At 37.3% G+C, this 66,231-nt stretch overlaps 3 protein-coding genes across 3 annotated transcripts in view; all 3 read right to left on the bottom strand.

Annotated features, from left to right (window-relative positions):
* Window positions 1-8,727: 8,727 nt before the first annotated feature.
* Window positions 8,728-44,432, bottom strand: LOC140230536 (uncharacterized). The gene is made up of 24 exons (XM_072310678.1): window positions 44,351-44,432; window positions 39,428-39,769; window positions 35,471-35,553; window positions 33,866-34,036; window positions 32,867-33,004; window positions 31,977-32,017; window positions 31,010-31,527; window positions 30,439-30,511; window positions 29,609-29,781; window positions 28,260-28,990; window positions 27,663-27,848; window positions 25,906-26,024; window positions 24,760-24,873; window positions 24,032-24,130; window positions 23,361-23,509; window positions 22,142-22,279; window positions 20,175-20,301; window positions 19,652-19,847; window positions 18,940-19,124; window positions 16,948-17,107; window positions 16,221-16,444; window positions 12,959-13,139; window positions 9,911-10,057; window positions 8,728-9,230 (listed from the first exon to the last, which is right to left on the bottom strand). Exons 1-24 carry the CDS (start codon window positions 44,362-44,364, stop codon window positions 8,776-8,778), a joined length of 4,764 nt encoding a protein of 1,587 aa, XP_072166779.1. The 5' UTR covers window positions 44,365-44,432; the 3' UTR covers window positions 8,728-8,775.
* Window positions 44,433-50,696: 6,264 nt separating this feature from the next.
* LOC140230535 (long-chain fatty acid transport protein 2-like) lies at window positions 50,697-59,626 on the bottom strand. The gene is made up of 9 exons (XM_072310677.1): window positions 59,032-59,626; window positions 57,059-57,268; window positions 55,669-55,827; window positions 54,613-54,737; window positions 53,526-53,726; window positions 53,221-53,314; window positions 52,502-52,700; window positions 51,400-51,497; window positions 50,697-51,007 (listed from the first exon to the last, which is right to left on the bottom strand). Exons 1-9 carry the CDS (start codon window positions 59,624-59,626, stop codon window positions 50,697-50,699), a joined length of 1,992 nt encoding a protein of 663 aa, XP_072166778.1.
* Window positions 59,627-64,741: 5,115 nt separating this feature from the next.
* The window catches only part of LOC140230534 (scavenger receptor cysteine-rich domain-containing protein DMBT1-like), an 89,069-nt gene continuing 87,579 nt past the window's right edge, over window positions 64,742-66,231 (bottom strand). The window contains exon 20 of the mRNA XM_072310676.1: window positions 64,742-64,995. Coding sequence (XP_072166777.1) covers window positions 64,742-64,995 — 254 coding nt within the window. The remainder of the gene's footprint in view (window positions 64,996-66,231) is intronic.

Raw genomic sequence — 66,231 nt, 5'->3', positions numbered from 1 at the left:
ATTTGTGTTAATTCATGATACTGTACCCTCAACATCATTTTGCGGTGAAACAAATATCAAAAATGAATATTCCAGATATTTTAGATAATTTTTCTCCAAATTACTTGAATATGCCCACAAAAAAAAAAAAAAAACCTTCCAATCCAAGAATCTGGTTATAACCTAATCTGTCAATCATTACTAAAGTACTCATGATTAACAAAAGACATTAGAATGCATCCTCCCCAGACCGAGCATAACTTACACGTTCCCATGCCATATCTATTGTTAGTCACATTAATATCACAGAAACATGCATGCAAGTTATGCTGAGTCAAGGGGAAGGTGCATTTCAATGTCTTTTGTTAAACATATCGTATTTTAGCATTACAGTCAGCTCGGCTCAAGTTGGTCCACAGGTGCACCACTTAACAACACAAGATGGCAAAACAACATTTGTCGAAAATTCATGAAAACTGACTTAGTCACATATTTCAGCTTATTGTAGTATAATCTAACTCTTGACCAAATCTTGAAATCAGAACCCATTCCGTTACTGAGATAAAATGCTCCCTCCCAGTGGGAATTGTTCAAATTTTGTTGACAAAACAACCTAAGTGGCGATACGCTTGCCCCTGCTCAACACATGTCAGTGCGTGCAAATTGATTTCACGAGACCCTTATTTTTAGAATAACTTTCATTTAATCAAAACATACGTTGTTTTATTGTGTAATGTATTACACCGTCAATATGCGTTCGCTTCTGCAGCATATTACTGTGTAAACGTAGATGGCAAAACAACATATCCCATGTAGATACGTTGTTTTGCCCAGTCCATGAACGACGTATGTTGAGCAGGGGCAAGTGTATCGCCGCTTACGTTGTTTTGCCAACAAAATTTGAACAATTCCCACTGGGAGGGAGCGTCATATCTCAGTAACAGAATGGGTTCTGATTTCGAGATTTGGTCAAGAGTTAGATTACACTAAAATAAGCTGAAATATGTGACTAAGTCAATTTTCATGAATTTTCGACATACGTTGTTTTTTGCCATCTCAAGGCCAAGATGAAAGTTGGGCACAGAATTTATGTACATTGTAAATGTACTCTCTACGTAAATTCTGTAAGCACCATTCATTACTGTTAGGCACTCTCTTCACAGAATGAGAAATCATACAAATTGTAGCCATGCATCAGATGCACTGTACCAGTACTTCAATGGCATGTGGTTGTAAAGTAAAAACAGATAAACAATGTCTCCCTTTATAGCTGAGAAGTCCTCTTTAATAATCACATCCAATTATCTTCATGTAAAAGTTGCCACTCAAACTCTGGCAAGTGGGACGTATGAAGTTAACATGAAATCCTGAGGCCAAATGTTCTAGTAGTCAAGGCATTACATAGTTATGTTACATGTATAGATTATTCTGTATTTCCTACCACACTTCACCACACAAATATGGAAATGGATTTGTACCCAGCTAATTGCAGTAACCACACATTTCCATTCACATTCACATTTGAAACACTGCTTGCAGGATATTAGAACTGCGAACAGGCGTACATGTAATATGTTGCACATAATATATACACTACTTTAGTACTGTACTGTAGCTACCACTTACTGGTAAACAGTAACTCCATCAATTTTGACTGTGTGAAGTCACAATATTGCGACCTAGCAAATTATGCTGTATGTTGGAAAACATTGATGTCATGTAATATATTCCCTGTAGTCACAGTAGAATTATTTTTTGGGGGGTCACAAAATCTCTTCTTGGCCAATGCATGGGCAAAAATAAATGATGGGGATACAAAACAGAAATGATTTGATATCCATCACTCTAGTACATTAAACAATGTAATGTCCTTTTTTTTTAATGCTAATGATGGATACATACATATTATGTTGCTGTACAGAATAAACATGACGTTGTAGATAGAACAGGTGATAGATGTACTAAGTAATTGCTGTTAGTTTCTGGTTTGCTTTCAATTCAGTTCTACAGCTTTCAAGTACATATTCTATAACACTTATGACCAAGGCTGGCAGACTAAGAATGCACATGCATAAAAATGTTCAAAATGACCACACAAAAAAAAAAAAAGAAGAAAGAAAAAAAAATGAAATTCTCATGATTATCCTGAGAGCAAAGTATTGAAAGATACTGGAATTGTAAAGGCAACATCATTTTATCAGCTTCCTATGTCAGAGTAGATATTATGTAACTCACACAACATTGTAAAACATGTTCACATGTACTTCATAAGTCAAGCTATTAAATCTACTTGCTTGTTTATTTTTTCTTCAGTAGTGATGGAAAAGAAAATGCACTTATGATCAATATGACTATTCTGTCAGTCTCATGAATAGTCATATAACAGGTATTAATTATGCACTATTCCTTGAGAGTCACAAATGTGACACTAATCAGATAAAAATTGTCTTCCGAGTAAAACTATGCATAGAGACTACATGAAGGAAACAGTTTGAATTGCTTTTTATTTTGCCAATCACATGGTTTTCCAAGAGCAATTAAAAAAATCCAAGCTCATCAATAAAGTGCATAATATAAATGTCTATTCATACACATCAAATTAAAATCTATCACTCAAACAAAAGCTGTATAAAACTGTTCTCATGACATACATACACTTGGTTTTCAACAAAAATAAATTTAGATGCATCATCAAAAACATAAAATTACCAACAAGAACACGCACTGTGAAACACACCAGGCACATGTTTCAGTCTTGACATAAGGCTAGGTGGAGTTAGGTAAAAAAAGAAGAAATACACAATTTATATTTTTTATTAACCAAAACACAAACAAGAAGAGTATATCCATCAATGGTCCAAACATGATCACGAACAGGGATTTTTTTTTTCTTTTTTTTTTCATCGCAAGGATGTCTGAGTACACACTTAGAAGGGAAGCCGACCCTGAAAGGCAGCTAGCATGACAGACCAGAAAAGTGGGAAGACGAGTGTGAAAGTTTTAGCAAATTCTGATAATCACTGAAAGAAATGCAATTTCTTTTTTTGAAGGTATGATCAATCAAACACAAAATGGCAAATTTTGTGATGTCACATGTGAGACCAACCCCTATTTTCTCTGTACGTTCGCAGAAAAAAAAATTAATTTTTCCATCAAGTAAATTTCTAGTCATACATTCACCGTTAATACCATTATTGCATATATTTTTCTATTTAACCCCTGAAAGGATAAAATAACATTGTCACCAGTAACAATGCAAAACGAGAGGGAGAGATTTTATGGAATGTTATGCACAAGGCAAATGGAAAGTGAGCTCACATCCTACATAATGGACTTACCTTTAAAATGTCGTATTTTTCCAATATCTATGGTATTTAGAATTTGATAAAACTTATCTTGTTCCCCTGATACTCCTGGTTCTTTTCAAACAAACATATTATTTTCAGGGTGGATTTCCCATTAAAGGTAATGAAATAATAGTACAAGTCTTGTGTAGTGAAAGTCTCACAGATATCTGGGAAAATAGATTTAACGGTGTCGACTGTAACGACGTTACCTACATATGATATCATTGAATATGCAAACAATATACAATTTACTTTGATGCATGAGGTTGTTCAAAACAAGCTGCAATCTTGCAAAGTTTGTGTAAATATCTGATCCACAGAAAAGAAAATAATGCCTCTGGCACTACTTCGTGGCAGAGGCATAAAAAAAGTAGAGAAAGATTCCATTATTTCTTTCAATCAGAAGTTCAGACTTTGTTTCATAATGAAGGTAGAAGAGCTCAGAGAGTAGAGCTAAGTGAACATCTATGCTTGTAGAAACATACCACAAGCTGTTTATCCCACAAAGACAGACTGATATTGCTACAACACGGATTTCCCATATACACTTGCCCGAGTATACTCTGGACTCATCCTCAACAGGTTATTAGTGAACATGGAATCAATCACATCCATTGATGTGTCATAACATTAGCTACCAAAGTCCTTGTTGTTTCAGCTGTGAAGAAGAAAAAATGTGTTCAGATGTTGGGGACAGCTGACATAATAACACAAGGCTGGTGTCTGATGCTATCTTGAATGTGATACATTCCCTTGTCTAGAAAGCAGGAGATGAGCATCTAACCGGAGGGCCAAAATCTAAAAACAGAGGTTGAGTTGCACTCTCTCTACAAACTAAGTAGACCATGCTTATTTTCAAGTTTTTATTGTAACAAACAATATTCCACTGGTCTACCTCAAAAAATTTGTTGCGAAAGCCTCCAAATCCAAGATGGCGTCCAAGATGGCCACCACATTTACTGAATTTGTTATTTAAATGATAGAATTCGATAGAAACATCATATCTCAACAAATGTGATGTCATATGAAAGAGAATAAAATTTTCTACAAGTTGATACCATTTTTGTGGGTTATTGTGATAATTGGATTGAGATTTTAAGGAAAAAACACTCATTTTTTGATATTTTTTTGAAAAAAGGAAAATCATGAAAATGCTTGATTCAGCATGAATCACTGAAAGACTAAAGGATTATCTTGAAACGTTTCAAGAATTTTGTTTGACATATAATTAATATTTAGAGAAAATTAGGGGTCAGTACCATTTTCGGTTCAGGAGTTATAATGTCTCAAACTTGAAAACTCACTACGTAAAAATGGCCACTTTAGTTGTGACCAAGACCTTGTTGGTTGTAAAAAAGTCTGCGCGCGCCAAGACTACTACACGCACCACTGACACTGGCGGTTGTAGCAGTGCCAGTGGTGCATATAGTAGTCTTGACAAATGCAGACTTTTTCTTTGACAAACAAGGGTTTGTGCCTGCAAACTAACTTTTCATACCAAGTGGTAGCTCAGGTGATACTGATCGCTAATATTTCAATGTAGATTGTTCTGAAGCAGATGAGAGGAAGCAAAAAAACAAAACAAAACAAATTCAAATAGAGGTAGTAGCTTGAAACTTGGCACCAGTCTTGTTATAGATAGTTTAAGACAGAAATTAGATCAACCGCTCAAACAAAAAAAAAATCAAGATGACAGCCATCAAAGTTGACATAGTGTATTGCGCCATATTAAATGTATTATTTCGTTTTTGATACAAATTTGTCTGTTGAGCTATCTTAAACCGTCTTAAGTTTTTATGGTCACATTTTTCAAACCAGTGATATTCTACTCTCCGAAAAAGAAAAAAAAAAACAAATTGAGTGGAAGTTTTTACTTTTGATGTGAGGAGTGAATAAGAGAAAACGGTGAATTTAGAGTGAAATTGGAGTGACTTTTGAGTGAAAATGTTCTTTTTCACTCATTTTAGAGTGACCTTACACAGAGCTCCACAATAACTTTTATTTTTGGTGGCCCAAAGGCAAATATCCGACCTTTTTTGGTGGCCCGATTAGGCCACCAAATTCTTCATTTCTGACATTTTGGTGGCCCGACGTGCGTTTTTTGTGGCCCCGGGCCACCGGACCACCGTTAGTGTCGAGCCCTGCCTTAGGGATCACTCGTCACTCTTCGAGTGATCCCCGAGGTCACTCTAAAATGAATGAAAATGAACATTTTCACTCTCGAGTGATCCTGATATCTAATATAGGAAAGCATCTACCAATGGCATAAGTTCAGATCAATTGTGACACTATAACCCACATGAAATCAGCCTAAAAACAATGTAAGAAAAATCTGATAACGGAAAATACAGTTTCAGCATGATTATTTGTGAATGTCAATATACAGCACGAATAATCAATTTGGACAATTTTATTCGAACAATATACTGAAAAGTAATTTCGCACAACAGTTGAACACATTTAAGAGCAAAGTTGAGAAATTGCCGCCATATGTTGGATTTTTTTGGTTGTTTTTTTTTTTTTGGGGGGGGGGGAGGGGGACTGGATCAGAAGGGCTTTCAAGGACATCTACATTGTACGGATCAGACATTATTACACATATACCATCATCATTCACGTTTCTACAACAGCAGAGTAACATACAAGTAAAAAAGCATATCTTTGATACAGAAGCATTTCTTTTTTATCAAAGATTGGGCCTTACCCAAACACTGGAATGAGCTCCACCCCACCCCCCCCCCCCAAAAAAAAAAAACCCTCAATATGGTTTACACTAGTACAATATCGTTCGGATGTATACAAACATGTAATAGACAGCAATACAAGAAGATTAAAGAAACATATCAAATTATAAGTTATAAGTTGAGATAACTTTGACGCAACACACTAAAGGTATTGTTTACCATTGGGAGAGATATCACATTCGATTTATATGTGCAGGTTAGTTGTATTACAAAACATTCTACCATGTAAAAAAATTATAATACAGCCTAAAACATACGGAGATATCACCATTTCTTTTCAAGAAACCATAACCATGATAACTGTTGACATAAAAAAAAAACATTCTTATCAGATCTATTTAATATATCTAACAATATTTAGCATTAATTACACTGATTTAAGTTTGTACATTAATCCCTAACTCACAGTTTAGAACTAGTTTGACGAATTAAGTAAAGCTGGGTTTTTGTTTTACGTGCACTAATGGTAAATAATGCCTTGAACGACTACCTCGATTAATTACCGCCATCTTGAATTTTGTGTGGATACTATTTTTATCGCTAAATATTACACATTGGCAAAATTTGTGCCAAATTTTAAGCTCCTATCTCTTTTTGGAAAATACTTTCTGTTCAATCTTATCTGCCTCAGAACAATCTACTATGATGAAATGCTACAGCAATAGCGACCAACGTCACCTACCACTTGGCATGAAAAGTTAGTTTGCAGGTACTTGCAAGTCACTAGACCATTACAGTATTACATGTGACCATGTAAACACATTGTAAGCAAAATTCATAATGCATAAATATAATTTTTTCAAGTTTTAGATGTTAACTTGTCAACAGTGTATGATATTGTCTGTAATTCCAGAAATATGAATTATGTCTCAATCTCAGTAAATCTCAATCTCAATCGCAGGTTTCAAAATAATTCGTCAGTTCTTCTTTGATAAATACTAAATCATGCATTTTTATATTTCTTCCTTTTTTCAAAACAATATACAAATATGGATCCCCCCCCCAAAAAAAAGAGAAGCAAACAATCCCCCCCCCCCCATATATCACAATACACAGCTAAAGTGGTATCAACTTTTAGAAAGTTTTACTCTCCTTCATATGACATCAAATTTGTTGCAATCCAATGTCTCTATCAAATTTTATGTTTGAAATGTTAATTTCAATAAAATGGCGGCCCTGTTGGACCGCATCTGTACTTTGCAACAAATCTACTGAGGTGTACTTACGGAACATTGCTTAGTATGCTTAATATTATGTATGGTCTTGTTTATAGAGAGAGTGGAACTCGAAAAGTAAGCACGAACTTGGATTTGACCCTCTCTGACGTCTTTGGGAACAGATGCGTGTAAATAACATATTATGTAAAATGGGATTTCAAGTTTGAGACATTATAACTCCTGAACCAAATACAATACTGACCTTTAATTTTCTCCAAATATTGATTATATGGGAAAGATGTTAATTTCTGCATGGTTTTCATAAACATTTTAAATTTTATTTTTTAAAACTTTTTAGAGAAATATTCATGGTGCATTCTGAAAAATGTCTCCATAAAAACCTAAGATGGTTTGAAATGGCATTAAAATGTTCAGAATATATAAAAACCAAATAAATAGACAGCAAAACAGACAAAATTGTATCAAAATCGAAATGATACATTTACTTTGGCGCAATACACTATGTCAGCTTTGATGGCCTGCAATCTTGAATTTTTTGAGTGATTGATCCAAATTTTGTTTTAAACTTTCTATAGCAAGGTTGTTTCAAGCTTCTACCTCTATTTGAAAGATATGTTTTGCTTCATCTCATCTGCTTCAGAACAATCTACTTTGAAATAATAGCAATCAGCGTCATCTGAGCTACCACTTGGTATGAAAAGTTAGTTTGCAGGCACAAACCCTTGTTTGTCAAAGAAAAAGTCTGTATTTGCCAAGACTACTACATGCACCACTGGCACTGCTACAAGCGCCAGTGGCAGTGGTGCGTGTAGTAGTCTTGGCGCGCGCAGGCTTTTTTTATGACCAACAAGGTCTTGTCACAACTAAAGTGGCCATTTTTACATAGTGAGTTTTCAAGTTTGAGACATTATAACTCCTGAACCGAAAACGGCACTGACCCCTAATTTTCTTCAAATATTAATTATATGTCAAACAAAATTCTTGAAACGTTTCAAGATAATCCTTCGGTCTTTCTTTGATTTATGCTGAATCAAGCATTTTCATGATTTTCCTTTTTTAAGAAAAATATCAAAAAATGAGTGTTTTTTTCCTTAAAATCTCAATCCAATTATCACAATAACCCACAAAAATGGTATCAACTTGTAGAAAATTTTATTCTCTTTCACATGACATCACATTTGTTGAAATCTGGTTTTTCAATCAAATTCTATCTTTCAAATAACAAATTCAGTAAATATGGCGGCCATCTTGGACGCCATCTTGGATTTGGAGGCTTTCGCAACAAATTTTTTGAGGTAGACCAGTGGAATGTTGTTTGTTACAATAAAAACTTGAAAATAAGCATGGTCCACTTAGTTTGTAGAGAGAGTGCAACTCACTCGTTAAGTAAGCGACTTTTTGGGGTTTGGCCCTCCGGTTAATCTGGTAAAAAAAAAAAAAAAAAATGATACTGGGAGCTTCCCATTTATTAATCTATTAGTTGATATTGTTTACGTCTGGTAGTGTGCAAAGTTTAATATCAAAAGTTTAACCAAGGAACTGTCCCACACCAGATCCCAGGAAGCTTCTAGCTTTCTTGGTTGTTGGATCAGGCATCATTCTCAACCCACTGCCAAGGGGTCCACCGTTACCACCTCCTTTACCTTTTCCCTTCCTGCCTCCTGTGAATTGAAACTTTCCAAGCATTGGTTTAGAGGTCATGACCCCTGCTGACCCAGGTACGGTGGTCAACCATCTGTCGCTCCCACCACTGTCCGAACCACTGGCCGAGACTTTGGAGGTGTTCTTCCGTCCTGCAGCTGAGGCTACTCGTGTCCTTTTCGCCTTGGTGTTGGGCTGACCAAATGCCTTACGCTTGGCTGTACGAGGCTTCCTGTTGGCTCGGCTCCGTTCTCCTCTAGCCTTAGATGAAGACTGACCAGCTCCAAAGTAAGGAGACGTGTCCTTATCGCTGAAGGCATTGTCTGCTTGTATGTCGTCTTCTGAAATCCATACAAAGTGGAACAAAGAAACTACAATGAGAACTCTATGGAGGCTTGTCTGGCATGCTGTAAAACAGTTTGATGATATGCAAATAGCTTACTTGGACAGACTCAAGAAAGAATCTGCTGATTTACATTGATGTAATTTAGTACAGGTAACGTAATGTCTTTTTGGCAGCCATATGACTATGCAGACCAACATTTGGTCCTAAAGAGACATAGAATCAAGTTTGTTGTTGAAGCTACTGGCATTATGTGCATCATGTAGATCAGCAACGGTTATCAAGGTTATCAATGCAAAACAAGTAACTGACTTAACACATGATGACGCAATCTAAACAAGATCGGCTAATTTGTAGCGGAACAATTCTTTACAAAAATGTTATCTTGAGAAAGAGAGGCCATGGTTTTCCAAAAGTGGCCTTTCTATCTGTATTTGACTACTCAAAATTCATGGTGCTAAATCTCACATGGGTTGACATCTGCTCAATTTGATGCCTATATGGCACTGTGTCGCAATGTTTCAGTAGACAGGCAGTACGATACGAAAAAGAATACATAATGCATACATGTACATAGAGTGATTACTACACAGAGTTCAGTTTTTCTAAAGATTAGTTTTGAATGTAAACTCAATAGGTGGATCAAGTTAGAAGTGATGGGGTGCTGGTTGAACTCACCAGGTGCCAGTTCTGGGAGATAGAGAAAGATGACTTGGAGAAAGCTTTGCCCCCATCGGTTAGCCTTGGGTTCAGTCACTCCAGTAATTTCCAGCAGCTCCTCGATACTGAAAGGGGTTTTCTCTGCCATCTCTCTCAGTGTGGCATCTGGGTACAGGGGAAGAAGACAAGAAAGATAAAATCATTGCATCTCATTCTCTCTTTCCATACAATGTATATGACCTTCACCACAAAACCAACAAAAAGTCACCAGACATGAATTGTTAGTTAAGGACAGATCCTAAAAGAGTAGACTCCAAGCTTTAAAATGATGTATACCTCCATTCAAATGGACTCTACAATTAAACCTATCAAAATATTGGGGGAAAAAAAAACACTCTTGGAAAAGTGTGAACTGAGAAAAAAAGCTCTGAAGTACAGGGTCTATTCAAGCACTTAATCTTCACTAAGCTGAGCTAGCTTTGGGAAGAATGGGACAAAAACAGGATGTAAACCACGGTAGCAACAACAATGAAGGGATTTTCAGATTAACCCTAAAAAGACTGGGGGGGGGCCTAAAAGGCCCCCCCCCCTCGACATTTCGCGCGATTACTCTGCAACACGCAATGCTCTCGCCGCGATGCTCTATGACTTTTTTCTTTTGAGTTTCCCGCACATTTTGATACCAAATTTGTGACGCCCGGGGGTACGGTTCTGAAGTTACATAACTTTTTGTACATGCACGTGAGGCCGAAAATGGCTTAAAAATGTGATTTTGTGTACAAAGTCAATGCAAATTGAGTTTTTTCACATGGCTCATATAAATATGCTTATTTTTACTCTCAATGGCTAAAATTAATTTGTTTTAGGAGTATTATGCTTTAAAAAGTGTCTGCCACAAATTTTGTTAAAAAAAACAACAAAAACAAAAGGTCGAAAAAACAAAGAAATACATAAGAAATTCATAAAACAATAAAATAAATAAGAAATTAATTTTGATACCGATTTTTTTTTCAAGTACATTTGCTAAGAATGCCACTAAGAATAATTAAACCAAAAATGAGCACTTTTGGAGCTTTACTTACTGATTTAGATCAAAGAGTCTGATTTCTCGCATAAATTAGCATAATTAATCAATATAAAATAAAAGAAGACTATTTTGTAAAATTTGAATATACGATCTTGTAGATTACATCGCACACTACCATTGTGCAAATTTCCACGGCGATCGCGCGATCCACGGCCGAGATCTTAAGGGGGGGCCCTTTAGGCCCCCCCCCCCCCCCAGTCTTTCGAGCTACCAAAATAGCCCAGTCTTTTTAGGGTTAAGCTGAAATTGAGCACGCTCCAACACATTCTGTAGATGATTAAGGCCAACTTTCGATGCAGCAGCATTATCCTTTCAAAAAGTTATTATTAGAGTTGAAAGTGAAGAGTGTGCAAAGAATTTTCAAGAAATGAAAAGGGGCCTCAAAGACATACCTCATCACAATACTCTACCATAAAAGGGTTGTAAAAATACTGCTAAAAACCCACTTTCCCATTAATTTTATGATCCCAAACATAAGAATAGTGTAGAAGTATAGCTCTTGAAGAAAATAATAGAAGATGAAATAACTGATCAAAATTGATGTGGTGGACCCGATTCACCATTTTTGAGTCCTCACAAAAAATTAAGGGGTGTGACTTTTTGTTGATTTTGTGATGCACACACAGTCACATTATATCATTATGGTGCATCAATGCACCCTCAATTTGACCAAAGACCCTTCATAGGACTGGCTGACAGTACGTATCAAAGACTTATATATGTTGCTATGGATTGAAGTGACCACACAAATATGTTAATTTCATTCACAAAGAGTCAAAGTACTTTGGTACACTAACAAAGCAGAATGCCAATAAAGATTCAGGCACACTGTGACATCTCCCACAGAACATCTTACAAAGAGTCTTTTTGAGACAATGTCTTCTGGCCTCTAGGGTTTGATAAACTTCACTGAGTTTACAGTCAGTCATCAAATATACAGTTTGAACCTAGAATATGCGTGCATATGTGACCCGCTACAACAAAAGGATCCTTAAGTCACTGATGGTTGAGCCGAGAAAATCGAGTTTGAAGTCAGATCATCAAAATCGGTCAAAACTACCGGTTTTCTGTTTTTGCATAGTTTTGTAGTCTAATCTATCATCTATCATCTGCCGAAATTTCGAAGCTAAATGGTCAAAGGAAAGGCAAGAGAATAGCGTTTTTCTGGGCCATGATGTTCCGACTTTCAGCGAAACAGAAACGTATCCAAAGATTTGGATTTAGCGCCGCAGCTAGGCTCCGCCCCTAGCAACGACGGAGTGATCTTATTGGTCAGTGCGTGGCATCCTGGTTTAATACTGATTGGTCATGCATAGACCGCCGGTGCTAAGCTTGAATGGACATCGTGGAGGTTGCTAAGAGCATACCTTCTATTGTCAAGTGGTGAAGACTGTCTTGCCTCCCTGTGATCATGATAGCGTCAGAAGGAAAACTTTGAAGGTGGTTTTCTCGAAACACTGATTTCCTAAACCACTCGATATGCGCTAATAAAATCATTGATATCTCCGCAACAGAGTACTTTAATGAGTCATGTTATATATGAAATCAAAGTGGAAGAGCAAGGGAATAACATCATGTCATTTTCAGAAATTGTCCTCCCCCGACTTTCGGATCCTTTCGTTGTAGCGGGTCACATATACACACATACATACACATGCCTGTATATATGCTGAACTAATAATTGACCAGAATTAACCAATTTTATGATTTTGTTTACAATGTATGTGATCCAAAATTTAAGCTGTTCTCCCTGGTTTGGGTGAAACAAGAACTGAAATAAGTCCCATTAGAAAAGCTGAGTAGAGTGTCTGTCACAAAGGGAAGTTTTAACTATGCTTGAAAACTGGTTCTATACAGGTGTATGAAAGAATCACAGAATACAACAGCAGAAATCAAGTTTTGTGATGTGCACACATGAGCTGTAGGATTACTATTCAAATATCAGATGACATGGGGCGTATAGGATAGGGAAAGCGCACCGTTGAAAATGTTGGCAGTGTTCATGTTGTTCTCAGCAGCAAGCTGACGACACATGGCTCGTAGGTCATCCAGGAGTCTCTTGTGGACGGCATCTCGGTTCTCTTGGCCCTCGGACATCACTACAGCTCCATTCTTAGTCAGAGCACGGGACGCTCTACTCTCTTGCATCCGCAGCTCAAACTATTAAACAAAAATGAAAGATCACTTTATATCCACAATCAACTTGAGTTCACTGGTACAATAATTAATCAAAAATCCCAGTTAAAAGAGTTTTCATTGTGGTACTTGCTCAAAGGCTCAAACTTGTTTTTCCAGGCTGTACGCGGTATCTGTTTATGATTTATGAGTTATTACGAAAAATATTATTACGAGAGCTGGTTGAAATTTGTAAACATACATTCAAATATATTTGTTTTATTTGAGGATTGTTTGGTCAGTCTACATGAGTTTTATGGTGGAACTTAACTTCTTTTTTGTGTGGGTGACGCATTATCTAAATGATAACGGATCTGCTGGCGAGGCACCGTGGATGGTTTAATTTGCTCATATAGGAGGTAAATATATTTATTCATATTTTGTATTGTAAGAGGCATATTATGACATAGTTATATATTCTTATTTATCAATGTTTTAGCTTGTATAATATAAGTAGTATTATTATTATTTCAAATATCTTTCTGTTTTTGTTTTATACTTTACTTTCTGTTTATTCATCAAAAATTTACATCGTAAGGTCGTTAAGACCATATTCTGAAAGAGCAGACTTTAAGCTTTAAAATGATGTATAACTCAAATCAAATGGACTCTCCTAACCTATCTAAATATTGGAAAGAAAGCAAAAACTCAGGGAAAGTGTGAACTGAATAAAGAGGCTCTGAAGTACAGTGTCTATTCAAGCGCTTAATCTTTACCAAACCGTGCTGGCTGTGCGATGAATGGGACAAAAAACAGGAAGTAAACCACCAGAGTAACAACAATGAAAGGATTATCAGATTAAACTGAAATTAAGCATGCCTCATCAACACATTCTGTCCATAATTAATGCCAACTTTCAAAGCAGTAGCACTATCCTTTCAAAAGTTATTAGAGTTGAAAGTGAAGAGTGTGGACAAGGTTTTTCAGAAATGAAAAAGGGATTCTAAAGACACACCTAATCACACTATTTTACCAAAAATGTCCGAGATAAACTGCTAAAAAACACACTTTCCTGCCCGTTTTATGATACCAAATTTTAGCATAATGTGAAAGAAGACCCGCTCTTTCAGAAAACATGAAAAAGTCAAGTTCGGCTAGGTTGACCCATTTCACTTATTTTCAGTCCTCACGCAAAATCAGTGTGTGCGACTTTATGTTCGTTTTGAGGTGCACGGTCACATATACAAATTATTTATTTCATTCTTTTCTTGTTACATATTTACAGACGTCTTCTTGTCACGCATAAGTTTGTGCAGCACAACGGTGCTGTGTTGGTTTTCACTCTGAATGTATCTTAGTTTCCAGGATATTTGTAATTTTCTGTCTTTAATTATTTTAATAAATATGCAATCATTTGAAGTTTAGAATATTGTTTTTGAGTTCTTCCTTAAATCCTTTTCACCTTTTCTTCAAGTGTATGAGCCAGGGATTGTTGACATGTAGTAGAGTAATTTTCATGTATGTATTTACTCTGTCACACACAGGACAAATAAGTTCCCATTGCTATCACACACTTGCCCTCTCGGCTTGGTATGTGCTCACCATATGTGACCCTGCACCTCAAAACAAACAAAAAGTGGCCAGACATGAATTTTTAGTTAAGACCATATTCTGAAAGAGCAGACTTTAAGCTTTGAAATGATGTATAACTCAAATCATATGGACTCTCCTAACCTATCTAAATATTGGAAAGAAAGCACAAACTCAGGAAAAGTGTTAACTGAGAAAAGAGGCTCTGAAGTACAGTGTCTATTCAAGCGCTTAATCTTTACCAAACCGTGCTGGCTGTGCGATGAATGGGACAAAAAACAGGAAGTAAACCACCAGAGTAACAACAATGAAGGGATTATCAGATTAAACTGAAATTAGGCATGCCTGATTAACACATTCTGTACATAATTAATGCCAACTTTCAAAGCAGTAGCGCTGTCTTTTCAAAAGTTATTAGAGTTGAAAGTGAAGAGTGTGGACAAGGTTCTTCAGAAATGAAAAAGGGATTCTAAAGACACACCTAATCACACTATTCTACCAAAATGTTCGAGATAAACTGCTATAAAAAACACACTTTCCTGCCCGTTTTATGATACCAAATTTTAACATAATGTAATAGAAAACCCGCTCTTTCAGAAAATATGAAAAGGTCAAGTTCGGCTAGGCTGACCCATTTCACTTATTTTCAGTCCTCACGCAAAATCAGTGTGTGCGACTTTATGTTCGTTTTGAGGTGCACGGTCACATATAGGGAACTGGACAAAAGATCTACAATAAGGTGAATTTTCTGTGTATCTTCAACTCTAACACATTCCAACCGCAAACATAATAAAGTGACTGCTTATCAGTCTTCTTTTAACACTGGTTCTTTCTAACTAACAGGTAGTCATAGATGTGAGGACACAAAATACTTGTCAATGTACAGCTCTCAATATTTCTATGGAAAAAAAAATATTTGGGAGATTATTCCAGTTGTCAATCAGGACATATACTGGGTTGTAACATACTTCAAAGCTTTGCACTGTAGGATGAATGAATTTGCTTGCACTTCTCAATTGTAAGTAATTGGTAGTAGAGAAGATTGTTTCTATTTGCAATGAAGAGCTTACAAACAACTGCGGGTTGTAAACCTGACAGCTAATGCTCGCAACGGGTAAATATCAATTAGCAATTTGATGTATTCTCTTCAAAGTACATTTCCTGTTATAATGAATTAGTTGCAGTAGAGGGTCCAATGACATTTGGTCCTGCAACAATTGCTCCTATAAAATATCTGCACACTAAGCCAAACATAAATTCTACTCACAAACATAACCCTAACATTAACCTGTTGAGGACAGACTTATTTTGCTAGATGGTTGTAACACGCATTTCCCATAGACACCTGCCCAAGTATTCTTGGGACTTGTCTTCACTGGGATAATTCTCCTCCTCACATCAAACTAAACCTAAAATCCTTTCACAACCTGAACTGTAACCCTATGTCCTTAGCGAAAATAACCCTGGAGCAATTGTCGCAGGAGCAAATGACATTTCACCGCGGTAGAGATAGAGTATGATGTACATGTCACAAACCTTCATCCTGCCATTCAGGATATCATAAGCCTTGGGTCCCACTTTGAGATAGCAGACAGCCTGATCATGGGCAGTGATGAACATTTCTTCTCTCAGATGTCCTTCAATAACCAGCTTCCTAATCAGTCTCTCACTGTCACCTCGTTGGAAGTTTTTCTTCTTGAGGATACCATAGATTGGTGACTTGTTGTGTCCACACTGGTTGATCTTGGCTGTGTTTCCACCTGTAGTTTGATAATCAAAGAGCAGCTAAATGTCTTAGAATCATCAGAACAAAATAGCCATGAGCCATATTTCCCCAATTGTCAAGGAGTCAGGATTAAATTGATGTGCTCCATTAAAACAAGAAAATAAATGTTGGCTCTTGTAAGTACATGTACTGTTAAAAGTTAAACACACTGAAATTTTGTAGGCCCTACTCCGATTATCGTTTTCACTACGAAAGTCAAGTATCAGTGGATGAACTGCATATGCCAAATATTTTGCGAGGTTTTTATTTCTCTGAATTTCACGAGTCAGGTTCTATTCATGAAACTAAAGACACACGAAAATATTGACTCTGATCCTGATATGAATGTGACGTATGCGTACACATTTCTCAGTTCAGTAAAGGACTCAATAATTGTGATTCAACCACTCGCAAAATGGTCAGTAAGTCCTGATTCACAAAAATTTAGACTTGCTAGTATATGGCATGTGCAGTAAATCAGCACAGGAGAAAGCTCACCCATGAGGACATCCACATAGTGATTGATGGTAAACTGGTTGTTACTAGCTCTCCTTGGTCCTCGGTACCGCCCCTGACTGGTAGCAGACCCACTCACATCAATGATGAATTCAATCACTGCTTTAGCCTCCTTCGTCACATCCACACTCACAAATGATGCCTGAGATAGAATAATATACCATTCTCCAATTGTAAAATTACAAATGCTTTAGTTTGTGGGCAAATGCAGTAGTGAATAAGACATGCTATCGTACTGCCCAAAAGATTGAAAGAAAAAATACAAATCATTTGCTAGTAGGGTTTTGTTTATAACTATCATTATTATTATTTACTCAACCACATAAAGAACACATACACATTATAAACATTAGAAGCAGAAGACACAAACGAATGCACATTACAAAAGGATACACTGCTCTGTACATGTCATGTAACACAAAATGTGACCGTGCATCACAAAACCATCAAAAAGTCGCACCCCTTGATTTTACGTGAGGACTCAAAAAGGGTGAAACGGGTCAACACAGTCAATCTTGAGTTTTTGATATTTTCTGAAGGAGCTACTTTTCTTCTACATTGTACATAAGTTTGGGATCATAAAATGAATGGGGAAAGTGTATGTTTTCAACAGCTTTTCGACTAACTTTTTATTTTGTAGAATAGTGTGATCAGGTATGTCTTAGAGGCCCCTTTTCTTTACCTGAAAATCCTTTACACACGCTTCACTTTCAACTCTAATAACTCTTGAAAAGATAATGCACTGCTTTGAGAGTTGGTATTGATCATGGACGGAATGTGTTAATACAGCATGCTCAATTTCAGCTTAATCTGATAACCTCTTCATTGTTGTTGCTCCAGTGGTTCATATCCTGTTTTATGTCCCATTCATTGCACAGCCAGCATGGCTTGGTAAAGATTTAGCACTTGAATAAACCCTGTACTCCAGAGCCTCTTTTTTCAGTTCACAATTTTCTACAGTGTGTGCTTTCTTTCCAATATTTAGATAGGTTAGTAGAGTCCATTTGAATGGAGATATACATCATTTTAAAGCTCAGAGTCTGCTCTTTGAGAATCTGCCCTTAACAAAAATCCAAGTCTGGCAACTTTTTGTTGGTTTTTTGATGCAGGGTCATAAATGATAGAGGTACACTGTAAAGGTGACAACATGTGGGTCAGGGTACACAACTGTTCGGTTGTTAATTTTGCTTAACTTTGCTTTGTGTTGGGGGAAAGGAGGTTGGAGGTCAATACATATGAGAACCATTCCATTTCAAGAATCCTTTGCATTCAGTGAAAATAACTTCACTTTTCTTTGTCCTGATGATAAGTGAAGATAACAAACCAAGGCAGCTGTCAAAGTGGAGTGAAATGATCAATGTGATTTCACAGTTTCACATTGTATGTGAGTGTTACATGCTTGAGGATGATGATTACTGTAAAAGTGGAAATTTTCGCGGTCTCCAAATTTTTGTGCATTTCGCGCAACCAGACACAAGCGCAAAAATAAAAGCACACAAATATTTTTGCTTGCAATATGGTCCCGTACTTATTGTCTTGATTCCGCGGAATTAAAAACATGCAAAAACCTTCTTGCCAGGCCGAGCGCGAAAATATCCACTTTTACAGTAATCAAAACTAGAGGAAAAGAAAGATATTTCCTTATACACATACTTTCACTACACAATGAATCATGGCATGTTGGGTACCAGTACATTGTAAATGAACTGCATTTAGAGGTATGACCACATTTTGTGTGATTCCACGAATCACTAAACCAGTGAAATCATAAGAAAGATGTCAAAGTTCCATAATCCATATACATATATGGAATATGCTTCTTTAGTATTGAGAGATACATACTTAATTAAATAAAAAAAATTATACACTTCTAATCCTACATTAGATCAGATTCTGATGTAAAATATTAAAGAGAACACACAATAGTTCCCTCTCAAAAGAAGTCAGTCCTATGCTCAGTCCTACAATGCTTACATTTGATTGGCAATTGTCACATGTTGTCTCCCTCGTACGCCGGCAGCTCTGACGGTCATAGCCTGTCTCTCCAAAGTAGGCCAGCATGATTGACCTCCGACAGTCAGCCTTGTTCTCACAGTACTGCACCATACCATACAGGTTGTCCAGGTGTACTTTAATGGCATTGTAGTTATCACCACTCTCTGTAGAAAGAAGAGTGCAAACCATACATAGCAAAGGATCAAGACTAGACATCAATGTATCTATCAGTTCATTGAAAAGAAGAGTGTAAAACCAATTACAATCAGTACGTTGTCATCATGGATGTAAATCTAGGACTTAAGAACTTTCTTTTTTTTAATATAGAAGGCATTTCTATACTACTGTGTATACTAAAATATGTTTTGAATATTGCACATTTACATCACAGTGATAACCACAAAATACAATATTCTGCAGTGTACCTGCCATGAAATCCTGTCGATTAACCCATTGAGGACGGACTGATTTTGCTACAACACGCATTTCCCAAAAGACACCTGCCCGAGTATACTCGGGACTCGTCCTAAATGGGGTTAATGGTCTGTCTCATGGAAATCTTAGACAAGTTTTAGAACTGAAAATTGCAACAGCAAATTGTTTGTGACAGCAAAAGCAACCAATAAAATAATGTCACACATATACACATAACAACTTCAAGTCAGCCAGAGTCAATATGAGTCTTACTCACTCTCTATCATACGCCTGAGTCTGGTCACATCCTGATAGGAGTAGTAGAGTACACAGTGAGCCACGCCCCCATCACGCCCTGCCCTTCCAGCCTCCTGGTAGTAACCCTCAATAGATTTGGGTAAGGAGTAGTGCAGCACAAAGCGGACATCAGCCTTGTCTATGCCCATGCCAAACGCTATGGTGGCACAAACAACCTGACGGAGCAAATGACATTACACATTTACAGCTATCATAGTTTCACTCAAACATTACCTGTGGAAATGAACATATGACTCAAAGACACATAACTAAAGTGAGAGCTGGCATCATGAAGTTATGATATAATTATGTATGCTATAATCTCTAATCTACTCATCATCCAAGACAGACAGGACAAATCACATAATACAGCCAAATAGAAAGAGTGACACTAATATTTCACTTTGGTGTGAAATGAAACAATATGTGCGGAATACAATTAAAAGTTAATTTCTTGTTCAAATACAATATGTCAGAATAAACGACGTTTGAAGAGAGAATACCTTGTACTCATCATTGATCCACTTAGACTGTACAGTGGCTCTCTCCTTGTCACTCTGACCAGCGTGGTAGGGAATAGCCTTCACTCCAGCATGGGTCAGTTCATCGGCCACCTTGTCACACTCATTCCTAGACAAGCAACCAGAGGTACAGCAATCATACAACATGATCTCATCATTGGATCATAGAGAGTTAACCCTAACAAGACTGGGGGGGGGGGGGGGGGCCTAAAAGCCCCCCCCCCCCCCAACATTTAGTGTGATTACTGTGCAACACGCAATGCTCTCGCCCCGATGCTCTATGACTTTTTCTTTCAAGTTTCCCGCACATTTTGACACCAAATTTGTGACGCCCGGGGGTACGGTTCTGAAGTTACATAACATTTTGTACATGCATGTGAGGCCGAAAATGGCTCAAAAATGTGATTTTGTGTACAAAGTCAATGCAAATTAAGTTTTTTCACATAATTCATATGAATATGCTTATTTTTACTCTCAATGGCTAAAATTAATTTGTTTTAGGAGTATTATGCTTCAAAAAGTGGCTGCCACAAATTTTGTTAAAAAAACAACAAAACAAAAGGTCGAAAAAACAAAGAAATAAATAAGAAATTCATGAAACAATAAAATAAATAAGAAATCAATTTTGATACCAATTTTTTTTTCATGTGCATTTGCTAAGAATGCCACAAAGAATAATTAGACTAAAAATGACCACTTTTGGAGCTTTATTTACTGATTTAACCCTAAAAAGACTGGGCTATTTTGGTAGCTCGAAAGACTGGGGGGGGGGCTCAAGGGCCCCCCCTAAGATCTCGGCCGTGGATCGCGCAATCGCCGTGGAACTTTGCACAATGGTAGTGTGCGATGTAATCTACAAGATCATGTTTTTAAATTTTCCAAAATAGACTTCTTTTATTTTATTTTGATTAATTATGATAATTTATGCAAGAAATCAGAATCTTTCATCTAAATCAGTAAATAAAGCTCCAAAAGTGCTCATTTTTGGTATAGTTAATCTTTGTGGCATTCTTAGCAAATGTACTTAAAAAAAAATTCGGTATCAAAATTAATTTCTTATTTATTTTATTGTTTCATGAATTTCTTATGTATTTCTTTGTTTTTTCGACCTTTTGTTTTTGTTGTTTTTTGTAACAAAATTTGTCACAGACACTTTTTGAAGCATAATACTCCTAAAACAAACTAATTTTAGCCATTGAGAGTAAAAATAAGCATATTTATATGAATTATGTGAAAAAAATCAATTTGCATTGACTTTGTACACAAAATCACATTTTTTTGCCATTTTTGGCCTCACGTGCATGTACAAAAAGTCATGTAACTTCAGAACCGTACCCCCAGGCGTCACAAATTTGGTGTCAAAATGTGCGGGAAACTCAAAAGAAAAAAGTCATGGAGCATTGCGGCGAGAGCATTGCGTGTTGCAGAGTAATCGTGCGAAATGTTGAGGGGGGGGGGGCCTCCGAGGCCCCCCCCCCCCCCCCCAGTGCAGTTAGGGTTAATCAAAGAGTCTGATTTCTCACATAAATTAGCATAATTAATCATAATAAAATGAAAGAAGACTATTTTTGGAAAATTTAAATATACGATCTTGTAGATTACATCGCACACTACCATTGTGCAAATTTTTGCGGCGATCGCGCGATCCACGGCCGAGATCTCTTTTACTAGAGTTTCTGCATCACACATGGCACTCATCATCAACATCACACTTTGATACATATTAAAGAACAACAGAAAGATAAACATCCAACTCTATGCACCAGTTGCACAAAACTTTTTAGCTGAGAAAAACTCTGGTAAAAACTGAAAACTCAGGTTAATATGATTCTGCCACATACTTTAAGAGAGGCAAACTTATATTAAAAGTAACAAAGTTTTTTAAGATAACAAGTTTTTAATACACAACAGGCCTCGGATATTTCATGGGCTATAAAAGCTTAGCTCACCTTGAGAGGCAGTAGATAATGCCTGACTGTCTGTTGAAGTGAGTTTTAATGAGTGACGTGATCCTCTCTATCATCTTACTGGGCTGTTTCTTCTCCACTCTGAACATCAGGTTGCTGCGGTCAAAGCTGCTGGTAAATCTGTTGAAAACACAAATGACTCACATCAAATTAATTTGAAAACACAAATGACTCACATCAAACTAACTTGAATTCAACCTTTTTTTTTTGTCGTTGTTGTAAGGACTGAAATAAGTCTCACTCTTGTCATGTTTACAAGGAGTGTATTTCTCTAGTACACATTTACCTTTGTCATTATTCTGTCATTACATGTAACAAATCACATCATGTGGATTTCAGACATCTCCACGATCAAATTTTATGAGCTTTATTACAATTAGCAAATCATAGTTGAAAAAAATCATTAATAACACTCACATGGGATCTACAACTGGTGCTCAAACATACTGTAAAACGAGGAATTTTCGCGTGCATTTCAATTTCGCGAATTTCGCGAGCGGCAAGATTTGCGAAATTAAAATGCACGCGAAAGTTCTTGTCTACACTATATGCATTGAATGCCAGTGGCAGTTCGCGAAAATTTCATGTCGCAAAAAAGGCCGTCGGCTCCAATTCGCGAAAAATTCATGCCGCGAATATATCAAGTTTTACAGTAACTTGCACCTCAAGTCAGGTCATATACATGAACATTGCAAAAAGGTACTCACAAACATAATGGGTGACTCAGAATCTTGACACAAATGTACATTTGTAGATGAGAAACCATTCAGAGGTCATTTTGTGTGTGTGTGTGTGTGTGTGTGTGTGTGTGTGTGTGTGTGTGTGTGTATGTGTGTGTGTGTGCGTGTGCTTCACAGACTCAGTAGGTAAAACAGGAACAATAAATTCAAACATATTTGAACAAATATATATTTCGGCTTACATTTGGAACATGACAACAAATGATGTCTTCAGAACCAAAAATGGTGGAAAAAATGTGGGTTGCTAGAGAGAGCTGCTACCTCTAAGACACATATACATTATCATCCTAGTACTTGGCTGTTGTAACTATGAGAAATACTTGGTATGTTGCATTTAGAAATCTATGGTAATAAACACAATGTGTGGAATTTATTCTCTTGTTATCTCGACGGAAGGTGTCTGGGAAGTGTTTAAAGTAAAAGCAAGATGAAGCATTCGGGAAAGACAATGGCTGACTTACACCTGTGGTTTTTTCATGCTGAGTTGGTGAAGGACATCAGTTCTGACCCGAGGAGTGGCAGTGGCAGTCAGAGCCATCATGGGCACACCAGGGAACTTCTCTCGTAGCTTGCACAGTCTCTTGTAGTCTGGACGGAAATCATGGCCCCACTGCATTGCATGCATAGTACAAGCAAATACTGTAGCATGAGATTTTCAGATTGACATTACTCTCCTTATATGCATGCTTGAATCACCTGCTGCCAGTAGGACATCTTGTGCTTATACTGACGGACATGACACCCCAATTTCCTTTCCCAGACAGGTGGCTACAAAGATTTCATTGAACAACAATTACATAATTTTTACACTGTGTCATAATTACTGAAATTTATGTCATGATTTATGGGTTAATAAAGAGTTCTCAATATTGCTTCCATAATTCAAAAAATAAAGATATTGTGCCATTACTGACATGCCCTCCCATAACTGATCTAAATTTAGAGTTTTTATTCAAATCCTGATTTTTTTAGACAGATAATTGAAGCTTGTCAATCTCTGCAATTACAATTCTGAATCCAAGCTTGTACAAATGTAAAGGTATCTAAAAATGTGAAGGTTTGTAAAGGTAGCACTCAACCAAGCTTCTTACACCTATCTACAGTTTACTCTAATTGAGAGGGTTAAACTTGCCTGGCTGACACAGTGAGCTTCATCAATCACAAATCTTGACAACATTCCTCTGGTGTAGAGATGTTCCATGGCTGACAACAGCTTCTGACTGGCACTGATCTATGTGACACAAGACATTATACAGATCATACAGTTCAACTTTGTAGTGACATGCACTGAAGGATGAAATGGGCACAACAGGAAATGTGTCATAATATGATTTTGCCAGTGAAGATGACAAGGAAATGTTGAGGAAAATTTAAATCATAAATGAATCACAGAAACAGCTACTAAAGAATCACTTTTGTTAACAATCAGCTCAGGTGGTAGCATATTTTTCTCAGCATTGTCAGTGCAATTTAAGTCCACCAGTACTAATTTTGATTACTGTCAGTGATTATGCTACTCAGATAGACAGTACGAGTACCTGCTCCTGTTTTAATATACTACATACACACATACAATCACCCTCACCTTTTATGTAAAGTCAACCTCGCAGAAGTCAATACACTGACCAAGTCCCTCAGAGAAAATTTATATCCCATATGGGTGTAAACATCTATTGTATAAGTTGATTGATTTAGGTGAGGTTGACTGTACATGTCTTGTCTTAGAGTTTGGCAATTGGATAGGTATCCCACTACCATCAGACTCGGCCATATCGTCTTCTTAATAAAATGCACCATGTTGCTTCCTCTTTCATCTAGGTCACCAAGTATTGCTACAGAATGGCATAAGACTCTACAAACCTTTTCTGGTGTAACATACAGCATCTTGACTACTGGGTCTCTCATACACAGCTGTCTGTAGATCCCATCAGACTGGGCATTGCTCATATCACCAGACAAATGGGCAGCAGGAATCTAGCATGGCAAAAAAATAGCAAAATGGTAGGGAAAAAGTGGTAGGGAAAAAGTCATTTTTGTGGACACTGAAAGGACAAGCTCACCTTCATAGGCATGTGGGTTGAGTGAATGCAGCAATATTAGTAGAACACATCAGTGAGAGTTTGAGCACAATCGGACAATCCGTTCAAAAGTTATGAATTTTTGAAGTTTCTGCTCAGTCAGGGCTGGATGAAAAGACTACTATAGCTTGTGATGTCACATGAGTACAACGATATAAAGAAAGAATAAAGAAAATTCAACAGATTTCCATTTTTCTCGCATAACAAAAGAACACTCGACTTCTCTATTTCAGATGGCAGGGGGAATAATATTACCCTTAACATTCGTCAGCAGCAAGTTGAAGAAATGTGCACTTAATTCAAAAAGTAAAGTTTTGTGAAATTCTCTTTTTATTTTCCTTATTTACTGTTGTACGCACGTGACATCATACACTTTAGTAGTCTTCCCTTCCAGCAGTGACTGCGCAGATACTTAAAATATTCGTAACTTTTGAACAGATTGTCCAATTTTCCTCAAACTTTCACTGATGTGTTCTTCTAATATTGCTGCATTCTCTCAATCATTATGTATATGAAAGTGGACTTGTCCTTTAATGTTTGACAAGCACATGAAAGCAGTCATTTCAACATTTCCAGAGAATATTGAAAGAGCGCTGTTTTTCAGAAACTGCTGTTGTAATATCTAAATGTATGTGGCAGTGGGAAACTAATGCACTTTATTATTTAGAAAGACACATGAAAAAAATCAATATCTTATTAGAGTTTTCCGAGACTACATTTTACCAGCAGTGAGAATTCACCTTTGATGACGTCAACTAATCTTTATAGTCGTGACTTGTTGGAAGTGTCTCTGTTTTGGAAATTTTACTGAATACACGAAAGCATAGAGGGATAAGGAGCAGAGACACCATACCCAAAGTGAATGTAGAGTCTAAGGCTAACCTGAAGTGAGACCAATCCTAAACTGAATATAGAGTCGAAGGCTAACCTCTAGTGAGACCAATCGCTGGACTTGGTCCTGGATGAGAGACTTGAGAGGGGATACCACCATGGTCACTCCTTTGGTCAGTACTCCGGGCAGCTGATAGGCCAAACTCTTCCCTCCTCCTACAATCAACACAAAAACAAAACATCATTTAACTCACTTTTGCCCTAAATATCTATGTACAGATTCTATCTTAAGATAAATCACACTTTCTACTTCTCTGATATGAATTTGTCCTGCACACTTTTACATCACATCTACCACAAGTGCTAAATTTCCTCCAAATTTATTTAATAGTGAAGAAATTCCATCTGCTAGTTTTTTCTCCTGATTTTGGGGGCATAATTTGCTACTACCATGGCAATGCACTTTCCAGTACTTTTGAATCCACATTGCAATGTGTCCTGCACAGCAACCTAAGACTGAGCTTAACATGTGTGCTAAATTATTCCAACCACTTGAAGACTGTAGAAGTACTTCAATCCACAAGCCTTTAACCCTAAAAAGGCCGGGGGGGGGGGGGTTGAATCAACCCCCCCCTCGACATTTTTCGCGACTACTCCGCCGCGCGAAATTTTTTGACCGCGCCGTTCACTAACTTTTTACTTTCAAGTCTCGTGCATCTTTTGACACCATTTTCGCGAAAATCGTGCATACCGTTACGATGCTGCATAATGTTTTATACATGCCTGTCAGACCGAAAATGGCTCAAAAACGTGATTTTGTGTATAAAGTCTATGCAAATGGAGTTTTCCCTTCTTATTCATAAAGATATGATTATTTTCACTTTCATAGGCAAAAACTAATTAATTTTAGAATAATTATGCTTGAAATCGGTTCTGTCATAAATTTTGCAGAAAAAAAATGATAAAACAAAAGGTCGAAAAAACAAAGAAATAAATAAGAAATTCATAAAACAATAAAATACATCAGAAATTGATTTTGATACCAAATGTTTGTTTCAAGTACATTGTTAGGAATGCTACAAAGAATATTTCCACAAAAAATTAGGACTCTAGGAGCTTTAATTTCTGATTTAGAGCAAAATGTATGATTTTATGCATATATTAGCATAATTGATAATTATGACGAAAATTTCCATTTCTTTTTGTATAGCTTTGTAGATTACGCCACAGGTAATGCACGTGCCAAATTTCATAGCGATTGCGCGATCGACGACCGAGATCTCGAGGGGGGGGGGGGGTTGAATCAACCCCTCCCCGGCCACAGAACACCCAAAAAGCCCGGCCTGGTTAGGGTTAAACTTATTTTGAGGTTATGTGTTTTTACAATGGCCACACATTTTCTGCTTCTTTTGAAAAATGTGTCTTGCCCAACTTTTACATAAAGCTCTACATATGCACCAACTTTTGTTGGATTGCTTGGAAACTAGAAAAGTAGCTTCATCTGAAATATAGGCACACACCAATCGCCCACCAACCACACTCTGAGTTCTACATACCTCTTTCAAACTTAGTTTGGTGAGGCTATAATAAACTACCATATCTATGGCTGGCAGTGTGACCTCACATACAACCTCCTGAATGTTTAGTGTAAGCATTGATCTCTTACGATATGGGGTATAGCATGGGTAGAAACCTTGTCTACGAAACTAAGTTTCTAGCAGAAATCGAACACAAGATTTCATAACTGTTTTTTTTTTTTTTTTTTTTTTTTTTTTTTTGGGGGGGGGGGGGGGGTTTAAAGTTCTTGTTCTTGTTTACTATACAGCACCACAGTGCATCATTCCACTAACCCACCTGTTGGCATGAGTATGAAACAGTCCTCCCCCAAGAGGGCAGCATTGATTGCTTCCAGCTGGTTAGGTCGAAACTCATGGAGTCCAAATGTCTTTCTGAAGACCTTCAGGAGCTCCTTGGAGTGAGGAAAGGCAAAGCCACTGAAGGGACTGTTGGATGTAACTTTGGGTGCAGGTTGACTGAGATCTGTTGGAAGGAGCCACAAGAAATTAGCTGCAAATTGTCATATTTTTGCTATCTCATTCATAGTTCATTCAGTTGTGGCCTTCTTCAAATATTCATAAAATCACAAAATAGACATCACTGCACTTTTAGTTTACAAGAAGTTTAAGTATGAAGCAATACAATCTATTCCATCTCTGTCATTTTAATTTGATATGCAGACAAATTCCCTCTCATTCATTTTCACTTCTGTTACCACATTGAAAGAAAAAAAAACAACAACTTATAATACCATGAAAGACATAAATCAATATGAAACAGGAACAGCTTTTAAACTGAACAACTCCTCAGGTAAAGAGGATAGTTACAATCCATGCAAATGCAAGAATCACAACGCTCACAAGAACCTGCTTCACATAGAATTTGGTGACTTACCTTGAGATAAAGCAGAAAAAGAATTGGCTGACTTTGAAGGAGCTTGCTTCACAGGATTTTTCTTTCCACTAACACTCATCAGTCCAGGAGCATGAGATGTTCTGGAACCAAAATCTTCACTTAATCTTGAGCATGAGGCATTTCTTTGTCCTGTATCACTATTTGGTGTCACAAACTGATTACTTCGGCAATTGTTTGGTGTCCAAGAATCCATAGAGGGGGTGCCAAAGTTGGAATCTAATCCCCAGCTATCAAGCCCATCATCTTCAAAGAAGCTCTCACCTCCAAAAGCCACAGGTGGTGAGGAATGATTTCTTCCTTCCTGATTCCCTGAGGATGGTCCATTGGGAAAATCCAAAAATCCTGGCTGTTGTCCATCTGGTGTCTTGGGGAAAGTCCTTGAGGGGTCACTTCTTATTGAGCTGGGTCTTGAGAACTCACACACTGCAGATGAAGCAGTCACAGAATTTGATATTCCAGGTGCTTTGAATTGAAACACACTGGTACTGGCAAGACTCTGGCGTTTATTACACGTTTGCTCCTGATAGTCTGGTTCAAGGCCTTCAGCAAAATACTCTGTGTTCCTATGATCACCTCCCACACTCCTTGGCTCGGTGTTACAGGATGGTCCTGCAGTGGGTATGGATGCACATGATGGCTTCTGACGTTGCCCTGAGGTAGCTACCTTCTGTCTTGAGTGTACTTGCTTCTGCTTGGCTTTCACCCTCCTCCTGACAACAGCAGATGAAATTAATTGACAAAACAATACAAATTATGTCAAGTAAAATTTGTATGCCACTGGTGCCAAGTATTGCCAAAAACAACGCATAATAGTTTTGGTAAGCACGGCTTAGGACAGGATTTAGAAGAAAAGTGTAAATACAGGCAAACATATGATTTTCCCTACAGCCTCACAGGAGGCCTGCTTGTATAAACTTTGCTTTGAAATTCAGAGTATTCATATCAGACCAGTTGTATGTTTACATTGCATGCTTCTCCTCAATAACGGGAATTGTAGCTTGCACAGGCTGAAAATGGAATATAACACAGCTGGGTAATTATGACATATTTGTAAACCCTGACCAACATTTGTATTCTGATCTTATTAACACTTACAACACAATTTTTCTATTACACTGTACTCCACTTTTAAGAACACGGTTACAACAAAATCCTTGTTACAACAAAGTAAAAAGTCGGGTTCTGAAACTACTGTCTATATATCTTTATAAAAATCATACTTCACTATTTGGTTATGATGAAATCTAGATATAGCAAACATGGTGGCGTGGACGTCCTTATTACACGAGGGCACTATACACATTTATGTAACTCTAATCCTGGCATACCTAAGAAGAGAGAGTTGTTTCAGGGTTGGAAGCTCTGGAGAGGAACTAAGATTGCTGCTGTCAGAACTCTGCCTTCTGAGAAGTGAATCCACACTGCAACAAATACGGTCCATCACTTGGAAGAGAAGCGAGTCCAGACAGTGTGATCTCATCTCCAGCTCTTCGGCAGACATCTGGAAATGAAGGTGAAATGGTGCAAATTTGATTATCAATCTACATAAAGTCAGAATCCCTTTGAAGTTCAGCTATATTCACAATAAAACATGCAGGTTTTGTCTTGTTTAATTGCTGTATACCGTAGAGCCACTAAAGCCATGTTTACATTATGTGACCGATGACTTTTCTTATGAGGCATCACCGAATCAATGCAATTATCATCCAAAGTGGAAAACAGGAAAAAATCACCTTTCTGATCTTTTACTCACAATCTCTCACTCCTATACATGCACTCTCACTCTCTCTCTCAAATTCAAACTGATAATTCAATGCTAAAGCTTGGCAGTGACATCAACACCTAAAAGCTAATGCTTATGTCAACATACTATGCTCTACTTGATGGCCTAGACCAGATTCACAATTTAAAAGAAAAGAATTAAAAAAAAAGAAACAATCATAGTTTGCATACAGTGTTAGTAAAGGGGAGGGGGGGGGGTAAATAGTAGATTGCTTCACCTTTCTGATCATTATCATTTTGATTTTTATCATCTAGTAAATTTCTTTACAAGCTCTGCTGGTGCTTCTTATAGCTGTCTGGTGGTGGTGCCTGTCACCTGTGATGATTAGAATTGGTGTTAGAATTGAGAGGAGAAGTTGAGAAATAATATGCAAACCTGATCTGACAGAGGATCAAGAGCAGAGTGAGTTGACAGGCCAGTCAGGTCTTCACTGACATTCTTGGGTGGCCTGGAAACAAGAAAGAAATAGATATTCATGTCGTACACTTACACACTCACACACACATACAAACAGCTTATACTTGCTGCAGGATTTTGATGACCACATTGAATCATAGCATCATAGATAATAGCAAATGGTAAGTAAACACTGCTTGTCCCTAGAACTACAAAATTTATTCAGCCAAGATGAGATACACATCAACTCTGAATCATAACAGTACTTTGATTTTCTCAGGAAAATCAGCTTTTTGCAGCACATTCATCACTGTTCCTGTATATCATATAGTCTCAAACACAACAATGCATTTTAGATGGAAATATAAATCTGCTACTAGACTGGCCAAATGAATGGCATACTTTGACAAGGGTGTCATATCATTATTCAGCTCCAAAGTATATGAAGTATTCACAGAATATCAATAAAGTATCTTTAGAACTCTTTCATTAGAGGTGTACAGTACTTTGACACGACTAAGTCTTTAAGAAAAAAAAAGAAAGTACTGACCCTGTAGTGAAAGTCTTACTGCTTGGCATGAGGGGCGCTGAGTGTTGATTTCTGTCATTCCTTGCTTCCAATATTAACTGACAATCATCATCACTTCTCTCTGATGCTGAGCCCACTGGAGGTGGAGACCTGCCTGGACCAGTCCTCACTGATGAAAATGAGAACCGGTTCTTCTTTCCTCCACCTGACACTGTGGCAACCCTGGAGGAAGATGCACCATGAGTCATCTCCTCATCGGGAGAGGTAAGAGAAGGAGCCACGCCCTCCAGAGGATGAAGGTGATTCCTTGGGGATGGTGAGCTCTGGGTCAGGCCAAAGACTGGAGACGGGGGATGGTGAGGAATCTCTTCTTGTGATGGAGGAGGAGATAAATCTGCTTCCCTCTGAGCGGAAGGGATGGAATCCCAGTCAATGTCAACATCAAAGTTAGAAGGAGAAGGTGGGGGAGATGGAGATGGCATCTCAATCACTTCATACTGAGTGTCTCCAATAGGTGGCATTGAAGGCACTGGTTCAATCTACAGCAGGGAATGAGAGGACAGTTTGAGCAGACATGGTACACTTCCTGTCTTAAAATCATAGGCTGTTAGTAGTGTTAACAAGGCTAAATGGTAGCAGTGGCCCAGTGGCCTGGGGCCACTAAAAATTGATGTCAGGCTACCAAACTTCACAACAATTATCTCTCGGTCGCCTGATCATGTAACAACTAAGATTCAAGATTTGTTGTTATGTTTGCTTTTATATTTGGCCACTAAATTTGTCTTTCACACCATCAAAATTGTCAGATTTACAGATTTTAGTGGCCTGACTGGGCCATCAGAGAGAAAGTACATTGTAAGTGTCAAGCCCTGGTCAGACATGCAAAAATGCGTAAGCTTCAGTGACTACATGTCATATAAAGTAAGTTAGTTACTTTCATGTCATAAGGACATACAGGTAGTCCCAGATTAATATACAGAGTACTTACATCAATGTCTGTCACATCCAAATCACTATCAGGTCTGTCTCCTGCAAATATAATCACAAATACAAAAAGAAAATAATGTAAGCCAGAAACATTTTTGATATGCATGAGGGATACTCTAGGTACATTACAGTGGACTAACGTTATAACAAAGTGCTCGGGACCAGTAGTTTTCTTTCGTTATATTGAAATTTTGTTATTACTGAACAAATAAACAATTAAGAACATAGAGGTGATAATGTTGGAGCCTAAATTTTTACTTTATTATAAACCATGTTTGTTACAACAGGAGTGCCCTGTGCATGTACTTCAATATTTATTGTGACAGAAAAGACAATAGAGGGACATAACATACTAACTTTACAGTCCATACAGAGAAAAACAAAACAAAAGACAAAGAAAAAGAAAATTAATGACATTTTTGGATTGAGTTGTCTTCCTTGCAACTGATTGGCATATCCCCCCACATTGACGTGAATAAGCACTGAATTAATCAGTGTTTAGGTTCGAATCCTGCTTGAGTATGTATGCCCATGATTTTTTTTAGCATTGCTTCTACTGCACACTGATTACTGTAAAAATTTTCGCAGTGTGGAAATTTGTTCGCGCATTTCATGCAACCAGACGCTAGCTTGAAAATATAAACATGCGGATATATTTGCATCATGCCATATGTTCCAGTAGTCAATTTCCTTATTCTGCAGAATTAAAAACATGTGAAATCTATCTTACCGGGCCGAGCGCAAAAAAATTACTCACACAAAAATATCCACTTTTACAGTAATTTGAGATTTATTTGTGTCGATGAAAGGCTATTCTCCATCACTTGCAATGACAACAAAACAATACTTGAGTTTTGTGATTAGCTTTGAATGAATTAGATTGTGAGTTACCATCCTTGTGAAGCTGAGTTGGAGACCAGTCTATGTTGATGACCTCTTCTTCCTTTTGTTCTCCAGTTCTCTCATCTTCCTCATCACTGTCACAGATGACTGCTCTGCTACATCTCCTGCTGCTCTTCTTGCTGGAACCTACCATAAAATATCCAAGTTGACATTGGTCATCAAATAAGAGAACCTACCTCATCATACAGTGTATCAAGGTGGACACTGATCAGAAGATTACATGATATCATCTACCTGTACATCAAAATGTCAAGGTGGATATCAGTCACGACAAGAGCAGAACCTAAATGCATCTAAAAACAAAATATGACGAACCCAAACTAAACTGTATTCAATTAAACTGTCAACATACTAGCTGTCTCCATGAATAGTATGTTTACTTGTTGGGGAGTGGCATTATCTTTTGAAGTACATTGTATGCCTGCATTTACTGACCTAAATTACATATTTCAAAATCTCAGCCCTTGTTATAATGATTTTTCTTGTAACCTAGTATTATCAGTGTCACCCATGGTTTCAGCATCAAGATCCCTCCCCCTTAAAAAACAAACAAACAAACAAACAGAGAACCACTTAACCTTACTAATTTCGGTCTTACAAAGATCAGAACAAACAACCTCAAGACTGCCTCTATCAACATTCTACAAAATGTGTAAAACCTGTGTTTTCTTTTCATTTTAGACACCTACAATGAAGGAGAAGAAGTGTTAAGCATACTACTGAATCTAGGGAATTTCATTTCTTTATATTATGATCATGACATTACAGGTTAGCTCCAAACTGGAGGAATATATCAGATGCTTACAAACAACACAAAAAGAAAATGCAAAGAGTGTGATATCATTGTATGAGTTTGTCAGCACTGACAGTCAAGCATTGCATACTGAATAGTGGTGGCAATCAGACTGACTAAAAAGTTTGACTACATGGTAGAGAATAGTATAAGCTGCAGATGAACCTTACACTGCATTATTTGACATGACAAACCTATTTCATCTTCACTCTCACTCTCCTCCCCTGTCTTTGTCTGAATCACAGGAATGGGAGAGTGGTGGACTTCTTTCTGGTGACTAGGAGGCTTGCTGTTCTTCAGGTTGCTTGGTGACAACTGCTTTTCCACATTTCTCTTGCTCTTAAAGGAGAATTTTCTCTTGGGTTCTGCATCATTGGACATTATTGTAGGAAATAGCATGTAAAGACTGAAAACTTATTATTCAGACATAATGTTTACATGTTAATTAGGGTTAACTGATATTACAGATTTTGCTACCCTTTTCCCAAATACATTAAGCAAGCTAAAATTCTGTTTTTAACACGGTATGTAGCTTCCTAGGCTTGGGTTTGTTTGGTTCCCCCCACCCCACCCCACCCCATTAGGTACTGTATACACACCATATATTCCTGGAATCTAATGTTTTGCACATCACATTTTTTTTTTCTTCAGGATCAGAGTTAATAATTTTCATGTGTTGTGAAATTTGTGACTAGCACCCGACTCACAAAATTTGTGAAAATAAAAATCTCACAAAGTATATGATGTATACAGTTTCGTATGTGATAACAGGCATGAACAATCCAGAGAATCTCAATTGAATTGGTTGTGTAATTGGTTGTGAAAACTAAAGCTAGTCAAGGAGATTACTGTTACCAATTACCATGGTTCACAAAAATGCTGACATCAATTATGTAATTCCTAACATGAAACTGTGGAACATGATGATTTATAATCTTGGAAAAGCTCAGAGAGCACCATCACAAAATGTTATAAGTATGTAAAGAGTTTCAGTAAATTAGTAATATATAACATCAAGGGAATGCAAGTTACTGGTACATTGAATTTTCTACTGCACAACACTCTGTGATACTGCCATTGACTTAGGAAATTCAAGAAAATTAATCAAGAAAAATACTTCAGATCACACTTACAAGTTGAAAGCCAGTTTGCATAGATTTGCACATGTATCTGTTTCATTGTTAGAAGGAAACCTTCCATGTAGATAAATTAAGCAATATGTGACCCTGCATCACAAAACCAGTCATGAGATAGTTAAGGGCAGATTCTGAAAGAGTAGACTTGGAGCTTTAAAATGATGTACAACTCAATTCAAATTGACTCTCGTAACCTATCTTAATACTGAAAGCAAAGCACACACTCTGGAAAATTGTGAACTGAGAAAAGAGGCTCTGATGTATAGTGGCTATACAAGCACTGGCAATCTTTACCAAGCCATGTTAGCTCTGCAATGAATGGGACAAAAAACAGGATGTAAGCCACCAAATCCACAACAAACAAGGGATTATCAGATTAGACTGAAATTAAGCACAACCTGTAATAGCACATTCTGACCATGATTAATGCCAACTATCAAAGCAGTAGCATAATACTTTCAAAAGTTATTAGAGCTGAAAGTGTAGAGCTTGTAAAGGATTTTTATGAAATGAAAAGGGGCCTCTACACATACAGATGTACCTAAGTATTATACGTATATGAAATGTTTTGAGCCATTCTAAAAAAACAACAACAACAAAAACAACAAACAAATAAACCCTTATACTTTCTGTACATGGAACCCAGCATGTCTAATAACTTACGTATGGTTGGTTCAAGGCAATCAAAATCTTCATCATCTGACATATCTGGCACAGACAAAGATCTTGGTGAAGTCTTCTTGGAGCTGTATGTAAAAAAAAGAAACAAGAAATAATCATTGATGGCAAAGCTAGACTTCAGTATAACAGGATATCATAATAGGTAAAACCAGAAATTCCATGAATTTTGCAAGGAGAAAAGATTTGCAAAATTAAGATGCACAGAAAAATTCTTGCTTATCTACACTATAATATAATATGCATTGAATGCCATAGTGACAACTCATCAGCTTTTCATCCCACGAATATTACTAATACTACAGTAGTCATCAGAGGTCCTGTACATATATTATGTAAAATTCTGCTATGAAACTGGACAGTCAAATATCAAGGATATAACTGCACACAATATATATAGTATGTATGTGATACTGTTATCTCTTGCAGCCACAATGGATCTAGTGAATCATGCAGTCCACTGTAACTTTCACATTTTTTGCACTTTTCTTATGAAAATCTTGACTACAGTCACAATTCATGCTGCTTTTTATCTATTATCAGTATCCAAGTAGAGGGTGACTAAGGCAGACTTTGCAGTGCTACACAAACCACACAAACATTCTTATACTGTGGTTATTCAAAGAGATGCCAATTTGCAAGAGAAGAAACAGAACCAGCTGAATACAGCTCCCTAGAATTTATCCATTCTGTGGATTACATACCAGGGAATAATTTTCCTGGTATCCCATCGCAATTTGCTACATTTCTACACCACTGCTACACAAATTAACTTTTGTGTAGCAGCTTTCTTCCATAGAAGTGTATACATAGGATATCATTGAAGATATTTTTCATCAGCTGAAATTGCTTATCAAATTTGAGTTTGAAAATTATTCCCTGCATAAGTATAACACCATAAATCTTTCTCTCTCTCTCTCTTTTTTTTTTTGCACATCAGCATTATTTTATACTGTACAAGTGGATATTTTCGTGCAACATATGGCTCACAAAAATATTTGCATGCTCTTATTTTTGCGCTTGCATCTGGTTGTGCGAAATGCGCGAACATTTCCACACCGCAAAAATGTCCACTTTAACAGTATGGAGACACAGTTGATATGAACAGGAATCAATGGACTGATAAGGGCAAGTCCAAGATATCGCGCACCTTACGTATGGGACATTCAGAGATTTCAAACCTCTGAAAAGTAATGAAGGAGCACTTGGATTTTATTGTTTATCATCAGGAGGACTGGTATCCCTGAGAAGAATATTGTGTTTAAGTTTGATGTCATTTGACCTTGGGTTAATGGTTTTATTAAGAAAAATATGCCAACTTACGTATGGGACCAGAGAAAAACTGGATTTTTCAAAATAAAGTTTGAACTGAAAATTCTCTGAAAGTACCTTACTGATCAAGTTCTGTTTGGAAGTGAAGAAAGGTACAATACTGAAGTATCTTCCAGCAAAGTTTCACTGCAAAAGAATAAAGCATATTTTCATGAAGTTGGTTTAATTAACGAAAGTACACCTTACGTATGGGACATGGCTCAACTTACGTATGGGACATTTGTCTTTAGTGCACAAATGCATTCATGGGAATGACTTTAAATTTCCCCATAGTGTCATATTCAGTTCCACAAATCATGCTACAACATGTAACAAAGGAAATAGACTTCTAAGTGGGTACTTTCCTGGTTCAGGTACCTAGCAAAAGCTAAAATAAAACAAATAAAAGTAATTACCAATTTACAATTAAATGTCTTAGTTTGGATTCCGTCATGCATTAACACTGTCCTCATGATGTCTGCACATACAGATATAGTGTACTGACACTCTATTTCTAGCCCATTTGTAATTACTCTAGTCAATATTTTTTCATCAAATGAAAAAAAAAAATGAGCGAATTCTAGCTTGTGACCTTGATATAGCATACATGTACATGTACAATAACTAATTTGTAGTCTTGATAATTTCAACTTTAGAATCAAATGTCATGTACAGTGTAATTTGCAAATACAGTTTGAAGTGGGTACTTTCAGTAGCTCTAGGCTTACCTTGCAAGTTGTCTGAGTTTTTATAAAGCTTTTATAATTGTTTGAAATGCAGCACAAAACACAACAACAACAAGAGTACTTCATTTTGCTCTGTAATCATCATGTTTTGCCATGTGAATTTTAGCTGAACTGCAAAATCAATCAAATTTTAATGAAAGTTTTAGATTTCAAGGAGATAGAAGAATGTATGTACCAATGCTGTTTTTTTTTTTTTTTTCAAATTGCTTGGCTTCGTGTCTATGAAACCAAAGACGACAAAATTTGTGTTACTTTGTACATACATACATGCTTGTGTAGCGATACAGGAAAGATTATCATTTGCACATTCAAATCTAGATTTGAAACACTTAAGTTACTCACTGATCTGCAAATTACAATTTTGAATAAATTCTAATAACCTCATTTGATCATACACTACCAGATTGCAATGTATGTTGATTATTGTGTAGATGTGGGGTACAAAGTAAGTATGAGTTGATGAAGGTGTCTCAGAGCACATCTGTCTCTTCAAACACAAAATAGAAAAGAATATTGAATTCCCTATTTGTTTGTGTAATTTGTGTTTTTAGCACTCCAACCACAGAACCAGTATTGATATTGTGGTTTATAGCAAATGTAAACTATAGTCTTCATTTTACAGGATTTTCAGAAATCATGTTCATGACCTTGATGTTAAAGTCATGACATATTCTGAGGGTGAGCAGTTGAAATATTAACAATCATATCAAAATAAAAAGTATTCTCATAGGGTTTTTCCTTTGCTATCAACTCTAGTAATGACAAAGTTACCTGCTCACACCTTAAGTGATTTTTCTTTTCAGTAAGACCTATAATGTTGTCATTGATGAGCGCCATAAGCACAATTGTTTTGATTTCGCTTTTGAGGCTGTACAACCTGTGGTACATGCTGAACAGTGTACTGCACCTAAAATGACACTCAGAGAATCCCATTCTTGGACAAAGTCATTTTGTAGAGAGGTAAAGTTGAAAATGATAACTGAATTAAGAAAATGTCCAATATCAAAATGTTAACGGGGAATGTTAATTTAAGACCAGCTGCACAGCCTGTAATGAAAATAAGAAAATACAAGTATAAATGAATATTCTTTATTTTCCTTTCTTAATCATAGAATGACTCAATAATGCTGTTCTTACACTCTCCCTGAGGTCAACTGAGTAGGAGAGGCAGATATATAGACATTTCCTTCAGAGTAGGTGCAAAGATAACCATTAACCAAACAAATGTAAGGACATATAGCATTCATGTCAAAAGGCGGTTTTCCCATTCACTTTGCATGTAATGTCCCATACGTAAGGCATTTGTCCCATACGTAAGCAAACTTTAATTAGTTATAAGATGAAGGACTAATTAAATTTCCTCATTTAGTTTTGCTAATCTGGAGTTGACATGAATAAATTAGAACTTCCTAAAGTATGATTGGTCAATGTTACAAATCTTCAGAAAAAACTTAAAAAAACATACTCAAATCCTTACGTATGGGACACTATGTTCTGGGAAAGTGCATAATTTGCATAATTAATGTGCTGACCTTGTCTTACCAATTGCAGATTATACTAACTCATACAGGGGTCATGTCCATAAAGGAACTAGGTCAAGGACAAATTCAACTGATTTTAGATGAATATTTATAATTTGTCCCATACGTAAGGTTTGTTTTTGATTTATGCAAATCAAGGCCATATTTCTTGCATAAATTTGCATAATTCAATATTTTCTTTGCTGGAAATATATGATTTAACTCTTTGGCTACAACATGATATCAATAACTTTTTGATAAAATCAAGATGAATTTTGAGCATCTGAGGGGACATTATCTTGGACTTGCCCATAAACAAAGTATTTGAGATGTGAATTTGATGGTGATGCCATTAACAGTCATACCTTGGAGTGAAAGGTGGCACTGATGCTACAGGCTTTGGGCCCTGGGATGGAGAGGCCATCACACCCCTGGCATTGTGCTTACTGATGGCACTGAACCCAGCAGGGCTTGGTTGGTTTGTTCTGTCTGCAAACAGATCTTTTGGTAATGAAGGCAGATCTTCAGTGAAACACCCATCATAGCTCCCAGTGGGATTCTTGTTTGACGGTAGTATGGTGGTATTCTGTCCTCCGGGCTTAAACCAACTCTTCAGTGAAGTCTGTGTGGTGATACCTGCCTTGGCAGAAGGCTTATCTGCCTGCTGCTTGAGATTAGCACTTCTTGATAACTTGAAATTGAATTGCCTGTGTACAATAAGTAGAAGGGCAATTCTGCAGTTATGAGGACATGACATTCAAAAAAAAAAAAAAATGTGCAGGCTCTTATCTTTAATCTTTGATTTAGGTATCAACTAATGCTATGGATTTTCAGAAATCATAAAGGTGTTTCAAATTTAATAGATTATATATTTCTTATTCACTGATTTTGTAAGATTTAAAATCATGCATTCATAATATAGGAGCCTACATGTGGGACTGGGACAATTAATTTCACTTAATGTAACAATTTACCGTGGGGTGGGTTCCTTTGATATTTTTTCCTCCAAATTTTGCTAAAAGAAAAAGATGAATACATGTAGACATTCCAGAGGTCGTGTGATATTCTATCAATCACAATCAGGTGAAATGGACTGTGGAATTACTCTGGACTAAAATGTAACATTACTAATCATAACATTGTCAACCACTGATGCTTTTTGGGGTAAAGCTAAAAAATTAGAATACATATTCTACATACATCGAACTGCTAAAAAATATTTGGGGGAACATCTGTCATGATGCACTGATTGAAATCAAACACTTTGTGGCTATTGTGCACATTAAAATTTTTGCACACTTTTTGTCACATTACATTGTTTGCTTGTTAGTTTTTTGTTGTCCTTTTTTTCTAACATTAACTACAGATGTAACCCTTTAAGTTGCCATGGCAGCTCAAATATTTGTTGAATTGTATTCATTCTTTTCTATACCATACCCCTGGGAAGGATATACATTTTTTTTTAACATAACTTTCATTTGAAATGCATTTAAAATGAAGAAAATGGTAATTGAGAAGTAAAAATAGATATGTGAATTTGCTCAAATGTAACATTACTAACAGCAGAATTGCCCAGCAGCATGAATCTGAAATCTAATATCATTACAGTGTAAATCACAAATATTATCAAATGCTGAGAATTTAAAATAAAAACAGAACTATTAAGCCTCATCTTGTGCATCTAGACCAAATTATTATTCCACACCGATAGAGCAGGTGTGTACTCAAATTTGTCAGCAAACTAATCGTCGAGGATGTGTTTTGACTGAAAGATCTGTCTATCTGGTCGTTGGGGATACATTGTATGTTCCATGGAGACTGCGTCTGGCTTCACGGATCCCCTTCTGTCTACGGAGGAGAGCTGATGATAAAGTCAAAAATATAAAAGAATTCTCCCGACAGACAGATTTTTCTGTCTAGAATGTGTTCCACTCCGAATTCCAGGTAGATAGACTGTACAACAACCTACATGTGGCGGCAGGGCTTCATGAAGTAAAAAAACGGACGGATTTTTCTGCCTACCACTACACTACTAACAGTAACACACTTCACTGCTGAACTGCCTGAGGTCGCTAACTAAAGTACATTTATGATAGCTTGTAAGACCATTGTCTACTAGGCCCTTTATCATTACTCTTCACCAGTTTGGGACCCCCACATTCAGATAACTGTTGATAGACAGGCTGGGAGCCACACAAAACTGAGCAGCATGATTTGTTAGAGGTGACTACTCTACTAGACACAGTAGCATAACAAATATGAGGCTATGGTAAGCCAAATGCTCATTCACAATATTATGAAGTTAAATTTAGCGCTCGAACAACTTACTACTACTAGTACTTTAGTCAAGAAACGTAAGTGTACTGGTATAGTGATTGTATGGAGCATTTGGCTTGCCATAGACGTTCGTGCGGTCATTTTTCAAACGAAGGCGGTGATGAATTGGGGAGCGCTGCAAAGAAGTGGAGGAAACAACCAGATAACACAGGGAATAATTTTCCTGGTATCGCATCGCAATTTGCTATGCATTTTTACACCACTGCTACACAAACTAACTTTTGTGTAGCAAGTTTCTTACATAGAAGTGTATAGGATATCATTGAAAATATTTTTCATCAGCTGAAATTGCTAATCAAATTTGAGTTTGAAAATTATTCCCTGTAACAGGAGGAAACAGTGGAAGAGGTGAGTCAAAATGTTTACTGATTAATCCTGCATATATTTTTTCCAGATTGGTTTGAAAACCAAGTTGGAAAAAATAATAACCATTTTTATGCGGGGGAACTGGGTCGAAGTTGCGTTCAACCAAAACAATTGAAACCGTCGCAGTAGCATACTGTATGTATCAATGGTGTCTGTCTATTCAGAAGCGAAAAACTGACCCAGCAAATGTCATTACTATATTACCATGAGAAGTTTTTCGCGGAATTAGACATACAGGTACACCTTGTACTTGTCAGTCAAATATGAAGCGTGAGCTGAGCTGGGAACTGCTGAAACATTGACGCAGAATACGAAGGATGTATCAGTATCACCACATTTCGTGAAGCCCTTGCACTGTTGCAGGTCGCCTTTGCACAGGCACGGGCCATCCCAATTCATGAATTGGAAAAACCCTGCGTCTGGGTTGAAGGGTTCTCTGAAAGTCATCATCTAACTTGTTACAAGTTACGTCCCAATAACCACAAACAAAAACTGCTATTTATAAGCATGATAAGTACCAACAGTCGTTAGGGCCTACTAGTAACTAATTGTTACTCGTTCATCCCTCCGGCAAGAACTATGACAGTAAGATTACACAGACTGGAATGCACTCCCACCGATAATCACCGGCATCACAAAGTCAACTCAATTACTTCCTCAAAATCAAAGCAGCAATCCTTTTTAGTTCTCTCTCCGCGCAATAAACACCAGCGCACCCCCGCAGCACTGGCGTCCGCGTCCAGTTGGCCCCTACTAATAGTGTACTAGGGGGTAAGATTAATATGCTACTAGTACAGTTCGGGAAACCCACTCACAAGGGGGGCCCCTCCTTATAAGTAACCCGTCCCCCTTATAAGTAACCCCGTCCCCCTTATAAGTAACCCCCGGGGCACCCCTTATAAGGAGTCTCCACGTTTTTTTGCAATGCAACGCGAAAATGAAAGGACTGCGGCAATTCGCTTGATTATGTCCATAAAGCTTCACAAGTTTCCTAGTTACTCACGAAATTTGAGCAAAATCGGTTCGAGGCATCATATCTAAAATCATGGATTTAAATGCGATGTCAAATGACCCATGCGAATGCTGAAATGCGAGCGATTACTGGCGTGAGTGTCGCCAGGCACGGCGGCGCGGCAATGCTTGAGTGCAGACGTGGCGACTGAGTACGGAGACTTTCGTTCATTCAGGTGGTTTAATGAACGAAAGTCTCCGTACTCAGTCGCCACGTCTGCACTCAAGCATTGCCGCGCCGCCGCGCCTGGCGACACTCACGCCAGTAATCGCTCGCATTTCAGCATTCGCATGGGTCATTTGACATCGCATTTAAATCCATGATTTTAGATATGATGCCTCGAACCGATTTTGCTCAAATTTCGTGAGTAACTAGGAAACTTGTGAAGCTTTATGGACATAATCAAGCGAATTGCCGCAGTCCTTTCATTTTCGCGTTGCATTGCAAAAAAGCGTGGAGACTCCTTAGACACCTATAAGGGGTGCCCCGGGGGTTACTTATAAGGGGGACGGGGTTACTTATAAGGGGGACGGGCTACTTATAAGGAGGGGCCCCCCTTGTGAATGGGTTTCCCGAACTGAGTACTTGCCATCGTAGCTACACCACCATACCATGCGCCATTGTAAACGGACATGAATCTATTTCTAATGTTAGACCCTTTATCATCATGATCATAGTACTCATCACATCACATCACATCTGATACGGAAGTAGAGGACTGGTCCTGTAGTATTCCGGTCTCAACATAATATAATCATCTTCAACTTTGCGTTGAGGAGCAGAGGTTTTGAATTCTTCCCCCCTCTAATGTCTGTCTAATAAATCTTTGAAATTATTAATCGAGGAAGCTTCAACAACATTAGCAGGCAATCTGTTCCAGTCGGCAACTACTCTCTGGCTGAAAAATGTACTTCTCAGTTCTAATCTTGAACGTTTGGTGAAGAGCTTGTATCTTGACCTCTTGTTGATGAGTGGATGGCTGGTTCGAAAAACATGTCACCAGAAATCCCCAACTTTCGATTGAGCAATTTATAAACAGTAATCATGTCGCCTCTTCGTCTCCTGTAGTATAATGAGTGTAGGTTGAGTTTTTCCAGGCGTTGTTCATATGACAAGCATTTGAGTTCAGGAATCATACGAGTGGCTCTTCTCTGCACTCTTTCAACTTTGTCAGAGTTCATTTTAACAACTAACAATCATTAACATTAGTTCTAACGCAAACGTGTGCGTGTAGGCCTACGTGTGGGACCCTCAGCTCAGTGCAGCACTTAGACATCCGGAGGAGTCTTTCATTTTTTTGGACGGTGGATCCGTGAAGCCAGACGCAGTCTCCGCGGAACATATCCCCCGACGACCAGATACAGACCGATCTTTCGGTCAATGCAGCACTGCACTGTACACGCATACACACTAACGACACGCCAGCATAACATGTTCCCAGGCTAGAGTCGAGTCTCATCCCCCACCAATATGCACAGGTAGGCCTAGGGCCTACGGTACATTGGTGATATCGGGTGGTTGCTGATCTTCAAGAGAGCAGGAAATTTTAAACGATCTGTATACTCAATTTTACCTTCGAGAAGACATGATTGAGTTGCTGTTGCTTCATCAACAATAAGGGTAAGTCAGATTTGTCACAAAACACTGCCTTCGTTCGTGATCGTTGACAATTTGAGCCTGTCAAAACGGGTACGGTGCATGATGATCAGCAGACATTTCATAACATCGCGCGCAGTGACATTACGCATGCGCAGTTACCTCTCATTTTATGACGAAGGGATGGCATAGGTATAGGTGGTACATATTGGTGGAGATGAGAATTTGGCTTTTAACTTTTTGCGAGATACCAAGAAAACATGAAATCGTACTGAAAGCATACCATTATTTTTCAGAGGAATTTAAAGTTTATTTTATGAAAATCGGGTTTGGAACGACTGAAACCTCCAGAAACAAAGTAAAACAAAGCGATCGTAATAAAAGGTGCGTCCCACACTTTATTTTAATTAGAATCGCAATGTTCTGGATATCTCAGAAATTTAAAAACCAATTTTCATCAAATAAAGGTTGAATTCCATATGGAATTACATGCTCTTTCATATTTCATAAGAGGATTCACATTATCTCACACACACACACAAAAAAAAAATGTTAGAAACCTGAAATTAGGTCTCAACAAAAACTATACTTGTCCGTACTACATGTCTCCGATCCGTAGGCTTACTACATCCACATAATTATGGTACCATGTACTTTTGTTTTTCAATTCATGTCAAAAACTGAAACTCCCATAACAATGTGTCATAATTATTTTTTCCTCATGGTGAATTGTAGATAATGTGTGTGTGTGTGTGTGTGTGTGTGTGCTTTTTTTTTATCGAACGCTATTTTGAGGATACTATAGAATTCAAATCTGGATGTCCCAGTTTTTTTGTTTTTTTTTCCATCCTTAAATGGTCGGCTTATATTCAAGATTCTGCCCGAGCTAGTCACCAAAAGGGCCGGCAAATGGTGCCAAAATCTGAAATTTCTTTCAAGCTGACAATATCTGAAACAAAATCATAGTGTATACCCTTATTTTGATAACGCTGAACCCGAATCTCGATGGGTTTTGAGATATTCAGGATGGCTGCCAAAATCTTAAAATTCGAGTTATTGAACCAATAATTCGCATCTTCTTATTTCGATTGAGCGAATTTGTCAAATTATATAGCGAGAATGGTATCTAAAAATGATGATTTTTTTTTTTTTGGCAACATATTATACTAAGATATCCAAAATTATGAATGTCTGAAAAGATGTTTTCATGCATGTTTTGTTTGTTTGTTTGTTTGTTTGTTTGTTCGTTTGTTTGTTCATTTCCATCTGAGAAGATGGCTGGATGGCCCATTTTATTATTCAGCTACACGAAGCTGGTCTTCCATGTGGTCCGGTTGGATGTGAGGTGGGACCACTTCACCGGGTTAAACACCCTACTCTTTGCGATGAATGAATGCAACGGGATCTTTTAAGTGCATTAGTTGTGACTCTCTTATACACGCAACCTCCATTTTATGTCCTATCCGAGGGACAGAGTGTTTTGCCTCTTCAGTGCTAGAGGGAACGTATAATATGATTACACACAACATTGCTCAGTCCAGACTCGGTACGTTCGAACCCGGGCCCTTAGGATCGTGAAACACGCGCTACCGACTGAGCCAACTCACCGCAATGTCTAGCTGAATAGGTTGATATAACATCGTCTTTCAATGATGAAAGCCTTACACCTAACACAAAGCTGATGAGATTATACTAGTAATGATTTTATTCTGCCAGAGACATACAAAATAGCCATATATTATTATCATAAAGAGGGCCGCCAAGATGACCCCGAAGGTGTGAATTAAATTCTATATTGTCAATAAAATTGCACTTTTTGGTTGAAATATTGAAACTCTTGTCGTGTTGTTTTTTTTTTGTTTTGTTTTTTTGATGAAACTAATAACATCATTGAAAATAGTGACTGCGATTTCATGCAACGATAATCTTCAAAACTTGAAGCTGCACTCTACCCATGTGTACTGACTCTACCTGGAAGAAGATGAAGGAAAAGAGTGCGGGGGAGGGGCCCAGGGGAGCGGAAACACCACGGGTGATACTGGCGTCCGGAAAAGGTTTAATAAAGCTGCAATGTATAATGCGTGGCCATATGCAGGTCATTTTCGTGCAGGTAGGCCTATTTTTGCGGGGGGGGGGGGGGGGGATGAGAACACGCTGTACATATAGGGGAGGTTGTAGGCGGGGGTATCCCCTGCCACATGACGGAGCATTAACTATGATTAATTTGTAGCCTAGTGCCAACCTTCAGTGGAAAATATTTAAATTTTCCCATTAAAAACAAATTATTAAAAAATGCATATTCACGGACAATGTGAATTGCTAAATATTATGGTATCTGCACAGTGGGTTCCTTTATGTGCGTGTGCGCCGTCACTTGCTGGTCTCAATCTATATTTGGAGGTGGACCAAGTAGGTAAGTGGAGTATTTGAAAATCGTCAATCAAACCACATTTTACATTTTGAACAATCTCGCAGATACAAAATCCACCAAAATTGAAAATCAATAGAAAAGTAATTAAGTATATCAAGCTTAGAAGCTGAAGGAGGGAATGGGAGGTGATTATAGTTCCCCCCCCCCCCAAAAAAAAAAGAAGAAATCGAATAGAGGGGGTTCGTCCTCCAGCTGTCCCCTTCCCATCAAAGCCACACCTGGCGAATATATGCTCTTTAGAATGATCAAATGCACTCCAAAAAAAATCTATTGAAATAAAGATCTGTTCCCCAGTCCAAGGTGATTAGGTTTCTTTAAAAAAAAAGAAAAATCACCATTTATACAAAAATACACTGCATATAGGAACCATTTCTTAATCTTTCTAAAATCTCACATAAAACCTCTAGGGGTGAAAGAGTTGAATCATTAATTTTAAATTTGGATGTAGCATCCTCATCATAAGGTAGAACCAGCATTTTTCTTTTTATATTTATTGCAATATTAGGCAATAATAATAAAAACTTTATTATATTTGGCTAGCAATTTTGGCAGCTAACGTGAATATTATCAAAATCCCCAAGGAAACAAGAGTTGCAATTTCCAGATTTATGAAAATATAGCATGGAAATTTCAGTTTTTACTAGGTCCATTTTGGCGACCATCTTGAATATCTGAAAATACTCAAGGATGCAAGAGTTACATCATCTATCCGGATTTACCCTCAAAATAGGTTAAGCCATCAAGGACATTTGAGCAAATAAGGTTGCTTGGCTCTTAATCTGACTCTGACATCCAAGATCCTAAGTTTACGTGTTCTGCAGATTATGTTGATTTTGTTGTATTGACAGCAGAATGACGCAGAAGAATGAAAGTGCATCAAAATTCAATGTTTGAAAAGTGAACTATTGTATGTCTGCTGCTCTTGTTGAGGCTATCGATACTGTAGATTCACGCATTAGCATTTTCGCTGTTGGGTTTGTTCGGGATTGCTAATTGGCATAATAATAAAGCTGGAAAACATTAATGCTGAACATAAACTTAACATATCAAATACTATTGATTGATTGATTGATTGAGGTTCAGTCAACGCTTCCATAAAAGTCAACATATAACAGAAACAGACAGCATTACAAACAATAAGACATATATAAAAGGATTTTACAACAACATTCACGAGAAATACGAGAAAATGAAATAATTGGAAAGTGTTTGGAGACAAGCAGCAGGAAGGTACAGCCTGTCTCCGAAAAAAAAAAAAAAAAAATATATATATATATATAATATGTAATATATTATCATGTACCACGTAATCATGCAATTGAAATATTATTGACGAATATAAAAACATCTCAAATTCAGCATATTGAAATAAGATTTTACATACCTATATTACAATGCAACTATTTCAATGTATACGTTATATAATCTTATTATAAAACTCATATGTGTAAAACAGCAAATTATTATAACGTCGTATTAAACCGGGACAAAAATCAATCTTCTAAAGGACTTTGGGTAAAAATAAAAAACAAACAAAATAAGAGACACGTGAAGAACAGCAAAGTGTGTTTGAATATACTTCATTTGATTAAAGATAGAATTTATTGCGTAAAGGGAAACAATCACATGGGTATCACCATGCACTTTAAACACGTCAAACACTGAGATCACCATGCACTTTAAACACGTCAAACACTGCATATTGTATACGATTGATATCTTAAGTACACAAAGTTGATATGCATATAATGCGTTTATATTCTTATGATGTAACAGGTACAGGGAAACCTAACATACATAATTTGTTATATTTTCAACTTTTTGCAATAAAATATAGGGTACCAAGCCAATGCAAACATTTTTTAGATATGAAATTCATTGAAAAAGATGTCATTTATCTCTAGGTGATTCTTACTTCATGAAGCATATGCCACAGGTATGTAGAAAAGAAAAAAAGTCTAATAGCACACAAGCAAAGACATATTGTATGCAAAGTCGTTTTGTCATCTGCCATAGAATGTGAGTATTTCTCATATATATCAATACAATACTGATAACGGTTCACCGTATACAGCATAATTCAAGAGAAGTAGAATCATCTCACCCAATACAAATGTGATGCATGAGGTGTGTATGTGGATGATGAATTAACAATATTTTCATCAAGTTTTATGACAATTGACTGGCTTCTCCGTTTTATCTACGTGTGTATACTGCATCGATAATATATTTTTGTATAAACAGGTATATTCATTTTGTAGCTTTTGAGTTGCAATGAATAGGTTTCTATATATATCGTTTCTTGTATATCAACACTTTTATCTCCCCTTTTCTCTTGACCTCCCCCGCTTCTCTCATATTCGGCTCACTCGGATTTTTTGTCATCATAATGTACCTCAACTCTCACTTCTCTCTTTTTTTCTAATGCTCCCTGCGTCCTTTTCGTTTACTTGGCTTTTGCTCCCTCCCCAATGTCTATGACTTTTTATATCTAAATTCATAATAATGTCATTTTTTAGCAGTGTCTTGTATTGTATCATTGTTTTTAAAAAAGTGTAATAATAATCACATTTATCTGCACACATTCACCTTACGAGAAGTATATATAGAATTAGCTGAATATAAGAAATATAAAATTTTTGATAAAATCGTTATTGCATCTTTAATAATCACATTTAACTGCACACATTTACTTTATGAGAAGTAGAATTAGCTTACCCAATATCATGGAAGGCCTACATATTGTATTCGGATGATGCATTTGATGTTATTTAGATCAAGCTCTTTGTTTATTGATTTGACCTCTTCTTTTTTTTTTTCTCATTCGTACCACATTGATGATATGTTTTTGTATCAAGAGGTATAATGTGTGTATATAATTATAGAGTTTGTGGTTTACACTTTACATGAAAGAATTGATTTTATTTGTTATTTCAAATATTGGATAATTTGTTGTTGTTGTTTTATGATGCACAATGTATAGGTGTCATAATAGCCACGCAGAAATGGTCCATACTTTCTGCAGTCAACATTTTATTCTTTCCCTCGGCTTTTCTCTCTTGACCGCCCTTGGTTCTCGTATATATCCCGCTCACTCGGCTTTTTGTTGTCATACACCTTCTTTTCCCTTCCTTCTATTAATATTTTTATACCCTCCTCCATTCCATCCGCTTACCAGACTTTGCCTTTGTACCTTTTTGTAGAAATATTTTGTACATTTTTGGATTTCCCCGTAATTAGTTCAGTGCAATATAAATTTCATTACATTGTGCATAGTATCTCCCAAGAAGAATCTCATCGACTAGTAATTAAGGCTCTGATGCTAAAGCATGTCAGGTGCACGTGTGTGATCACTTGTGTGTAACAATAAGAGATAGGAAATCAGCAGGAGCGTAGTGGTGTGTATGCAAGAACATGAGAGAAAGAGCGAGTGAAAGTGACAAAGAGCGAAAGGAGAGAGAGGGAGAGGTGTTGAAAGAGAGAGTGTGAATATCGAGGGGCGAGAGCAATATTTCTGGTGCTACTTCCGGGTTTCATCTCATTTTTTTTCTTTTGTTTTACCAACAAATAAAGAGGGGGCCCGCGCACGGTGTGCCCCCTCTGGATCCGCCACTGTGTCTACATGTCCTGTCGTACAACCTCGTTTTATGATCTCTATTATACTTTTTACTTGTTTCTTTTGTATGAATGCTTGTTTTGTAATCCGTTTAGTCTCTTTTACGATGTAATTCGATGTGCAATTCAGTCTTATGACTGCGAGGCATTGATACCTCAATATAATACCGTTTATCTATCTATCTATCTATCTATCTATCTATCTATCTATCTATCTATCTATCCATGTAATCTATCTATCTATCTATCTATGATATCTACAACATTGCACGCACAACTAGGTTAGTTTCAATGTTCCATTGCTTATCAGTTTGCTGTGGTCTTTTGTCATCGGTACAAACGTCTCCTGTGTGGTATCGATAATAAAGATGTTGTCTTTCATGATCTCGATGTCGAAACCCTCTTTGACCAAAGTGGTTTTCTTGTGTTTGAACGTCGACGTGATGTCCATCTGGTCCATGACACGCACAAACTTGGGACAGGCATAGCTCGGTAGGCGTGACCTGATGTGTGCGTAGAGGGCGTGCCAGTCGATGTGATGGCCTGCTCGTAAAACGACGGCTGCCATGCCTGCTCTCCCGTCTTGATCTTGTCGTGTGTCAGAGAGAAAAGTAAGAGTTTGATTAAAGGTGAAATGTCACTCCATTCTGTGTGTAGGCCTAGAAGAACATTGGTATCTATGTGTAAATAGACTTGCGTTTATTGTTCGCCCGGAATATGATTACTATTGATATTCTTGGAATAATGACTAACAATAATCATACATTTAGATTTGACATTAAACATTGATATTCGACTCAAACTAAGGTTATAAATTTGCCGGAATATCAACAAAAATGAATAAATGATATGTATGATGTATATAACTTTAGTGTTCTCTGTATATTTTCAAATCTTGCCCTCCAATGATTAGGAGATCTGTAAAGCAGAAAATGGCCATGGTGACGAATGGCTCCATGCTGAAACAAACCATCCCTAACCTGGTACTGTAACTCCGTACACATTCGCCTCGAGAATAGCGTCAAACGTATTGATGACCTGCGAAACCTCCATCGTAGACACATTTTCCCCTTTCCATCTGCGAAAATTAAAATTGATTGTATAGTGCACTCCCGTTATGATGAACACGGCTATAACGAAATTCCTGTTACAACAAAATAAAAATTCAGCCGCAACATAATATCTACTCTATGCATTTTTATTGTTTATTTGTTCGGTTATAACGAAATTTCGATATAACGAAAGAAAACTGCCGGTCTCGAGGACTTCGTTATAACGGGAGTCTACTGTAATCACCTTGCTTTCTTTCTTTCTTTTTTGTGTACGTGGAAAGGGGGAGGGGGCTAAGGAGTGATGGGTGCGGAAATAACACAAATTACCAAAATTATACATTTACAACATGTGTATTATCTTAACTCCTCTGAATATAAGAAATACAAAATTTTAGATAAAGTCGTTATTGCATCTTTACTTTTTACATTTACTTCCCTAACCCCGCCTGTGATAGAATATGCACAAATTTCACACACACACAACCTATGGACAGGAAATGAATAGGGCTCGCAGAGAGTTAATGTGGACGCAAATGTTTACCTTTGAGTTACAATACATAGATTTAACACCACAAACAGTAAACAATCAATTTTCTGAAATGTCTCATGATGAGACCTTGCCATATATAAAATAATTTCTATACATATAGGCCACAATTCATGGAATCTACTTCCCTCGTCTTTATAGAGTATCCAAATTCGAAACTCGTTCATTTCTGTCTATGAAAAACATATACTCTTAGGGTTTAACGATTGATGGCACTACTAATTTAAGATCTTAAAATTACTTCCTTTAGCTCTTTTTGTATACCGACTGCCATCTTCACCTTTATACAGCCAACCATTATAGGTTGCTCTTTGGAACAGTAACGCTGTAATCAAATTTGTAACAACTGATCAATGTAAGCTACTTTTGTCGATTATCGTCTTTCCTCTTTTTACTTGTGGATTATGTTCGTTTGTTCATTATTCGATCTTTCTAAATAATATCTCTTAATGGAAATAAATGATAAATAATTGAATATTATACCGGAATGTGTCTCCGACTCGATCCTTGAAGTATACATAGCCGTCGTGGTCAATCATGAGAAGATCTCCCGTGTTGAAGTACACGTCCCCAGTCTGCTTCACACTGCTAACCAGTTTCCGCTTACTCATTATCTCGGGTCCCTTGTAGCCAGTGTAAGGACTGTTTTCATTCACCTTGCTTAGGGCCAACCCGGTCTGACCTATTTTTTTAATCAAAAGGGAACATGATTAAGTAATCATTATTTTTCACTTATAAAGGGCCCTCGATTAACCATGTTCTTGGACATTTAATGCTATTCAAATACGTGCAGATGTCGATTTCGTCTTAAATTCATTGTCGACCCTGAATCACTTGCACGACTTACTAAAATCCAGACTCGAATGCCAGGAAGACAGTCAGCAGACAAATCGTTGTGTGGACCGGAAGCAGAATCTATTCCATGACATCGAGTGGTTGATTAATATCACTTTGCATGTTTTCTTAGATACTTCCACTCATTCGGACCAACAGCATAATAATTATTTTGTAGATGCAGGCCTACCCCAGGTAATATGACGTAAAAGTTGGTTCGGAAATACACTAATCAAACCAGCTTAACTCGGATGGCCCTACGTTAATCACAATTGCACGATGATCAAAATATCAATGTTGACTGTGTCTCGTCTGCATGACAGTCTGGAGGCACATCAAAAGCTTGTAAGTGAAGCTGGTATACACACCATTTTGTAACAACACGCAGAGACCATCTTCTCCCCGCTTCGGCTCACCGCTCCCGTAGTCATAATCCACGATCTCCACATCGTCTTTCATCTTCTGCTCGGGTAAAGAAATGAAGACATAGGCCTAGTGTTCTAAATTTTTTAGAATAAGCATGACGATAAGGCATTTCAATGACAGGGAAGCGGTAGGATATGAAACAAAGTCATTCAAGAATTCAGAGCGGTCATCGTGAGTAGGAAAATCGATTTTATAGCAATTTAACAAGTGAGTGGTATTTGTTAAAGTCACGGCAACATTGACTAACCTTCAGAAACCACGGGTATCTGCCAACAGTTCCAACTTTTCCGTCGATGTTTATGAATCCAAAGTTGCCCTCCGTAGCTGCATAAATCTCAAATAGTTTCCCCACTTTGAATCTCTCCTTGAATTCCCGCCAGATTTCTGGTCGAAGTCCGTTGCCTTGGGCGAAGCGTATTTTGCGTGGATATATTCCATCATTTGATTTCTAAGGTGCAACAGAGATGGAGATTGATTAGTAATGAAGTGACTAACTTTGAGTTTATAAGAAATACACATGGACCATATCAACCTTTGTTTTGTCATGTTTTGGGGTCTCCTATCATCCTAATAAAGTATGTGTAAAATATTCGAAAAAAACTATGGAGTAGATTTTAGAGGAAGCATGTTTCACCACCTCGGGTTCTGCCGTTCTGCACACAATTCTTGTATTCCAATACCAAGTTTGTTGAATGCTGCGACACATGATAAGTCTTATTCAGTGTCTTCGGCAAACAATATCAACAAGGGAACAATATCAACAAGGGAACTCTCCCAATGATCCTGGGTTTCGATATGTTTGCAAGTCCCCCTCCCCGAATTATTCATTTTCAAAGGCGAAAGTGTGTGTGCGTTTATGTGTGCGTGTGTGTGTGTGTGTGCGCGCGCACGTGTGTGTGTATGTATGTGGCCGGATTTGCAACTGTGTTAGACTGGCATTCACATTACCCATTTTGAAGTAAAATTCAAGGCATAAAAACAAGCGACGAAGTAGAGCTCATAATAAAGATCCTGTGAAATGAAGTGTGTACCAGCAGTCTTGAACGACGAAGATAGATTGATAGGTAGATATAGATAGAAAGACATACAGATAGATAGATAGATAGACAGAAAGACAGATGGATAGACAGACAGAAAGACAGATGGATAGACAGACAGATTGCTAGATAGATAGACAGATAGATAGATAGATAGACAGATAGACAGACTGCTAGATTGATAGATAGACAGATAGATATAGAAATCAGAAAGAGAGAGGTGGGGTAGAGTGAAAGTAAGAGAGACTTTCCATTCCAAGCAGGTCATACCAAGTGAAGCTCCTCTGTCATTCTCACCTTGGGCTGAGCAAGCAGGTAACGGCAGATCTCACCGATATAATGAAAACCTGTCGCACGATGCTGTCTGATGTCATCCCAGAATCGAGTTGCAGAAAACTTTTTGGCCACAGCCACTGTTCCACCTTTAAAACGACACACAGACAGCTTGAATAATCTTATCGATATCGATCGACTAGGCATAAAAAACACAAGGGTAAACATGAAGAAACCCGCAAAATCTTTGTGCGGCTTTTGATGAGATGTACATTGCAAAAGTTGCAGGCTCAACGGTACTAATCAGTACAGTACAATCATCTAATGTCTTTATAGAATATCACGTAATGCTCTGCTTAACAGATGAGAGAGTAAGATCCAACCTGATCAAAAGCTGTAATCACTACTCTTGAATCCTTTACAGATTAAGATGCGATAATTGATCCTATGCTCTTACGGAAGAGCTGACCAAGTACGCATAGGCTGATCTGTTTAACAAGTCAGATGAAATACCATGAAAATAGGTCATATTATATATAATTTGATGGCATCGTCTATGCTACTTTCTCAATATGCCTACGGATACATATTCCATCAGTATTTTTAAGGGCAGTAACGCCTAAATCCAGCAATATTGTGTGTATTTATCATTGATTTGTATGCCATCTGTGCACATAATGTTGCGTTGTGATTGCAACACGTGGCATTTTGCTAATAGATGTAGATTGTGTAAATATAATATAAATAGACCTCATGATCAAACGTGAACCCAGGTATTGTGCCTTAGAAGTCAAATTGTGTGTTGATTGGCAGAGATGCGTTGAAACTCTAGCTGCCAATGGACAGAGATTACCTGACGGTGAATTCGTTCATGCTCATATTAAGTTGGACTAAACAAAGCTTACTAGGTAACCAACTGTATTCTCTCCATGAACTAATAACATAAATAAGGACTGACAAATTGTCGTTACAAAGCGCAAGTTTTACTGTCTGATACAGTTTTAGGGAGACAATGCGTTTGTGTTTGTGTAGTGGAGGGGATTGATCAACCACAGTAAAAAAGAAAGATCGACAACAAACCGTAATACCATACGGAGAAGACGCCTTGTAGCAGCGCTGCTGAGTGATACAGCGGTAGAGCCACGTAGTACACATCGTCAGGGGTGATATTAGAAAAGAAGTGGAGGTAAGTGGAGCGAATGATCTTCCGATGTAATACGACCACAGGCTTCGGCATGCCTAAACCCAAGCAGGGAGAAGAGAATGGGTCACCGACCGTTTGTGTTAATTGTGTATAAGTGTGTGGGAATATGTGTGTCTGCTTAAGTTGGATGATTAAGATGACCATAGATCACCTTTGCTGATCTGACAGGGCTGACGTTTAGCCACCATTTCTCATCTCTTACCACATATTTACATACAAAACATCGAACAAATCGAAATAGTATATCCCTAAGCCTAAAGCCCATCGAAATATTTCGGCGAAGAGGTTCTCTAAGGATGGTTCACTTATACTACCAAAGATAATGTTCCCACATCGATTGAAAATAAAGCATTGTGACGTCACCACTTGAAATATCTACTGCCATCGTTTCATGCCGTTTTCACATATTGAACAGGAACAAAGATTGTTTCCCCAACTTTTTTTCTCTCTTTTTTTATGTGTAAGAGTATGTTGACGATGGACATAAATCATATAACTATTCACATTATGTACACGGTAGCAGTGCTTTATAAGTTCTTTTATGGGACTGTCTATCATTTGTAAGTTCGTACCGCATATACATCGGCAGTTATCCATTCACGCTGGAAAAAGGAAATGAGAATGATTTCGACTGGAGTCTGATCGTGAGATTATGATTATTCGGCTACTGCTGGTCTACTGCACCGCATGTTGCTGCATACCTCCAGTGGAGATTCCGTGGAAAATATGAGGTAAAGTAGGGGATGGTGAGAACTGTAAATCTGGTATAGAAATGTTTTTACAAAATGGATCAGAATAGTTTAAACAAGCCTTTCACTCCAAAGCATGATATCGCCGACTATCTGACATTGATAGCAGGCTGCTAGTATATTCCTTTGAGAAAACTGAGAGGAGTAATTGTGTGGTGCCTGCTGATTAAAAAACAACAACAACAAAAGCGAAGATTGTTATAATGATCATAATGAGGACGACGATGATACTAAAATTATAAATAACGATATCAATGACAACGATTATGATAATGATAATGGGGATTATGTGATTACTACTCATCTCAGGCTTATCAAAAACAACTGACAGAGTGAACGTCATAGGGGTAGAAATATATGCTCTAATAATGTTTGAAGTTCTTGAGATGACCACCTGCTAGGGTTAAAAATGAAGGCCATGTTACGATTTATGAAGAAAAAAACAGATATTGAATACCGATCTCGAACACTACACTATATAAATGTGTATACATGCACATTTACATGAGTAACTTACCTGTTGTGCCAGAGGTGAATATGTAGATAGCTAGGTCGGTCAATGAATACGCATCCCTCGCGTAGGGTTCCTTTGGGAGGTGCGATGTTTCCATAGTAACCACTTCACGGGGTGACTTCATGTTCTCCTTGTTGTCATCGTTGACCAGCCACGCGTCGATTCCGAGTTCGAGTAGCTCAGGAAGAATCCCCTCAACGACTGGAAGGAAGTCTGTGAAATGAAAAAAAGAAAAGACATTTCACTTTTCTCGAATAAGTCTGGGGTCTGTTTCACAAAGATCATGGACCTAATATACATGGACTGTTCACTGCAGTCTTTCTTTGATGTAATGATCGTCGCCGACACCTGATTATGTGCATCATAATGAGTACATTCAGTTGTCTGGACAATAACGATTGTGTGATCATGTATCGTCACTAACAAAAGAATCTTTTCCCCTCATTTCAGTCTTGTTTCGCTGATGTGCCTTTTCAGACGGAAATGTCTTTGAATAAATACAGATGATGAGGAGCAGCAAACCTGAGATCATTAAAAGTTTCATGTCAAAAGATGGGTAATTGCTGATTCGCACATTTTTGCACACGCATAAGACCTTGCCTAATGGCAAGATATATCTGTTCTCTACCATTACCCTCCCTTTTTGATCTGGAATAAGCTGGAGAAAATGAATAATATTGAGATCACAAATGACAATCATTCTGCCCAAATGTTAGCTTTCTTTTAAAAACTGCCTGATTCTTCCAAGCGAAATTGTTTGAGGTATGATTTCCTAACATACACCACAACTGCACATTCACTTTACTTGATTTTTGTGAGTTATTTTCTTCTGCGCATTCATTATAGTTTTAGATTTTTTTTGAATCTCCGTCTTGTTCTTCTCCCGGCTTGCTGGCGGTGACGATCATGGGATCAAAGCACTGAAGCATGCTAAAAATGTCTTTGTGGCGCTTTTGAGATGCACGAGTGCATGAATTAATTAACGATACGATGAATGTCCATGTGTATTAGGTCCATGCAAAGATCGAGCTAAGTTCGACTTGGCGCTGGTCTAAATGAATTCGACTCACTGTTACACAAAGTTGATCTTAGCCTAACATTGACTTGATTTAAATAGTAACATACACTGTAGTCGAGGCAAAAAAAAAAAAAAAAAAAAATGTATAATTGAGCCAACGGCTGTGGCGGACGAGGAGTGAATTCTAGACTCAAGATTGCTAGAATTATTTTGCAACAGGTACAATTTATATGAAATTTCAGTTATTAGGCGCATTCATTATCGAAATCGTTCAAAACGGTCACCTTATTTTTTTTTACATAAAATATATTAATAGCCATAGTTAAGTAGGTAAAAAGATGTTGTGTTTACTTCTGTACAGGAAATATAACCCAAATGCGGCTTCTTGACCGAGTCCCACTGATGTTTATGTGTGGCAATCTTCAAATTGGATTTGTATTCTACATGCCTAAGTTATAATGTGTGTGTTGAACTGTAATTTATGTTTAACTCTACAATAGCACTCATTTATTATATTTAGCAAATAGATTTTGTGAGATTTTCTTGATATTTTCGTTATGTCGGTGTCCATGCATCACGCGCTCACGAAATGCACTGTAGGCTAACCATCCAACGATGGAAGCGTCATATATGCACTTGTTAAAATCATTATCTTTTGAACGGATTGAATGTCCAAACCATGCCTCTCTATCTTCGGGATCAGAGGATATAGAAAAAAAATTAAACCATGATAGGCACGATGTCTTACTCGTCAACGTCTGCAGCCATGGGTATTGAGATTTAAGCGGTGTCAAGTGGATAATATTGTTGCAGCGTTCAGATTAGTATGAATTGATAAAGAATATAGGTATTTGTTATTCATTATTGCTACAACAATCTCCTTCTCCTTAAACGTTGTTTGTAGCAAACTGCAATGCCAACAATGGCCAATGAGGTATTCGTTTTCATTTAGTCTTACCGGATCCAAAGATAATTTTCTTGGCTTCACTGGCCTGCATGCAGTAAATGAGAGCCGCTGGTTTGAGGTTTGTGTTTAGAAGGCTCACCACGATACCTGCCTTCATTAGTCCAAGACACGTCCAAGCAAACACCGGCCCATTGTGGAGCAGAAGACAAATGGCATCGCCTTTCTGTAAGCTAGGATCTCTGTTCATTACCCAGCGGGCGACTCGATTAGCCTGGCTATCCACCTCGGAATAAGTGTACACCTCGTCGTTGAATATAATACATGGGTGATCGGGCTTATGGTAGACATGGCGATCGAGAACATCGAGGATTGTCTGTCCAGACTTCATTTTCTCCTGGATTGATGAGTTCCATTTGACTAGATTCAGAAAGTACTTGACGTCCTCGAACCAGTTCGTGTAGTTGATTCGCAGCCACGCGTATGCCACCAGAAGGGTTGTTGTAGTGGCTACAGCAGCCAAAAGACAGAGATCCCAAATCGCAACACCTTGTTCTCCTCTTTCAAGCTTAAGTTGGATCCACACGCATCCAACGAGGACTGAAATCAGTGCGCCGGTCAGGGCAGTTTGACAAAATCCTACCGCCATGTTGTTACAAGGCACCTTGTCCTACATGCTCTTTATAGATTTTTAATTACGTGTAGGAAGACTGATGGTACTCAGGACTTCAGTGTGAGGGATAACGATTGCTTGCAGCTCAACCTTTATATGATTTTAATGAGGATCAGGTAATCATTAATGCATGAGGACCTTTGAACCCCGCCGATAAGCCGTGTTTGTAATGCGGTGTGAATTCCATTCTGTCTGAGTGGCGGATCAAGTCCTGTTCAATGCGTTCTCCTAGCTCATTTGAGTTATATTATCAGTGATTTTATGCCTATGCAGGGATGCACGTAAGAATAACATTATCATACACTCTGCCTTTTACTTTCCATGCTTTTCTCAGGCCTTGTATGACAAAGCCAAACATGCTTTAAATATGTTACGATTTTTTTTTATACTTGGAATCAGAAATGTGTGCGATCCTTGTCTGCTCATTATTAGGCATTTACCGTTCTATTTCCTTGGACACACACACACGCACACACACACACACAAATAGATATGTGTTTATATATGTTGATAAGGTAGTCCACGTGTTGGCAAGATAAAAAGATAAGTAACAAATCTGCAACAAAGTTCATGCTGTATTCACCAACGGTTTATTTCTATATATATTTCTATTTATATAACGAGAGTAAGGAGGCGGTAGACAAGTGATTTTGCTTCAAGCTTTCGGGCTTTCTGCCCTTTGTCAAGACTGAGGACAAATCGGACAGAATACAAAACATGGATATCATATACAAAAATATAGTGATGATCAAGACAATAGTGAAAATAATAACGACAGTGAAAGAGGCAGAGACGGCAGAGAATAATTACACAGATAGGAGTGTAATATTATGCATCAATCTTACATAATAATATAAACTTGCATACATACAATCACAAACAACCATACATAACATAAGCATTTATATTATGTATGCTTGTGTGTGTGTGTGTGTGTGTGTGTGTGTGTGTGTGTGTGAGTGTGTATGTGTGTTGGGACTGTAACAGAGGGCAATTCATAAATCATAATTATTGTCGACATAAGAACGCAGACTTGAAATGGATACAAGCATTTTCCTCCCCCTCGCTTTATACAAATTGATATCAGACTGATAAGAAATTTGGGGGCCATGCAGAGTTTACAGAGCCATAGATAGTCAGATTCAGAGTATATCGTTGAAATACTGCAAAAATTATTTCTTGTTTATACATACTGAACACGACACTTTATATCCAAATTGCATCACACGTCTTTAGTTCTAGAAAAGCCTTCTTTTTATGTTATGTCATGTGTAGACGTTTATTCAAAAAGAAACTATCGGGGCCAAGAGCCAAGTGATAAAGATGTAGCTTTGGGTTACTAAGAGGATATTTCGCATGGAATCATAGCAATTACGATTAATTGACCTGATTCATGCGTAGCAAAATGAATACAAAAGTCAATGCATGAGTCATGCTTGCACATCAAGGGTGATATAACCTTACATTACCGAGAGAATCTTTATCATTGGTAACAAAATACCAAGTACATACATACTATATACTGCATATCTGGGACATCTAATGGACAAAAACACAAAGAAGAAATAAAACAACAAACTCAAAAGGTATTTTGTTATGTCAATGTGATGTGGATGGAAGATGAAAAATAATCTACTGCAGCTAGAATATATGGGAGAGGGAAAATCAATGAAGAGGAAAGGAGGGACGATAAAAACAAGAGCAATGGAGAAGGAATAAAGAAATGAATGAAAATAGATAATAGAAGAATTAAGAAGAACAGACAAGAGAGAAAAAGACGTGGTTTGGTTTGAATGTCAGTTTGGTAAAATCACAATCAGCAAGAATTCGACAGCTCAATAAAATATCGTTCGGGCAGCGCATCATTACTGATTACACGGCGTTGATGTACCAAATGCTATATACAGATACAGATATACAGATACAGATACAGATATTTTTATTAGTCTTTCTTCCAACAAAAAAGATAATATCAGCAGGGAATACACAGCGTGTGATAGTAAAGCACATACAGATGTACATGTATTAAGAATCTAAAGGCAAATGCTGTATCAGCATATAATACACAGGGTGTGATAGTAAAGCACATAAGAGAAGAATCTAAGGCACGTATGGAAGGCAGAATCACAAATTAAAGAAATACTTGTAGATGCGGCATCTACTGACACTTGGGTGACATCTCCTTTAGAATTTAAGAAGAGAAGGTTTCTTATTTATATTTGGAAGTGATTGTAGGAGTTTACACCATAAATTCCATTCAACAAATACTTCCATGCTTCTGGCCTAGCATTAATTATTTGCTATATTGAGATTAATCCTTTGTGTCCTTTGAGTGCCGATCGGTAACTAAACTCTATAAAGCGATACACAATGTCCATGGCACAGAAAGGGTTAATCTAATGGTCTTCCCTGCCTGTGTGCAGCGATACTGGAATACACATCCTTATTTGAGTTAAGCAACTTTACAAAGAAGGAAGGTAGGTGACTTATATCTAAATTACAGTCTGTCAACATTTCTGTCTTTAAACTTGCACGCCAGCAGATTTTCTTGTATTATGACTTACAATCGAGAGTACAGTTTTCTACTCATTTGTAATACACCCGGTGTGAAAGTATTGATTTGATGAACCGTTTCTCCTCATAAGATATGTCATCTCTATATCATAGAGGCAGAAAAGAAACAATATATGAAGGGTTTGTTTGCAAAAACCGATAAGTCCATATTTGCCAAATGGAGATATTTGCGATTAAAGGTCAAGAAAAATAAAGAGAATGATACGAAAATTTTTGCTTCTTTTGACCATAACTTCAAAAATGTACCTTTATATGCAGTGACCAAGATATCATTTAAAAGGTATTATTTTGTACTTTATCACAGAGACCGTACCTCAAAATCTTCAAGAATGGACTTATCGGTTTTTGCAAACAAACTCTTCATATAAAACGTGTTTTATAAACTTCAATACTTCACATTTGCAACCGATAATGCCTAATAACATTATTATTGATGGTATGCCCATTATTGGAAAAAAATCAACCAAGTTCTTAGGGGTAACCCTTGACTCTAACTTAAATTGGAATAACCACATTGACAATATAACCACATTAATATCCAAAGCGATTGGAATACTTCGGAGATTAAAATATTTTGTAACGGAAAAAGTACTCATTATGTTATACAATGCATTAATCTTACCGTACATTAATTATTGTAATGTTGTCTGGGGAAACTGTAATAAAACCAAAGTAAATGTTATTTTTCTTTTACAGAAAAAGGCAATAAGAATATGTACCAACTCACATTATCTAGAACATACTGATCCATTATTCCTTAGACTAAAAGTTCTTAAAGTTGACGATATACACAAATTTCAAACAGCAATATTTATGTTCAAATACACGCAAAATCTACTCCCACTCTTCCACAACGCATTTTCCCTTAACAGGGATGTCCATGCTTACCCCACGCGCCATCGTAATGATTTCCATTTGAATAACCCTAAACTCCTATTAGCTCAAAAATCAATTCGGCATAACGGGCCTGATATTTGGAATTCACTCCCTCTCCACATAAAACAGTGCACATCTCTCTATTCCTTTAAGGCAAATACAAAGAAATATTTCTTGGCACAATATCATACGGTACAGCAATCATTAAACATGTACCTCTTATACTCAACAACAAGGCAATATTTGGTCCACCCCCTTTTCCTTTTCTTTTACTTTGCTGCTTGACCCTTCGCCCATATCATAACATATCCAATCATTTTCTTAGAAGTGCTGACCATCAACACTTTCGCGCTTCATCACCTGCACACGCACTCACAGGCACCGCTCCTGTTTACCAAGTAATTGTATAAAACTGGATTTACACGCACTTTAACATGGCCCATCTGTATTAGTGTTCAAGTACTATAATAAAAAATGGTAATTTAACTCTGGCTGTCCGTCTGTTCAAGCACGGCTTATAACGGCGGCCCTCTGCATCATATGTATATATTATATATTGTACTGTGAATTAAGTCATTATTGGCCATATAAACATTTTGTATGTTAATTAACGTTTCATTTGTCTTTACATACAAAATATGACTTACTATGTAATATGTCAATAATTTTCAGAATTGTATTTGTGTAATTGAACCTGCCTTTGTTATTTTTGTTATTCTGAAAGAAAATATGAAATGCAGAAAATAAAATCTTTTCAAACAAACTTTTCAAACAAATATATATATATATATATATATATATATACATATATATATATAGTATACAATCCTATATTGCATGAAATATTAATGTAATAACAGTGAGTATCAACATGTGTATGATACAGAAAGAATCTGTTGATTGAGTTATACTTTAAAAAGAAAAATCTCATTCAACTTGATTTTGTCTAGATACATAATTTTCAACGTTGCATGTGATATGATCCAATGGCTTTTGCAACATAACGTTTACGTTATCATTTTTGTTTTCTATCTTTCATTTTCTTCATTCTCTTAAAGGCATTATTTGCCATTTACAGATGAAACAAAAACCCAGCTTTAGTGCTTGAACATACATGTAGTTCTAAAATGGGAGTAAAGGATCAAAAGAACTAATGTAAAATGTTAATCAGTATAATCAATGTTAAGTGTTGTTAAATATACAAAATATGAAAAGAATTGTTTCTAGAATAAACCATCTACTGTCATGAATTATTGAGATAGTGATAACTCTTATATGTTAGACTTTATTACGAAATATTTGTGGTAGGATGTTTCGTGATACAACTGACCTACAAATGGATCAAATGAGATAACTCGAACATTCTTTAAATCACTGCTCCCAATGGTAAACAAACTTTTAATTCTCATAACCCGCCTATATAGATGATTGAAATTATTAGCAGTATAAATTTTATTTTGGTTACCATCATATTAATTGGAGAATTTATCATTTGAAAGACAAACTGAATTGGAATGACAGGAGCGGGACCTGTCAGAACTTTCCATGGTATAAAGTCCACTTCCGTCCTCTGCTTTTTTAGAAAGACGCCATCCAAGTGAAGTACCCTTTTCAGAGGGTGGATTCTTCAGAGGAGGTAACCTACTGCTGTGGTTGTGGCTGAGGTTCAGTGATAGGATATGGAGCTCCAGACGTCGGGATATCAACACATTGTGTGTCAGAGGCGGCGGAGTTCACTGGGTTAAGAGGGATGCTTTGAGATGCAGTTTGTGTGGTGACCTCATTTTTCCTGCATCCCACTCGACATACAGCAACGATACCAATGACCAAGACGATGAAGAGCCCGACTGCCATGACGGTCATGGTCACTTTGACTTTATGGTTTGTCTCAGCCACTTCAAGGGAGTAGAGGAATCAGAGCATTATTTTTTTTTTTATTTATCATAACCATGTATGCTGATATTCATTGTTGATATATAAGATAACATAAAACGAGAAGTACAATTAAGAAAGATAACATTCATATGACATCAGAAAGAAGAGAATCATGAAGCGTAAGTTCCTGTCAGGGCTACGAATGGTACAAACGATTTAGAGCTAAACTGGATACTATAGTTGTGATACGCACAATATGTGTGGGTGCACATCACGAGTCCGACGCCCACGAGTCTTTCAGCCCACGAGTCATACAGCCCAAGAGACGTACATCCCATTAGTTACACAGCTAACGAGTCATACAGCCCACGGGCTCAGCACCAGGCAAAAAAGGCTCACGAGACCGACTAAACATCATGGGGTTTAATGTACGCAGCGTCGGTCTCGTGGTGTTTTTGTTTTTGTTTGTTTGTGTTTTGTTTTGTTTTGTTTTTTGGCCAAGTGTCGAACTAATTGGCTATGTTTGCCCAATGTCGGACTCATGGGCCTTTTTTTTTTTTCAAACGCTGGAGTCGTGGCCGTGGGCTGTATGACTCGTGAGCTGTATGACTCATGAACTTTTTTTTTTTCAATGTCAAGCTCATGGGCCGTATGACTCGGATTGTCGGGCTCGTGTGATGACTCCACATGTATTCGGCTAAATGAAATTAGGTAGATTCTTAGAATTTTTAATTGATTTTTTCACCATGTTTTAAGGCAAAATAGGCTGGTAAATTGCACGTTGATTGTTTTGTTGCAATATTACTGCTGGTAGAATTTTGATCGTTCGGTGGGGGGGGGGGGCACCTATTCAAGAAATATTTGCCTACACACTGACTGTTCAACGAGAATTGAATAAGGATTTTAAAAAGTGAATATTTATTATTTGTGGTGCATATGCAAAAGTCTTTGTTAACAGACAAGAACAGTAAAGGGTAATTCAAAGAATCACTGACATAATCATAATGACGACAGCATCATGTTCAGGGAGATAATGTCTGTCTTTTTCTTCTCGTTATTCCCTTCATTTTCTCTCCTTTTTTTTTTTTTTTTTCGTGACGGGGGTTGGGACTAGGACTTGCTCTTCCCGAAATTCACGAAATTTCGGGGTGTGTATGAATGGTTAGCTGATTTTCAATAATACACAATAAAGTTGTAACTAACAAAGTTAGTTCCATAATCCGCGTCTTAATCGTTAACGAACCACACTGCAATAT

This window comes from Diadema setosum, chromosome 7 (assembly GCF_964275005.1).
Source record: "Diadema setosum chromosome 7, eeDiaSeto1, whole genome shotgun sequence".
Lineage (NCBI taxonomy): Eukaryota > Metazoa > Echinodermata > Echinoidea > Diadematoida > Diadematidae > Diadema > Diadema setosum.
This window is presented reverse-complemented; position numbering and strand designations above follow the sequence as displayed.

Bases quoted from the DNA above. Each gene is read 5' to 3' on its own strand.
- LOC140230535 (XM_072310677.1), bottom strand. From the start codon at position 59,626: ATGGCGGTAGGATTTTGTCAAACTGCCCTGACCGGCGCACTGATTTCA. The intron at 53,727-54,612 runs GTGAGAATGACA...GTTGCACCTTAG, and splicing joins ACCTGCTTGCTCAGCCCAAG to AAATCAAATGATGGAATATA. The intron at 51,498-52,501 runs GTATAATATTCA...TAATTTTCGCAG, and splicing joins CGAGTCGGAGACACATTCCG to ATGGAAAGGGGAAAATGTGT.
- LOC140230536 (XM_072310678.1), bottom strand. The intron at 22,280-23,360 runs GTAAGTCAGCCA...TGTTTTCAACAG, and splicing joins AGCATGAAAAAACCACAGGT to ATTTACCAGCAGCTTTGACC. The intron at 17,108-18,939 runs GTAAGCATTGTA...ATTCTATCTCAG, and splicing joins GTGACAATTGCCAATCAAAT to GCATCATTTGTGAGTGTGGA.